At 40.7% G+C, this 72089-nt stretch overlaps 1 protein-coding gene across 1 annotated transcript; it reads right to left on the bottom strand.

The window, feature by feature from the left end:
• Positions 1 to 4350: 4350 nt before the first annotated feature.
• Positions 4351 to 57744, bottom strand: LOC148022245 (uridine/cytidine kinase UKL1, chloroplastic-like). Its single transcript, XM_087697879.1, has 15 exons — positions 57551 to 57744; positions 57001 to 57237; positions 56814 to 56905; positions 56371 to 56440; positions 55709 to 55827; positions 55347 to 55443; positions 39647 to 39726; positions 39057 to 39251; positions 38863 to 38946; positions 15064 to 15124; positions 6160 to 6220; positions 5735 to 5828; positions 5537 to 5609; positions 5329 to 5411; positions 4351 to 5058 (listed from the first exon to the last, which is right to left on the bottom strand). The coding sequence occupies exons 2-15, from the start codon at positions 57152 to 57154 to the stop codon at positions 4846 to 4848; spliced, it is 1476 nt and encodes a 491-aa protein (XP_087554005.1). The 5' UTR covers positions 57155 to 57237; positions 57551 to 57744; the 3' UTR covers positions 4351 to 4845.
• Between the last annotated feature and the right edge of the window lie 14345 nt (positions 57745 to 72089).

The raw sequence follows: 72089 nt of genomic DNA on the forward strand, positions 1-72089 counted from the left end.
GACTTATACATTAAGTGAGATCTATGTGGTTGCATGGTAAATAAGTGGCCTATGTGGTGTAATCTATGAACTAGATGCAATAGTTAAGTTGCTTAACAACTCAAGGTACACTACATTAAATTGTGGGGGGTGGGAGTTATTAGAGACCTCTATTTTTGGGTCTTAAGGGAGATCCTAAGGGGGCAAGTGGTCCCCTTGGTGGGGTTTTAACATGGTATGTTGGGTAGATCAATTGACTATCTTTGTGAGCATTAAAATAGAGAAGTTAGAGTTCATCTAGCAAGCCCTAAGCTCTTCACTTAGAATTTGTTTAGATCTTCATTTAAGCTTCACTATAGAATCGCACAAGTGGATAGAGCCATCACTTTTTCACTTGGTTTATAATTAACGAGATTTGAGTTTTCTAGAAAAATGTGTATCTTGTTTGGTTCATTGCATGGTGTAACTTTTCAATGGTATTAGAGCTTAATGGTGATTGAGTCCAAGAGAGGCAAAGGCTTCAAAAACAAAGAGTGGTGTTTACATGCGGTGTTGTATCAATGATTCAAACATTGAGCATTTGTTCATCAACCTTTATTGAAAATAAGTTAGATGTTAGAAACTATTAATTGTGGGAGTTTAAAATTATAACTATCCTTGATTCTTATGAGCTTTTGGAGATTGATGAGAATTGACCTAGAACTATAACCTACCTTGGACTCATACTTGGACTCATAAGATATGAGAGCTATGTCTCTTCCGAATATTGGTCTTCTACCATGTTAAAACGAAGGAGCACATATGCTTTGTGTGCCTTAGTCACAAGTTATTCTAACCAACATCAAAGGTTCATATAGTTCTACACAACCTTCACAAGCATCAATCCCTGTGACATTTAGCAAATAATGAAAAATGCCTTGTTGAGGACATGTCTTATTTCCTTTCTTGTCGCAAACGATGATGTCAAAAAGCTTTCAAATGTGTACTATTTTCTCAAGCTTAAGAGAAATCTATTATTAGTTATTGCTATACTTGATAGTGGTATGAATTGAGATCCACTTAGACTTGTATATAAATTCTAGTACTTGCACATTGTTGGAGAAGAAGAAAGAAGGAACAACTTATATAAGATAAGTGCTCTTATGTGCACTATCGGACTGTGGGCACAAGCAAATTTTGGTATGAAATTTGGTCACATTGGATAATAGAATTTGATGCTTGCAATGTAGAAGGGTCCCACAAAGGACTTGTGATTATTAGCCCCAAGCATTTTAGACAAACCCTCTCACATGATGCCGAGAGCCATCAGTCAAATGCAAAATGATTTCCCAAAAGGAGCTTAGGACCACTAGGAACCTTTTGCGAGCACTCTACAACATTGTGCCATACTCTAGGGCATTCTACTTTCTAACATGGAGAAAGAAGAGCTAAGATGGACCAATGAGCACCTGTAGAAAATGGCACTCAAGGATCCTAGCTTCATTCTCTCCTAAGAGGATGTTTTATTTCTTTAGTATGCACATGGAGTCACTAGGAGAGCTCTTGTGAGGAAACTTGAAATTTTCTCTCTTCAATTTAATAGGCGCATGATACTAGATTCTGCTTGTGTCTCCCTTCAATTTATCAAAAGCATTAGGTTCAAGAGCATCCAAGTGAGCCTCACCATTGTTGAATGTGCGCATGAAAGCTAGATGACTAACCACACAAACATTGTTGAAGATTGTCACAACTTCTTCTCAAGGTAATATGAAGAGGATGGTTCTCTAGATTGGGATGCAGTCAACAACTTGCAAGAAGACAATCTTAAGCTTCCCAATGCTTTCTTTCAAGAGAAATTACTATAAGCATTAAAGGACTAAGGTAAAACAAGGCTCTAGGTTATGATTTTATTACTCCCAAATGTTTAATTCACTATTGGGATATTTCGAAGATAGTCACAAAGCTAGTAAATTATGATTGGGAGTCACTGCAACTTCCAAAGTCTTGGAAGAAGAGTATTATAAGTCTAATTCCCGGACAAAGGCAATGTTTGAGATTATCACATCGGTACTCTAATACTCTTATGACCATCATATAACAAATTTTTACGAAAACAATTGCAAACAAGTTGGCTCATATCTTCCAAAAATGGATTAATAAGCACCAATATGGGTTTGTGAAGGGCATGTCATAAACACCATCATAGCACAGCAATGAGCCAAGTCTTTCGGGCAAAAAGTAGTCTATCTATAACTTAATGTGGAGAAAACATTCGACCCAATTAATTGGAAAAATCTTCAATTGGTTATGCAAAAAAATAGGATTACGTCCTAAAATAGCAAATCTCCCTTTCAAGTTGGTCAAGAATGCTCTTGATCTTCTAGATTGTTATTGGAAGTCCGTGGGACTTTCCTTCAACTTCAAGACATCCACACTAATTAGTGTGACCAAGGAAACTCTTGCTAGTCTAGGCAAGAAGGGAAAAGTGATCAATGAAGGTGTGTGATGTTGATACTTAGGATTTCCCATTACTATAGATACTGCTGAGTCTTAAAGAACTATTTAGATACTAGAAATAATTAGAACCAATACTACATTGCACCTTCACGTAAAACTCAAAATCCTAGACATCTTACCAACAATATGCATCTATCTGTGCTTGATCTCTTAGAACAAAACATCTCTAAATGCGTGGGATTCAACAATGAGCAAGTTTCTTTGGGGCAAATATTACTAAGGTAGGTACCTAATACCCACTTCACTAGATTGACTTCCAAAGAAAAAAACTAGGCAAGATGGAATCAACTTGATGAATTTGGAAACCAAGACTATTACATTGAGAGCAAAGCTCCTACTCTCCCCCAAGGTACAAATGCTAGGAGAGTTTCTAACACGGACCAACAAAAATTTGTACAAAATTTAGCATTAACAAGGAGAGGACTTATTGACCACACAAGCTATCAAGAATACGAAGTCGTCAACAACAATTGTCACTAATTTGCTGACATCATAGTCCCCCATTCCGAGCAGGAGTCATAAGGAGAAAAGCAACAAGAGTGGCCCAAACAAAAATGGTTCTAAACTTGAGCATACTACCCCCTCTAGCTAAATTAATGAGGAAGAGAGTGATTCACTTGGTCCAAACAAAAATGGTTCTAGACTTCGGCATACTATCCCCTCTAGCTAAATTGATGAGGAAGAGAGTAGTTCTAAACTTGGGCATACTAACCCCCTCTAGCTAAATTGATGATGACGAGAGTAATTCACTAGGTCAAGCAATGAATGGATTGAAAATCCATCCATAGTCTACAATTCAAGAAGCAAGAAATACATGGGGATTAATAACTTCATGCAAAGTCTGTTAAGTTGCAACTTGTCCCCTCTCCAACTTCAAATTAGTTTCTCATGACAACTCGTAATCTTATTACTCTTCCTTTCTCAAATCACAATGGCAAGAATAGCTTGCTCTCTTAACACCTCAACAATCAAGTTTCTTAGTAAGCTGCAAGTCCCAACTGTAGCCAAGATTAGCAAAATCGAGGAGTGGACCTAGCAAGCAAAGAGCTAAAAGATGCACTTACCACTGATTAGTCATGGGAGGATCTGATTTACAAGTACTATTGATTTTGGAACCTGGTGGCAATAATTGGAGGCAAGTCATGTTAGCATCCTTTCATGACAATATCATATATCCTGGAGTTATGCTAGTCTTGTAAGTCTCGTTTTAACACACGACTCCCGACTGACATTTTAGCAACCTCCAGGTCCAATTTGTAACTGCAGCTGTTCTTTCTATGTTATTTAAACTCTCTGTTCGAGTCAAAATCAACTTATTGTTGTTTTGATGAGGAACCTATTATTCATGCAAGAGGTCAGCAAATACCAATGCAAGGCCAGAATTGAGGTCAAAAGGTGGATAGAATGTAGGCTACTACATCACATTGGGTAGCTGAGACCAATGAGATTCAAATTTGGAGTTGCCTGGACCTTTTGCATTATAATGCCACTCATAGTACGTTTTTGTAAGATGAAAATTTACTCTTATTTCTTTGCTCATTTTTAAGTAGCGTACTGATGTGCTTAGTCGGTTCTTTTCAGCCACTATTCTCAACAACTTTATTCAACCTCCGGCCAATCACTTCAAGGGTTCTTGTTCTACCGACCCAAAATTGTCACCAAGTGCTGGTGTGTTCGTCCCTTCTGCTTGATTTGTAAAAGAAAATCTTTCTACCCTTTTCTTTGCACATGTTTAGGTGTTGAGCATAGCAAAAACCACTTCTTAAATGCTGAAATACACTAGACTTCTAATGGAATGACGAGAAATCCACATGACCTGGAAAGTTTCTTATTTGCTCTTCCACCGCATATGCGTGATGTACCGTCACAAAGAACTGAGAATGAAATTCAACTGTATTAGGATAAGTCCACACTACAAGTAGAGTGTTAACTTTGCTCAAAGACGACTACTAAGCTGTGATCCCACCTCCCCTTCCCTTCAGACAGTGTATCAAGTTGTTTGGTTTTGTTATCCATACTCTGCATCGACTCTTCTAATCACTAACACGCCAGATGGCTTTGCAACAACCCAGCCAATGTCAAGGAAAGGTAGACAGCATATCTGGATCAATATACAGAGACAAGAATCCTGTTATCTTCCCCCTGCCCGGATGTTTATCAGGCAGGTGCAAATTGTGGACGTAGGGAGCATATACTGTCATTAAGAATATAAAAAATCAATAGAGCAAAGTCCTCACCATACAGAAAAATCAATAGGGCTGAGTTCTCACTGCCCTTCTAGGGGAGAACAATTATTCAAATGATGTTTCCCCAAAAAACAATGGAAAACACAATAGGACCAGCCTGCATTTGATGAGCCAGCTTCGTGTTTCAAGCTGTCAACCTGTTACTAGATCTGGAGACCCTAAGTGGAGTGTCATACATTACATCTGGCCCATCATCATCAGTTCCAAAATAGCGATCACCAAACTCACCCATACCAGGGACTACCCGATACTCCTCATTCAGGGCAGCATCAATCTCCGAAGTCACAATTTTCAGAAAGGGAAACCGCCTACACACTGCATGAATGCCTTCTGGCGCCTGTCAAGAACAAGAATTAGATCCTAGAGAGAAAATAGTCCCCATCTTTTTAGACAAAAGAACTGCCTCATGCCAATATAAAATTGGCATCAGTCCTTTTTGCATGTCAAGAGACCCAACATAGAAAAGCAAAGCACAATGCCCATCATCAAAGACAGCTTTACGGCCAGGTAGTTGACAACTTGTAATGTCACCAGTAAAGCTGAAAACAAAGACTGCAGCAAGCAGTGAATCATAAAACAGAGTGTAGCCATCCATATCAATACTCACAGAAATGAGGTTTAAGAAAATGATGTGAGATTCTGGTACACCCTTTTGCAATAACAATTCGATTGCTTGGACGGCAGAGTTTCCTGCAATTGTGGACCATCAGTATCATTGAAAATGATGCTTCAATATGAAAAACCAGAGAGTCAGAAGCGAAAGATATATCAACTCAAAAGTAGCTAACCTGTAGCCAATTTTAAAAAAGGCTAACCTGTAGCTAGGACAGGATCCAGAAGTAAAACATGGCGATCCGCAATATCACGTGGAAGCTTTTCATAAATCAGCTGAATGAAATAATAATTATTAGTGAAATCATAAGGCCATTCACCCACAGCTACGAGAAAGTTTGTGCACAAATATAAAACTTAAGTGTCATATAAACTGCATGATGTCTGGTTTCTTTTATCACCTGCTTCCCATTGTCTCCATCACGGTGTATAAGAATTTTCCCAATTTTGATACCCTTGCAACAGGCCCGCAAAGCATTCTCCATGCTTTCACCACTACAATGAACAAACATGAGTTTCAATGAAACACATGAAATAAAACAAGCACAAAAAGTTATAGCATTTCAGATTTGTTATTGCACATATACATTGTTTCCTGATCGATTTATAAAATTGTTTGATACAAAAGTAAGTGCTAAGATTGAGTGTAAATGCAAAGCCATCATAGAGGCTTTGTCCCTTTCAAAGCTGATATTTTGTACATGATTTTGCAAATGGAATTATCAACAAAGAAGCACAACATTATGAAAATTACTTGAATGATTTCTCAACATAACTAACTTGTTTAGTTAGAAATATTTGGGATGAAAGGGATGTGGCTAGATACCTTCGAATTATGGAGACACCACAAAGTTGCTTGCAGAAGTCAACCCCAGTGTAAACTGAACCTGTAGCAAATACAAGAAACATATTTGCATATCACTGATGCTTTGAATGTAACAGAGCATCCTAAACAATTTCCAAAGCATGCACTGCGAAAGGCTTAAGACCTCATGTAGCAGCAAGGACTTGCATCTTTTTAGAAATATGGAGTAGACAATAAAAGAACAAGTGTGAACAGACTTGTTCTACAAAGACAGAAACAAATATGCTGAGTGCCTTTCTCCTTTTCAGCTGAGCTTCTTACATGACTTCCGGATTGTTTGACTTTTTCTTTTTTTGCAAGTAAAATCTGGCCTATTATATTACTCAAAAAGACTGACTACAACGGAAGCTCTGCCAAAGTCGCCTGTACTGAAAGTCTCTCCTTGCCAAAAAACTCCTGACACCGCGCCTTCCAGATGTGCCATCCAGTGAGACTCCCTACAATCTCCCATACCTCAAAGCGGTCTGTTGTGGGCTCCAGTACCTGATAGATGGGTAGAGCCTCCAAGCCGACCACTGCACACAACCTAGCCTCAATGATGAAGATCGTGTCCTGCATCCCAACCTATACAAAAGGTGACGGCCCTGGCTGACTACCTACCAGCAGAAAGCCTCCATGAGATACATCCAAGGCTAGGTGCTAGACAGCGGAGAATGCAGCATGCTCCTCTTCACAGAAGCTGCATTGCCTCACAAGACCGAAGGCAATGCTTTGGAGTTTCAAGAAACTGCTGTGTGCAGCGTTTACAACCTCCATCCTTCTACATCTAGGGTAACCAACTCCCCACCGCCAAACCTCCATGTACCAACAGCCATAAGAAATACGATACCCTCCTCGGCCTCCAACTATCCCATAGTGGTGCCAAAAAGTCCGCCAGAAAGCATCCGTGATGTGCTCCACCTAGTATCTGCTATGCAAAGGCGCTGTCGTCCTCCTTTAGTATGTGTCTGTCAATCCTGTCTGTGTACTCCAAGAACCTCGCTAGCTTCTTGGTGACTACTATGGCCAGCCATAGCCGCTCTCCAGGGTCCCACTCTAGCTCATCAAGTGGCCTACTCTCCCATATCCAAAGGCACCACTCCCGAAACTCCTCCCAAAACACACAAGGGTCCAGATGCCATGTCTTCCCCTGAAGGCCAACCACCCAAATCCTCCTCTACAAAAGGACAACTATCTCCTCATCCTGTTGCACTCTGTCAAGGATCAGGCACCCCCCCTCCTGCACAATGAAGAAAGTCTCATGTGGGGCGCCGCCCACTCTACCTACCACCTGTAGGGGGATACCTGTTGGTGAAAATCTAGCAGCCCATACCTCACCTGGCTCTACCAGCTCTCATATCGAAGGGTCGCTACGTCAATCTCCCTTTTCCTCAACTCAACTCCTCTTTGACAACCTGATGCCTGCTGCAATACCTGCTCCATCCTATACACCTCTCGCCATGTCCTGATGGTACAAGCAGGATTGGCCTCCCAACCAACCCACTAGATGTGGGGGCGCTCGCCAATCTGTACCCCATCCTCATCTTTGACCTGGGGGTTCCAAATCACTGACTAGCGCTCTATCTTCTCTTGTCACCCTAGGGGGCTCTAAAAAGGGGCCTCACGAAGGCCCTACCACACACAAAGTAGGTTGCGAAGGAAGGAAGATCTAGGGGGCGTGACCTGGGCCGTCGTGAAGATCCATCTCAAGGACAATCTTCAGTCAGCCTCGGTCTACACTCTTGGAGACCCTCTTGCAATAGGAACTTCCAAGTTTGTCCTCTTGGTGTGAGACCGCGGACTACTAGCTTGCCCAAAAGGGCCACACTCTAATACTCTGGGTCTATGATTCCAAGCCCTCCCTCTAACCGATGCCAGATGATGGTCACCCACGCCACCTTGGTTCGAGAGTCCCTAGAACCATCTCACCCGGCCCAAAGAAAATTTCACACTAGGCAACGAAGTTGAACTACACAGGACGAGGAAAAGCACCAACACGAGGAGATATACCAAGTTGTCGCTCGAATGACCTGGTTAACCACCAGGGCTCGGCCCACTAGGGAAAGGCAAGCAGTACTCCAATAGGTCAGCTTCCGCTTAATAAAGTCGAGGATTGAAAGAAAATGTTGAGCAGGAGTGATGTTGAGTCCCACCTGGAACCCTAGGTACCGGACGGTCTACCCTCTACACACCCATCAAAATCCCAAGTGGATGCCCTACTCCGTGCTAGAGTCCGGATCCATAAGGAAACCAACCAACTTTCGCCAGTCTCCAACATTAGCTCATCGTCCTCTGCATAGAGCGTTGTATCATCTACATACTCTGAGTCTAATAGCTCCATCTCCTCTCTGACCAGAAGCCAGAGGCCACGTAACCCGCCACACGTGACCTAAGGAAGTGAAACATCGCCTCTACAAAGAGTAGGAACAGTTATACGAGGCCAAAGGGCAGCCCTGTCGAATCCATCTCTCCAACCGAAATGCCTCCCCTGCCTGCCACCTATGAGAACCCTACTGGTAGCCAATCTGTAAAGTGCGGAGACCCCGCAGATCCATGCCTAGGGGAAGCCCAACCTCGCCATGGTGCCCTCTAAGAAGTCCCAATCAACCCTGTCATAGGTCTTGAAGTCCAGTACTAGTGCCGCCAATCCCTGACCACTGACCACTGTGTTGGGCTCACTCTATCGCCTCAAAGAAGGTGAAGACATTGTCTAGGATGCTCCCATCCAGGACAAAGCCCGTCTATGTGTCATGAATGATGTCTAGAAGCACAAGGCGGAGTCACCTACCAATCATCTAGGCCAGTGCCTTATAAGCCACTGACAACAGGGTGATCGATGTCCACTAGGGTAGCTCCAACCGGTCTCCCTCTTTAGGGAGGAGACTGATAAGACCTGCCGATAGACTCCCTGACATCTGTCCTCACCTAAAAATCTCTTGGAAGGCCAGTAGTAGGGGGTCCTTCACCACCTCCCAATAGATAGTGAAGAAAGCCGAGAAAGGCCATCCTCTCCCAGGCATTTCTGCCCGTCCTGTGCATGGAAAGCCTCCTCTAGTTCCTTCTCTGTGAAGGGTTCTAGGAGAAGCGCCCCATCTCTGTGACGAGGGACAAGATATGATCCTAAACCTACTGTCTACATCACTGTCCTCTGGCTGAGGCTATCTCCTGTTGGAAAAAGTGTCTGTAGTAGTCAGTAGCAATCTCCATCACCTCATCTATGCTAGAGCAAATCCTCCCATATTGATCCCGAAGGCTGCGTATCTGCTCTCCTGAGTGTGGGCTGATGTGCCTAGAAAAACTCCATGCACATCGTGTCCCCCTTCCACGCCCAAAAGGCTGCTAAGGTGCGGAAGAAAAACTCTGAGCCTATCCTCTAGGCCAACGAGGACTACTCGTGCATGCACCTCCTATGCATGGAGAATGGGATCCCCTCGTGCCTCCTATAGTAGTCTCTACATGGCTGCTAGGTCCCGCGGAGTGCTCTCTCCTCCTCCCACCTTTGCTGCCTAGCCTGTAGGGCTGCCTCCTGGCAAATACTACTCGACTCGACTAGGACCTCTGCAACCTCCTCTATGATCTCGTCCCTTCTGCCTCACTCCCTAGTCCAGAGCTGCTCAATCTATCTCTTCACCTACTCCCTCCTGATAGACCGAGTCAAGGATCCAATAGGATCATGTGTCTAGGGCAAAGGCTGGGAGATCAAGTCATGAGAACCGGACAGTGATCAGACAAAGTGGTGCCAACCAACTGCCCTACTTGGCCTCCGCGAGAGCATCCCCACTCTCCCACATAAAACCTATCAAGCCGCTCCAACAAAACTCCGCCTAGCCACCAATATTCCCAAGAGAAGTCCAACGATCTCTCCCTCTTGTGGAACGCTGGGTCTCTCCAAGCATCACGTGCGCCTACTGCTAGTAGGAAGACCTCCCATGCCTACAACCTCTCCCTCCTGTGGAAATTTGGGTCTCTCCAAGCATCACGTGCACCTACTGCCAGTAGGAAGACCTCCCATGCCTCCTACTCCTTCCCAGCCATGCCCCGGAAGTTTCTGCCTCTGCCATGCTAGTCCTCTAAGGCCTCCAGGTTACTGAAGTCTCCTCGAACAATCCAAGAGTCCAAAGGTGCATATGCCTCCACTCCTGCCATGGGCACCGATGGCTGCTCCCATTAAGTGTATGAACTGCTTGGGAGTGCCTTCCCTACCCGATGGACCTAGGTGGGAGTGAGCTTGTGATCCTCAAAAGTAAGATGTCGATCCGTACGGCGAGGACAGGCTGCAACTCCTGCCAAACAATCAACTTCCTAGAACCACGTGCCCCACTGCAGTGGAGGTTGTTCACATTCCAAGATACAAGATGTAAACTCATAAGGAAACCTATGGCTGGCCGAACAGGCATCTGTTCGGTGTGGAAGCTGCTAACGAAGAAAAAGAGCATAGTTTGGTCCATCCGGTATGAGAGGTATGAAGGAATAAAGCATAGTTTGGTCCATCCGGTGGTGCTAGTAGATGAACCTTGCCGCTCCTTGACTTGCGTACCACGAAGATTCCCACCTCCAAAAGTAGTGGGAACTCTCCACGCTCCGTAACTCTCAAGTAGGTCCACGAACCACTGCGAAAAAACTCATGTGGTAGCAGCTGCGCCTATCTCGAAAAAGTGTGACGAGTGGCATAGACACATGAGCTAGTGGGTGTGTGGAAAGGAGGGGGGGGGCGAGGGGAATAAGGGGGGGTCAATTGTACTGGGTCGGGATCAAGGGGACTGATTGACGATGGAGATGGTGGGGAGGGGGAGGCGAGGGATGGTGGGGTGATCGGAGGCACATGTGTATGTGTGTAGGGGGGAGGGGGGGGGTGGATGCCTCGAGTGAGATGGCCTGTGACACCTCCATGGGAGGTGGATGTGAAGGCATGTGGTCCTACCGGGTGGGATAAGGAGAGAACGTTGTGTGGTGCTCTGCCGGTGGGGCGACGCTTGCTCTCCTGCTCCCTTCTGCCGTGGTTGTGTCTAAGGGGCTGACTGCAGCCCCCCTTACCATCTCCCCCTCTATCGTCTTTGGACCCGTGTAAATTCGTCAGTGTCCACCTGTGGGCCTGTCGGCGAAGCCGCCTTGGCTCTGAAGCACGTGCAGTCTGTTGCATGATGCCCAAAGTCATAACAACACAGACACTGCCTTGGCTACCCGGTCACAATAAGCTATTGCTTGAAAGAGTGTTCACCTGCCTCAATCTCCAGAAACTATGGTATATTCTTTCTCTCTTTCATTGCCACCCGTATCTTTGGGACTCTTGCCGCTGTCACTACATCCGCGAAGGAAGCGGAAAGGAGAGTGCCGAAGAGCCGTCCAAAGTCCACCACTAACTGGAGATAATCTACCACCAGTCCAAGAAAGAGTAGGGTGACCAAATGTCTAAGAAACCTGTTATGGAGCACGAATGCCTCAACTTGAAGCCACTATACCAGGGAACCATGTAGATGACCCCCTTCATGGAAGCATAGGGTGAGCTATCCACTAGCTCACGGGCTGCATCTGCCGAGGTGAGTCGTACCAGAAAATCCCTTGAGACCTCCGCGCTCTACGCTGTGCCAATGCGCAGCGTGGAGTTTTGTTTGCCCTGCACCAGCTCTAGGTACCATAGTTTATAACAGCACAGCAACGAATCTATTTGAAATCAGCTAGTCATGCAATATCTGCATTCAGTGACTGTCATATAACAATAGCTGTTTTACTGAGAGAGAACTCCTAGCTTCAGGAGAGAACCGTATTTCTCAAAGAAAACCCTCAAACAAGCTTTCTATTTCAAGAAGAGAACCATCCACAGAATTGTCGATATATGAAGCATCTACACATTCTGCTCCAACCAAACCCTCTTTTTCAGAGATTCAGAGGATGACAGAAACAATTAGGGAAATAAATAGATGATAACTAAAAACAATGGACAGCAATTTGTGGAGTATAAGAAAACTGATTAAGGTTCCTTGTGGGAAAAGTTGGCCCTGGACATCTGTCAACTAAGAAGAACTCAGCCCATAATTGCAAAAATTCTAGAATGTTGGCCCACTACACAAAAATTTTGAATGCACAGTTTTGATTCTAGAGTCAGCCTCCAGGTAAAGCTTTAGAGGCACCTATAGCTTACTTGATAATGAAGGGAAAAATGGTTCCAAACAATTTTAGAATGGCAATTAAAAAGGCATCCAACATTTAATATCATGCCAGACCTCAAGATACCTCCAGCAAAATCACTTGGCATTGCCATCTTCAGTGTTTATCATCTTTGGGTGTGTAATGCACAAATGGCACGAACACACTCTCTCTCTTTTGATGAAACAACACCCACACCCACACACACACACACGAAGTGCATCTAGATTGTATGGAGTCTATATACCATTTTGTACCTACTCGCCTAGTTCACCATAACACCAGATAGTAGCTTTATTGGGACTTGGAAAACTTCCCAGACATTTTGTATGTAGCCTTTTGGTCTCATAGGCCAACTTGGACTTATGTAGACGCTAATATAACTCTCTCTCTCTCTCGTTTCATGAAGTTCGAAGATTTACAAAGGGTCTTCTGGCCAACCAACTGAACTGAAAAGACAAGTGGAAAACTACACATGGAGCCAAAAGCCTGCCAAAAACACAAGACTATAGTAACAAAAGAAGGGAAGCACAAAGTAGACACAATCAAAGCAGTGTGGATAATATCCATCCACAAAGTAGCCACCTCTCTTAGGTTCACACCAATAGAAACCATGGTACTAACCTGCCACAACAGCAATCCTCAAGCATAGCCCACATGACAATGGATAGTTGAGGCCAAATCAAAAATAAATGCATTGTATGTCGGCCAAATGTGCCAAAGAGCAGTCCGAAGCTTCACAATACTAGCTTCAAAGCTGGCTCACTACATGCTACTATTAGAGATGCTACCACTACAGTAGCACATGAATAAATCTATCCTACCACTTCACTCTACTATCTCAAGCATGCCAAACTTTATTGGCTTTCTCAATAACCCATCTCTTATCCTCTACCATCTTATGGTAGATCTAATTAGCCGACCTTTTCTGAAAATCATTAGGTTTCACAAACATTGAGTCCTACCAAGGAAAAGTAGGCTGAAAAGCAAGCAATGGATTATATTGTCGAAGCTTCTCCTACAAGGTCAACCAAATGTGGCAATAGCCTAACGGCGCCTGAGTATTGGTGTATGTGACGGAAGAAATAAGGACGAGACTACTCGGGAATGATAGCATCTCTCACCGCCTGCAATCCCAAGTGAGCCATCCTATTGAACTTCTCTCACTGTAAATCTTTATCTCACCAATCAAGTAGCCTTGAAGTGGCCAACACTTTTGCTTGTAACGAATTACCCTCCTGTCAGAATTCAAGAGGACACCAAACTACAAACCGAAGAATCTCTTGCCATGAGGCTATCAAATGAGTAAGCAAGAATAACTAGGAAGTTTTAACAAGCCGTGTTGAATTCAGCACATGCCACCAAGATACTCATATAAGATACCAATCTCTTCGATAAGATACCAAGATGCTCAAGTAAGATACCAATCAAGCAACCACCAAAGATACCAATCTCTTCGATGAAAATTTTTGCAACATCAATCCCAGGATGACTCTGCACACATAGAGCTTGCAAAAGTGCTATTCTCAAAGCTCTTAGATGAAGGTTGACATCCAACAAAGCAACTCCCCCCAACCATTTTGGATTAGTAACATGCTTGCTCTGTGCGTGTGTGTACGCGTGCATGCATGCGCATGTGTGTGTGCATGAGCATGCCAAAGGTAGTGTGCACACGCGTGCATGTGTGTGTGTGTGTGTGTGAGAGAGAGAGAGAGAGAGAAAGAACCAAGTGTGCATAAGACCATCATTTGACCAACAAGTAGGCGACATGTAAGTGACGTTCTTTAAACCTCAAAGAAAGCCTAATGTGCCACTATACTATCCCTGACTACTTGAAACAAAAATGAAGCTTCTCTTTTTGAATCATCCTAGCTACTCCTAGAGATTAAAGTTGCTGCAGTAGTAATCCTTGAATCTGAGCCACATATGAAGAAATACCCAATACAAAATCAAAAACGAAGGCATCTCATGTCAACCAAAGATACCATAGTCTCTATCAGTGAAAAACCTGAAAAAGACCTTATGTTTTCTTTCCAAAGGCCCCCCTAAAAGGCTTCCAAATATCTAGTCTCTAGGCTTTAAATTTGAAGCATAATGACCTACCACAAGTAGATGTATAAGGCCATGCCTTACGAGCTTTTGGGCATGACTACAATAAGTGCAACAAAGTCTCCATAAAAGTCGTACAAAAGATCCCTTCCTCCCTCTCTCTTGTCTCATGTCCCCCTTCCTATCTCTCATCCCATGTGACTATGGAAGAAGATAGTTGGCTCTTTCTCATGAAAGGGGGCTGGACCCAGCTCACCTTAGTGCCTTATTCTTGTGTATCTACGGCCCAATCTTTTCCTTGACTTCCCTCATTTCCATCTCCATCCCACGTGACTATAGGAGAAGATAGTTCTCCTTTTATAATGAGACCAGTGGACCGTTCCAACCTCAATGCCTTGTTCTTTTGTGTCTACCATGTAGATCTTTTTGTTTTGGTTCCGAATGTTACTAACTCTCTCCTGCTACCCCTGCAGGCTTTGCATAACGTAAGAGAAGTAACCAGCTTTAGCTCTCAAGGAAACGAGCAAAGCACGAGTTTTCTGCAATTCTCTGTGAAACCAGTAATAGGATATCATATATGTGTCTGTAAACAACATAGCTATAACTAACACATCTAGCAACATCTATGCACAATAAAGAGTGTTTTTTAACTATTTCTTTGAGACATCAATACAACAAGAAACCTGCCCTTACCAGTAGGAGTGATCACTTGCTTTTCCGTGAAGGGAAGATGACCAAGGCCATGCTCAACAACCTAAACAGAGCCAGCATTTAATGAATGTCATCGTGCAGGAAAAAAAAAACCCTTCTAGAAAAAGTCAACTGAATACAGCCCAGCATCAAAGCCAAGTCCCTTTCAATAATTTGGAAAAATCAGCATGCTTACACAATTATATATACTCTCAATCAATGACTAAATACATAGGCCATCTAATAACACAACTAACTGTATCAAAGCAACTTGTGAAGCCTCTTACAAACACTATGATCTTGGGCAGTATCCTGTGTACAGAAACCGGAATTTAAGTTCCATAGGGCAAGCATTATAGTTGCTGACATGCGCTATCAGTCCTCCTTAATGAATGCAATTTATCTTTCAGGAGAACTCAAAACACTACTACACCAATATCCTCAGTTCTGTCTGAGAACTGTAAAGTCTCAACTACATATGGTGCACCAGTGTGTGGCTGTTGTGGCACGCCACCCCCCACCTCCTGGCGCCAAAAAAAACAAACCAACCCAATAATAATAATAATAAACAAAACCAACAACAACAATTGAATTGCTTCCCCTCAAAAAAGCATGATGAAATGAATTAATATGCCCTAGTCAGACAGGAACCTCGTGAACTCACATGATCTTTGAATTACCCCGTTGCATCCTTCATGGAAGGGTTGAATTGAATGGGTCATGCATGAGCTGCAGAGTGAAATGGAATCACATGTGTAGCTCAGAATCTCACAACCCATGGGGTGAGATGATTCTAGATTTGACACATTTATATCTGCTTTCACACAACTACTGTGGCAAAAAATATATAATAAACAAGGATTGTGTATCAGGGCAATAGATAGAGTTTGTTCTTCAAATATTCCTAGGAATCTAAATAACTTTAGCATATGCTTCATGTTTCTGCAAGAAAGCTGCCTTGTTAGCCACCTTCTTAATGCTTGCTGCTTTGTACACCTGTCTGATGATCACATATACATATGCATATTGGGAGGTAGATTATTTTCAAGTGGCACTTTGAAATCCCACAAGGAAATTCCTAGTTGCCCATATGTAACAAGGTTATAGAATAAATTCATGCAAGGGTTTTAAACCAACTAAAGTAGAAAGTCTTGACCTAAAAAATGCATTACAGACTGATTAGCTCTCTAAAACAGCCCCAAAACACGTTTATTACCAAACTTCCATTAAAATTACCAAACTTTCCTAGAGAATATTTGTGTCCCATAAACCAACCCCTAATTTGGGAGGCTCAACAACTATAAATAGGAGGCTGCCCTTCCACTCAGCCCTAATCTTACCTTGTAGAAAAAATAACTCAAAACAATTCATGAAACAAACATACAGAATAGGCATCTCTAAAGATGGACACTCTCGAGAGAGAATGCCTAGTACAAAGGCTATCTTATAGCCAATCTGCAGTCGAATTCCAAAACATATATATGACCATAGGTGAAAGAAGGTGCTTGAATCCCAAATTGCCAGAAAGACCTATTCGTCTCCTTATACACTCTTATCCCTCCAATGCCAATCTGTCAACTGTCAGAGTGCAGCAAATGCGGAAACATGTGAACAGACTGCAAGAAAGAGAGGAACACAGAGAGAGGAGAGAAGAGAGAGAGAAAGAGAAAAAGATAGTAGAACACGGAAATCTGCAGCGAATGAATGCTGAATAAGGAGACAGATATGTACAAAGGGCTATGGAAATTTCCACCTGGAGTCTCTCACCTGCAAACACACAAACTGAATGATTTGTGAGCTCCAACCTGGGCAGTATAAATAGGCAGCAAAAGAGCAACAAAATAACCAAGTCGGCTAGCCTGAAACTAGCCGAGAGTCTGCAGACTAGTCCGACTACACTAAAATAATAAAATTATAACCAAAAAAAACTACAACAGCTGCTTGCATGCCACATGAACCTGCCCAACTGCCCAGACTGCTCCGGCACTGCCCTCCTGCCCACAAAAGCTGGAAACATGCTGACAACTTCCGGTATGCTGTCCGAACTGCTCAAAAGTGCATGAATCTGCCCTATGGCTGGCCAAGGTAAGAATAGCCCTAATGATAGCCATCAGAGATATAGGTGCAAAGGTATCATAGAAATCCACTCCAGGTCATTGTGCAAACCCTTCAGCAACCATCTGTGCCTTGTGCTTATCCAGGGCACCATCGCTGTGGTATTTGGTCTTAAAGACCCACTTGACATTATAAACGTGGGATTACTAGCATAGTTGCCCGAAACAGCATTTCAAACCCCCGTGACAAAAATGGTGGAAAGAAAACATTTCAGACTGTTTCCACCTTGAGCGTGGGGCCTGAGAAGGCAAATGAGTTTTTTTTTTTGCCTTTTCTCCAAAAAAGAGTAAAATGTGTATTTATGTCTCTAAAAAGCTAGGATGGTCTATGAGACAAAAGAAATGAGTACGTCTAACCATGTTATCTCAACTCGAGAATAACAATGAAAATGAAATGAAAACAACTAACTATACCGATCACCTTCCTATGAACAGAATGTGGCACAAGATCTCAAGTGCGATTCTACTCAATAGCCTCCAACTCCTGAACCATAGCCTTCAGTTGGGATTACAAAGCCTCCTTTACCAAGGTGGGCTCCCTATCTTATATGGCACAAGTCATCAAACAATAGTTAATACAAACAAGCTCAGAGAAATGCGCTCGGTTCCTTTGAGATCCTCACAAGCCATCCTACAATTGCCACTTCTCAAGAACTCCCTTGATCCCTACATCATGGAGTATATCATGTGCCCAATGAGGAGGATGTAACCAGCCTTCCTTCTCGAAGAAGGTGGTAATGACTGTCAGAAGTGGAGCAGCGGTGGAAGCATAAACATGTGCTGAAATAAACTGCTGAAACACAAGACAAAAAGAGAAAAGAAAAGAACACGATATAGATGAGAACTCAGATGTATGCACAGGAAATGGAATCCAAATATCTAAACACGAAATAGTCACATACAACAGTGAGTCACTGGCTGCGTGGGCACTGGCACTGGCTCCTCTCTCCACAGAGTCTGCAGATGGTGAAGATGATGATGATGACTGAGGAGGAGCACTGAGTATAAATAGGCTGAAAAAGTGGGGAGCAATAATGCTGGTCGGACAGCATTAATGCTGGCCGACTGGTGCATAAAAATGCTCCACTGGCATAAAATGCCACACCAGAAAAAACCTAAAATACCTAATAAAAATGCCTAGCCCAGATCAAGCTCAGACTCACACATGAGCTGACAAATACTCTGCTAACACCCTCTCTCAGATCATGGGTGATCTGATACAATACAATAGTACAATGAAAAGGGATTAGAAACTATACAACATAGAACCACCAAGTAGAACCATGGATACCTAAGCAGTGGGTGATCAAGCCAAAACCAAGGTGCCTCGGAGAGAACCTGATGTCGATGTTGATCGTACCAAACACCTGAAAATAGAGAAGATCATAGAATGTCTCTGTGTCCATCAGCAATGTCTCGCAGTAGCATACAAGACCATCCTGTCAAAAATGCCCCTGAACATAGGTGACCATGGATTCCCCGCCTTTGGCCAGACCGCCAAAGTGTCCCCTCATGTGAGCTCCAGACGAAAGCCTCCCGCTCTCTGTCAAATAACCAACTCATCATGAACCTGGATGTCAATCCCAGCTCAAGGATTGGATTCTGCCAGACTAAAGTCGATGCGTCAGGGACGTCCCGCTCTGGAACCTCTGCACCTGTATAAAAGTATAGATGAGGCACGGCTGCCCCATCTGAACACCTGCTCACACTCCCTCTCTCGCACAAGAGAGTCGTGAGGGATGACCTCATTACCACCACTAGAAAGCAGCTGAGGAAGGGGCCACCAAGCCCTTCCCGCAATCCGAAGAAAAGGATCCCTTCCGCACCTTGAACTTCACCTTGGTCGAAGGATCTGAGTCGGAGTCGAATGAAGGAGAGGACTCATCCGTAGAGTCAACATCCCGCGTCTTCTTCTGCTCCTTCTTCCTGGAAGCCGCTAACGTATTGCAATCCTTGCGCAAATGTCTCTTCCTGCCACAGTGGTAACACTGGGCCTTCGACTTCTTCTTCCCATCACCCCTCTCTGAAGCTACATAAGCCTCACCTCCATAATGTGCCGAAAGCCGCCCCTGTACTCTCAAGGATATCTCATGCTCAAGAAGCATCGAGGTCATGTGTGTAAAACTGACAGGAGTCGACGATGTCTGCGCCCGCAAAGCATTGGCCACTCCATCAAACTCCGGGGGGAGCTTATAGAGGACCGTCCCGACGAGAAGCACCTCGGGAAGAGCAGACTGGCACTAGCACTGGATCCTCTCTCCACAGAGTCTGCAGATGGTGAAGATGATGATGATGAGTTAGGAGGAGCACTGAGTATACATAGGCTAAAAAAGTGCGGAGCAATAATGCTGGTCGGACAGCATTAATGCTGGTCGACTGGTGCATAAAAATGCTCCACTGGCATAAAATGCCACACCAGAAAAAACCTAAAATACCTAATTAAAATGCCCAACCCAGATCAAGCTCAGACTCACACATGAGCTGATAAATACTCTGCTAACAATGACCTCATTAACCAACAATTATAGCAAATAATTACTTACATAAAATTGAAATGCACGATTAACTACGTAATCTGGGACAATGGACTACTTTTTGGCCCCCAAATTAGTGCCCTTCGTAGTATTTCTTTAACTTGTATTGCAATATGGATGAATAACTAAGACTCCTTGAATCTCTTTTGCTTTACAATCGCCTTTCGCTATCAAGAATGACCAACAAGCCTTCAAACCAATTGCCCCTTGGTTTACTCAAGGATAGGTCTTCAATTATGTTCCTTGGGTAACAAATTCAACTCCAAATGTTTGTTGGCTGAATGGCCACTTGAATCTCTTGAAATCGCCCCAATTTTAGTGACTAAAATTCAAGTCTCTAGGCTTTCAATTTCTGAGCATGCTTCCAGAGGTCATAGTCAAACCCTAATTTTTGTTGTAGATTAGGGTTTACAACAGCATTAGTCAAAATCTCCACCTCCTATCATAGGGACGTGAATTTTGGAGATACTTTAATCTTGCTAATAACATGTGATTAAGTTATTAATCAAATGTGCAAGGTTTTTTAGCACATGTGATGCTAAATGGTAGTTGTTTCATGGTAACAAGCCAAGGACCTCAAGGATGCAATGGGTGTTAAAGGCTAGGCTTTGGTGGTCAATTCAAGTTATGCCGGCTAGGCTTTGGTGGTCAATTAGTATTAGTTATGACCCTAGGACACTTGTTTGGCCAATAAAGTGTCAGCGGTGACAATAAGGATTGGCATTAATTAATTTATTAATTAATTTAAAGCCGTTCTAAGGGTCAACAGAGGTTGGAGACCACTCCAAGCTGCAAATGGCATAGCTAATTTAATTAAGGATGGCACATTTAATTTGGACAAGGTCAAAGGGCTGAAATTATTTTTCAAAATTTTTTATTTCTGAAAATTAATTTAATGGCCAGATAATGGTGAAAATTGGATTGCAAAAATACACATGCAAACTAAGAATACATTTTTGGGGCTTCATCTCAACCATTCAAATCAGTTTTCATCTAGAGGAGGAGAGAGAGAGGGCTATTGGTCCATTTTCTGAGGAGAAAACAGCAATTAACAGCCATCTAGAGCCATCAACAAGCAAGCTAGAGCAAGAGAAGGCCCATCAAGGGCCGGCGACATCATCAATTGGCTGGTGACAGCATGCTAGTGCTCCCAAGCTGCAAGTAACTGTTTTTCTTGCTGGTTGAAACAAGTAGCAGGTAGGTTGGAGGGTTTCTCCACAAGAAATCTCTGAATTTTCTCTCCCGAGCATTCTCTCACCTCCGTCAATCAACTCTCAAAATATCTCAGCTAATCTTCGCCATTTGGAGCAGATCTCAACCAGATTTGGTGGACAGCAAAGGGAATTCTGCTATAAAGCCTAAATTTCTGCAAAAATTAGAGTTTAGCAGCCACCTCAGGGCCCATGCCATCAGTAGAAGCCATTGTACACCGAATTAGCAAATGAAAATTGTGGAATTATCAGGGAATTCAAATGCTAGCCCGTCCATTGTGAATTTGGGGCAGCATTTGGCCAGTTGGGGTCCGATTGGAGTCAGTCCTGGGTGAAATTCAAGGGCCAATTGGCCCATTTTTTGTGCTGACTGCATCTACAAGAAGGGGCTTTTGAATTAGCCAAGAAGATTGTGAAATCTTAGCTTTACCCAATCCATTAGTTAATAAAGTTAAATAAATACCAAAAGGGGTGCCAGTTTTGGGGCCAATAGGGATTCTACTATCCAAGAATTTTAAGCTAAATTATGCTATAGTCTCTTTTGGACATGTCATCAGCGCCTAAAGGGTCTCCTACACTGGCTAGAAACGGTTTGTCAACTATTGTGGCATGGCAGCCCCCCCCCCCCTCTCTCTCTCTCTCTACCTACTAATGTCTAACGTGAATGTACCTGACACGACTAATGCATTGACACACGAATGTACTGATACGACAGTGATGGCTCTAACTGACAAGGAGGCTCTGATTGACATGAGTGTGCTAATGCAACAATGACTGCTCTGGGAGTACTAACACGGATATCTATCATGATCAAAGCACTGACTGAATGACAGTGAGTCTCATCCCAGCACAACAATGAGACTATTCCTAGCAAGGGGTTGCTCATCAATCAAACAAGTAGAAGGACCTGCTTTCTTGGCATTGAGTGGATGTCTTAGATTGCTAGATGGCAAAGACTACTGAAAGAGAAACCAATGGGGAGCAGGACTAAACTTGACACACAACCAATTGGGCTTACCACAGGAGGCACTGCATCAAAGGGGCGGTACAAGACTCCAACTAAAGATGAAAAGTTTTACTAAAGACAAAACAAGAGAGCTCGTGAAAATGCCACTCCCACAAGTGCCAAGCAATGGACAAAAATGCAAAGGCTGATTGCAACAAATGGTTTGGATGACGCGAAAGCCCTCGTAAGAGCTAAGATTGCAGCAATATGTATACCAATGATTAACAAGGTAACAAGTGACATGAATGCAATGCATGAAACATGGGGAAAGGACTTAAATGCTAAAATGGATACAAACTTGAAAGCATGTATAAAGGTGTGGGGCAGCATGCAACAAAAGTTATGAATGACATGGATACAAAGCAAAAAGACATATATGACAAATTGTAGGAGACATTCAAAAGGGAGCTGGGAGCTAAATACTGCTATAGATGCAAAATACAAAGAAATCAAGGCTTACTTGCAAGTTGATATAACAGATAACTTGGACAAAGTGATGCATGTAAAGTAGATATGGATGCATTGAAATCTGATACAAATGCACGCGTAGCAGCCAAGGATATGGAGATTGCTGGACTGAAAAGGCAATTAGAGGAATGTAAGAAAGAATTATCAACACACAAGTCAATGATGGATGCACAAACAGCAATGCCAGTTGCACCGGAATTAAAGAAAGAGGTGGAAAGCTTAAAAAAGGACATGCACACATGGGTGAATGTGGTAGAAGGAGCTCAAAAGAAAGTAGAAAATGTCAAGCATACAATGAAAGAAAATACACAATGCATTGAGGTGGTCAAAAGAAACAAAGGGATGCCTCAAAACAAAGTAGAAATAATGAACGCAACATTAGAAGAGGAAGTAAAAAGGAAACTCCGTGCATTACGTGTCCGTGTGGTGGGATGGGCTGAAAAAGGAACCCCTCTAGAGGATGCTAAGGCACTTTGTGCTAAAATGGGTGTGAATGAGACACGCATTATGGATGCCTGGACGGTAGGTGATCCAAGTGACAAAAGAGGTCAAATCCTCATGCTGAAATTTGAGGGCGTGGATAATAAAAGGGCCTTCCTCTCAAAAAGAAAGACTTTGAAAGGTGAAAAGGTTTATCTCGATGAGGAACTCACACCCACACAATTAGAGCATAGAAGGGCTAGAATGCCAACCGTGTTGGAGGCACATAAAGAAGGTAAGTATGTTGCCTATAGAGATGGCAGAGTAATCATAGCAAAATGAAGGTCACAATGACAGTACACGGCCAATGAGATATTAAGGATATCCCTTTGGGATTGTCATGGTTCAATGAGACTTGATGCACGTTATTTTGAGGATACTTTATGTGGAACTCATATAGCTATGTATACAAAAACACATCAATGTATAAGTTCTAGATTACTAAATGTTGTGTGATACCAATGGGAGTGTTTACAAGCCTCGGCCTCATAGGCTAAGAGGAACTAGAGGGTCCGATTGGGTGGCTATTCTTTATCGTGAGAGCCTCCAAGGCATGATTCATGTAGTGTCACGAGATGTGCAAGCTAGATATGTGTGGGTAAGACTAAGGATAGGGCACCCGAGGGATCTATATGTTGCAATATGTTACTTCCTACCTACCAATTCAACTAGCATTAGATACGAGCATTAAAGTCCCCCAAAAGTAGTATGCAAGCATTGGGAACATACTACTAATGGGGGACTTTAATGCTCGAACAAGAAGTGAGCAGTCAGCCTTTATGATATTGAACATGAGATATTTAAGGAATTGGCATTGGACAAACTAGGGCTTCACAGGACATCTCAAGATAAGGAGATGGCATCATCTGGATCCCCTTTGCTAGCATTAGGAAGTGCTCACGGATTAGCTATATTCAATGGCTTATTGAGATGGCCGGGAGCAGATGCTTTCACTTGTTGGAATAACAAGAAGGGAGCCAACATTGTGGACTATGTAATGGGATAGCCAACATTAATTCCAAAAATTAAGCATTTTGAGATATCTAACAAGCTGATCAGTATAGCAAGGACAACAAGAAGGCATGGAGGAAATTTCATGGTAGACAATCCCCAATTCAGTTCATATCACCTACGGTATAGCATGAACATGTTAGTGCACTGTATGATGTTCCATCACAAGAGCAAATTCCCTATCCATCAAACTCTAGGCCAACACAATGTGGATTCTTTACAGAAAAAATGGTGAGGTATGCCATTTGGAGGTCAAAGAATGGGAGAGCACATGATCAAGATGGCCTTGTGGCAAAACATTTTGCACACGCATGTTATGCACTATCTTGTCAAATATCTTCAATAGAGCTGTATGTAAAGGGTTTCCAGCAAGTTGGTATGACCACACAATAGTGTCGCTTTTTAAGAGCGGAGATCCATTGATCACTAACAATTACCACACTATTATGATTGGCCATATGCTAGCAAAGATATATGCCTCTATTGTGGAGCATGAGTTGAGTTGGTGGGCTGAAACAAAGGGGATACAGTCTGCAGGACAAGCTCGCTTCCGCCAAGGATACAATACATTAGACCATATATTCACACTGAGGGCCTTGATTGAGGAGGGACGATCACAAAGGCAAAAAATCTATTGTTGTTTCGTGGATTTCCGCAAAGCTTTTGATACAGTACCATGTGCAAGACTCATGCAAAGGTTGCAAACCATTGGAGTCCTAGAGGATATGTAGTGGTGTATTTATACATTGTGTGAGACAGTGACAAGAGTGAGTGCCTGGAGGCACAACAGACTCAGTGTCTAGCACGGTTGGTGTAAAGCAAGGCTATCCACTCTCCCCTTTGCCGTTTGGATTGTACATTGACGAGATTTCAGATTACATACAGAGATAGGGTGGTATGGAAGCCATCTTGGCAAGGGTATTGATACCAATTTTGCTATATGCAGATGATATTGTGCTCATCTCAAATTCACCTGAGGGGCTTCAACAACATCTAGATGCATTGCATGTGTTTTGTGAAGAGAAAGGCCTCAAGGTTAATCTTGGAAAGACTAAAATTAGACTTTAACACCTCAGCAGCTTGGGCAACACACTCAAAGCATCACTTTATATATGACGTTCAGTCTGTGGAAATGGTTAGATAAAATGTATACCTCGAGGTCACTTTCAAAGGACCGTAGTTTTCATGGAAGGAGACTTCAAAGGCTAGTTGCACAAGCATATGTAGGTTTGGGACTCTAGAGCGACAGTGTGCATACATAAAGTTCAAGGAGCCCCGTACCAAGTTGTGGCTCTTTCACGCTTTACTTATGCCCACACTACTCTATGGAGCAGCCATTAGGGACCCAAGCCTTTATCACACTAGACGGGTGCCTCCCATGGACTATAACGGACCTAAAGCACAACATTATGATGGCTAGGAACATATGGAGAGACCACTGGTCATGATGAAAGCACATATGATAAGGGCAAAAGCCTCAATACCACAAGAGACCATCCGAAAAGCATTGGGTGCAACACCCATGGTAGTGAAGGCACTATTCCAAGCAATCACTTTCCTACAGAGGATATGGCAGCTACCTAAAGACCGATACCCTAGGCTAGCTTTGGAGTCTTCAAGACAGCTTGCATCAGAGGGAGATAGACAAATTTGGTACGCACATATGAGCACCTGGCTGAACTTGCATGGCATGAATATAGACAAATTGCCACTGTTCAATAACAGCCCTTGATTGTCCCACTTTGAGTTTCAGCCGTTCAGAGTTGAATAGAGTAATCAAAGCAAACATCACTAAAGTGGAGACAAAGAGGACTTGGTCCAAGCCCCCTTTCCCATTAGGCATGAAGATGGCACAATACCAGTGTCACTTCTTGCAACTTTCCCATGATGGTTTCATAGTGAGGCCGAGATATATGGATGCTCAACTCTCTGATGGGCTTCGAGTTGCTATTGGACAGATCTGCACCTCATCACATCAGCTAATGATTCAAACAGGTCAATGGAATCATGTTGGAGCAAATGAGGGGATATGCTAGCTTTGCAGATGGAAGCCCGAGACAGAGTAACACTACATTTGTAGATGTATTGTATACTATGATATCCGCGGCCGCTACCATTGCCTCTTTAAGGAGGGCTTTAGACCATTGAGACGAGTGATGGACTACGAGGACCAGAGATGTTTGGGTCTTTTCTTATTGGAGCTCCAACAACGCAAAGTAGCATTATTATGGGATCACACCCAATCCCAGCCACGTCCACCCCTCCACAGAGTAATTCGGACTTTTTCAATATAGCTATCTCCCCAACCACTACTACCTTAGACACTACATCTAGTTAGAAAGTGGCTAGGGGCCCTTGTACCTCTCCTTCCCGAGAGGTCCCCTATTCCAATATTGTTCACACTAATGTGCACTTAACTGGAAGTTTCCATAATTGGGCTAGCCATCTAGCCCCCAAAACCTTAAGGTGATGGATGACCTTCAGTCAATCCAAATATGGAAATCTTCCTCCATTTGACTTAGGATACAAACCTAGTCTCAACTCATCACCATCACATTGATAGTGAGCTAGTTTCCTCTAGCAAGTGTGGATTGCATTTACAACACCCCCCCTCAAGCCACACCTTGGTTGAGGTCCTAGTGCCACCAAGCTCAGCAACTTGAGTTCTAATACCAAGTTAGAAAGTGCGTGGGGACCCTTGTACCTCCCCTCCCCAAGAGATCACTCGTTCCAGTATTGTTCACACTAATGTACACTTAATTTCAAGTTTCCATAATTGGGCTAGCCATCTAGCCCCCAAAACCTTAAGGTGATGGATGACCTTCGGTCTATCCAAATATGGAAATCTTCCCACCATTTAGCCTAGGATACAAACCTAGTCTCAACTCATCACCATTGCACCGATAGTAAGCTAGTTTTCTCTAGCAAGTTTGGATTGCATTTCCAACACATCTCCTACTGACAGGCGCCATCGAGGGACATCATCAAGTGGCATCACAGTAGACAAAGCTACAACATTATGCAAAGCATGACGCCCTAGGATACCTACTCGGCAACATAGGCATGCTCATATGCGACACATTCGTGCCACGATTGCTTGCTACAAATGAAGATTACCACATTGACTCAATCCGGGATAGCAAGCAGAGTTTTGGTGGTTTCCATAGACTAAGAGGGAGATACTCTATGCCCTTTCCTTATTTTTCATTTCCCATTTCAATTTATCATGTAGATCTAGACATAATTTTGTTTTTCTTCTCTGATGAGAGATGATGATACCAATTGTATTGGTTATGGTCTCATAGGCCATCCTGGCCTTCTAGAGACATTAATAGATTTTTCTTTATTTCTCTATCAGCTTGCACAAGGCTGGAAAGACCCTCTCTCTCTCTCTCTCTCTCTCTCTCTCTCTCTCTCTCTCTCTCCTCAAAAACATTTTTCCCACTTGCATGAGCACATTTTGCCAAGTGGCAACCTTTCAAAACAATTTCCAACATTATCCGACTTTCTTAAATTAATTTTAATAATATTAATTCTGAAAATTAAGTTAATAATTATTTTTTGCTCAAAACAATAACATGACTAGCCAATAATTAAAGTGGCTAGGCCGATTTATCACCCAAGTGATCCTAAGTACTCATTAGCTTGAAACTAGCATTAATTCATTCATTCATTAATGCCAATCCCCTGGTGTCACCACTAACACTACTAGCTAATTAAATATTCTAGGCCAAGTTTTGACGCCAAGTACCACCTAGTAGCTACCAAGCATAACTTATTACAACTTTTGCCAATGTCACCCCCGCTAATCACCAAGGTTACTAAGGTCTCACTATTACTTAACTGACTTGCATTTCACAAGTGTACATCACATGTACACAACTTAAATAATGCCAAAGCTAAGCATTAAAAATACATGTCCTTCCAACAAGGTCAATACCCTCCTCGTCACTCTGCCTATGATAAAGTCTCTAGAACATCCCGATGCCACCTCAATAGGTGAATTCAATGGTGAAGCAATCTCCTTCTCCATTGAAGGTGGAGCCTCAAGAGGCATAGGCTCCAAAGGCACCGGCTTAAGTGCCCCACCCGAATCTCCAAGAATGGGATGCTTAGCATCCCCCCCTATACCTGAAAAGTCCACAAACCGAACATCTCAACTCATGTAGACCTCCCATATAACGAGAACATAAAGCATGTATCCTTATGACTACGAACTATAACCCAAGGACGCCTGGTCAATACCCTCCTCGTCACTCTGCCTATGATAAAGTCTCTAGAACATCCTGATGCCACCTCAATAGGTGAATTTAGTGGTGAAGCAATCTCCTTCTCCATTGAAGGTGGAGCCTCAAGAGGAATAGGCTCCAAAGGCACTGGCTTAAGTGCCCAACCCGAATATCCAAGGATGGGATGCTTAGCATCCCCCCCTATACCTGAAAAGTCCACAAACCGAACATCTCAAATTGTGTAGACCTCCCATATAACGAGAACATAAAGCATGTATCCTTATGACTACAAACTATAACCCAAGGACGCCTGTCTTTTGGAAGCCGGCTAAAACTTCTCTCTCTCTGTGTTTCATCATCATGATTTTTAAAGGTCGTCCTTACTAACTAAAATGGCCATTTTTATAGTCGTTTTTGGATAAACATGGACATCACACCCGCACACCTTAAAATAAGACACATCCGGTTTAAGACCAAAGGAGGCCTCAAAAGGTGTCATGGTATTGATTAAGGATGCGGACAACAATGGCCACTACTTTAACTCATCTGCATTGTGGTGTCTGCTAATGCTCCATCCTAATCTGCACCATCTCGATCACACTATAATTCTTCCACTCCAACGTGTCATTTTTCTAAGGTGTGTTTGTGTTGGCAAACTCCTAATGAATGACAAGCTCTGCACAAAGCCCAAGTAGCTCGTTAGAGACAAACTCCCTTCCTTTATTGAATTGCAGGGTCTTGAGTTTCCACCATACCTATTCTCCTCGAAGATCAACTAATCCTTGAAGTGTGAGACTGCTTCAAACTTCAACTCCAAGAAATATGTCCATGTCATCCTACTAAAATCATCAACAATTAGCATAAAGTATAGAACTCATATGGGACTCCGTTCTTATCAGTTCACGTAAGCCTGTTGAAACAAGCTTTAAAAGCTCCTTTGCCCTTCACATAGCCTTATTAAGAATCGCATCTCTATGTTGCTTGCCACGAATGCAAGACGCACACAGGAGATGGCTTACCCCAATCCATGTTAAGCTAACGACAAGCCACCTTCCTTGATGGAAGTCTGCATCTTGTAGACTCAAATCTCCTTGTGACCTACACAAAGAACCTATCTCAAATCCCTATCAAGAACTCAAAAGGAGTTCTTATCGAACTCAACCAGAACGCCAAGTGCGCAAATTTTGCTCACGAAAAAAAAAATGATATCCTAAACCCAACGCACAGAGAACCTTTGATATATAAGCTGTAAAGAAAAATATCCTAACACAGAAACCGTACGACAGAGCACAGACTGATAAAAAGAACACCGTTAGGGTTAGGGTTAGAGTAACTCAGAGACAATGAACACAATGAACAAATGAAATGAAATGATATATGACTACTAATAATACGATGCTCATGCAACAAACACACTATGCAGTGAATGAATACTGAACCTCGAACTCCTGTATCCCTAGGATCAAGGTAGGGATAATGAGCTAGAGAGTGTGTCGTGCTCCAAATAGATTCCGAATCGCAACAAGGCAATATCCAAATGTCAAACACTAGTAAACGCAGTAGTGAGAAGTTGGATCTGATGCAAACAGCAGTGAGGAGAGAGAAAGACTAAAAACGGAGCCTGTAGGAGAGAGAAATACTAAAAACGCAGGAAGGACAGCCTGCAAGAGAGAGAAAGGCTGAAAACGCAAGCAGGACAGCTTGCAAGAGACAAAAAGATTGCAACAACTGCAAACAAGAGAGAGAAAACTGTCAGGGCAGCAGCTGGAGCCTGCAAACGCAGCAGTTTGCTGGCGTGACAGGCTGTATGACAGCAATGTAGATGAACAGCGGTCAGTCGCCAGCGGAAACAGCAACAATCAGCGTGTGGAGGGCTAGAAACAAACGCCAGACTATAGGGAATAGTGATGGACAGCAAGGGTTGAGATGTCCTCCGTGACCAGGGTATAGGCAGCAATCTAGTAACACCTGAAACCTGCAAAAACAAGATTGTGAAAGAGTGGAGAGCTGGCTGCCAATTTATAGAAAATAAGGGTTCTAGATCCTCTTCCACTTAACTTCCTCGATCCGCTCCCCGTTTTAAGATTTTGGCTAAAATAAGCCTCAAATAAGCATGTTTTGGGACTGTTTAAGTAGGTAAGTGCATTTCTTAGCACAACACCCCTGCTCGGGCCCAAAATAGGGCGAGAAAAGTAGGCCAACCTAAATTTTGATTTACCCCAAGGCGTCCCACCCCAAAGCAGCCAGGGCATCGGACAAAAGGTGCACGTCGGCTGCCCAGTGGCCTACCAAGACTACAGAGGCGATGGATATCTTACCCAAGGAGCCAAAGTGATCACCCCAGAGAGATGAAGGCATCGGACCAAGGGTGCTTGTCCGCTGCCCAAGGGCCTACCAAGGCCTACAAAGGCGGATGGAATCAACAATGGACTTGTTTTTTTTTTTTTTTAAGTGTTTTGAAAATACATACGTAATATAGTGGCAACAGCCGATTAAGTGACAGATAGGAAAAGATAAAGAGAGTTTTAAATCCTAGTTATTCACAAAACTAGCAAGCCAATCCCTTGCACTGACGAGGATAAGTGCCTAAGGATGATAAAAGTGAATGTATGTGCCAATCATGTGTTGAATATGTGAGAGGCAAAAAAAAAAAACTGTCAACAAGCAAAGCAAGCAAGCAAGGGTAGGGAAACTGCCTTTAGAAAAACTGCCATGTGTTATGCTACGAATACGGTGGATCCTAGAGTTGACCACTTCAAAAGACCGAAAAGAGATAAATATGCATAGATGCATGTTGACATGAACAGAATGCCAATGCATAGGGTAATGCAAAGGGAGATGTAAGATGTCATGCTCATGCAATATGCTATGTAACGATGCCACTGGGATAGTGCCCTCACAGGGAAAGTGTTCACTTGCCCAAGTGCCCTTTTACAATCAAGTCATCCTGATAGTGCGGATGAAGTTACAAATGCCCATAATACAATACAAAAGAATAAGTGAATATAATGTCTAAAAAACTGTAATCATCATCACTATCACGAACAAGAGTAGGAGCCGCCCCCTCTTAAATTGGAAGGGAAAGCAAGAGGAAAGCACCCTCACCCCGTCAAGCTGAAGAAGTAGGGGAGGGTGTACCCAAGCCGATCCTAGGTAGCAGGCACTGTAAAACCGGCCGGTTGACCGCTCTCGTCAAGATATCTGCAAAATTATCTGATGAAGGCACAAACTCTAGGCGAATAGTGCCTAGCTCAACCTGCTCTCTAGAAAAGTAAAAGTAGACTCCCAAGCCGATCCTAGGTAGCAGGCACTGTAGAACCGGCCGGTTGACCGCTCTCGTCGAGATATCTGCAAAATTATCTGATAAAGGCACAAACTCTAGGCAAATAGTGCCTAGCTCAACCTGCTCTCTAGAAAAGTAAAAGTAGACTCCCACATGCCATGTCCATGGTGTAATGATCAGATTGCCCGCAAGGGCAATGGCACTCTAGTTGTCGCAATAGACAATTGTGGGAGAGTCACATGGAAAATGAAGCGCCACCAGTAAACTCCTCAGATAGATGGCCTCGATGGTGCCATCGAAGAGAGCCCGGTACTCAGCCTCGACCGGAAAGCCGCCACCGTCTCTTGCTTACGGCTGGACCAAGAAATGGGAGCCGTGCCCAAGGTAAAGAGGTTGCCTCCATGGGAATGCCGAGTGTCCAGATCTCCTACCCAATCAACATCAGTATACCCCTGCAAACATAAGCCAGAACCATATGTCAAGCCATAAGAAAAAGTACACCGCAAATAACACAACACACGAAGACATGCAATCCAATGTGACATCCTAGGTGCTATGAAATACTGACTGAGTATACTAACTAAGCTAAATCTAGCCTAGTGTGAATTAACCAAAGAAGTTTTCCTACAACAAAACGATAGGTGTGTGGATCGAAGAGCTGTCCTAGGGTATCCCTCTTGTCAAAAACAACATCCTGCCTAGCGATCACCTTGTTTGTCCAAGGATTGAACAAACAATAAGCTTTCGCTTCAAAGGAATATCCCACAAAAATAAGGAGATCAGCTCGAGGAGCGCACTTACCTATCTTGTCATCACGTGTGTGTGTGTGTGTACGCATGACACCCAAAGACTCTGAAATGGGAAATAACAAGCCGAGAGCCAAAAAATGCCTCATACGAGGTCTTCTGAGGAAGAGCCACAGTCGGACACCGATTGAGGATGTACACCGAAGTGTTAACAACCTCCACCCAAAGGCACTCAAGAAGCTCTGCTGTGAACAGCATAGAGCATGTCATTTCCATGACTGTGCGGTTCCTACACTCTACAACTCCATTTTGAGAGGGGGAGTTGATGAAGGTGAGCGGGCAAGAAATGCTATGCTTCTATAGAAACTCGGAAAACTCGTGGGAGATAAACTCACCACTGCTATAACTCCTCATGCATCCAACATGACGACCAGTCTGGTTATGAACCAACAGCACCCAAGCAGAAAAATATATGAAAGCATCTGACTTATGCTTGGGAAAGTACACCCATATGCATCGAGAATGATCATCCACTATCAAAAAAAAAATACAGTGCACCATTTAAAGCAGCAGTGGATCTCGGCCCACAAAGATCAACGTGAATCAATCTAAGAGGCTCCTCAGCTCTATGTATAGACTGCTGAGAAAATGGGATACGCTGCTACTTCCTGAGTTGACAATCTTTAAAGACATCTCGAGCTAGCTTCAAGCGTGGAAGACCCTCAACCAACTCACGGCGTGACAACTCATAAAGTGAATCATAACCAAGATACCCTAAGCGAAAATGTCAAAGACGCTCATCGTGCGTAAACTCCCAAGATGTGGCTAAGGCCCGGAAGCTATGGAACACGAAGCCTTCGACAGTCGGCTCGGTCAGAAAGTGTGTCATGTGATATAGGCAATTAGGTTGTGCCACCTCACCGCGAGCAATCACTAAACCAATCAAAGAGTCAAGGACCTTGACTGTGGTCGTTGTAAAGAAAACTGCTCGCCCCAACCGGCAAAGCTGCTGAACAGATAACAAGTTCACCCCAAGCTGAGGGACATGATATACATTGTCCAACAAAGCCAGATCCGGACCCTTGTCAATGGCAAAACTGACGCAACCTTGAGCTTGAATCTTGACCGAGGAGTTGTTTCCTACACGGACCCGCCCGGCTACAGGGACTCAGATACGGAAAATGTCCTCTATAGGAGTCATGTGATGTGTAGCTCCACTGTCTACAATCCAAACTGAAGTTGAAGTGCTTGGCTGTGACGAGTGGGCCTTTGCAGTAATCTCGTCGGGAGGCAACTCACAGATGTGGACGAGACTCGCATTTGATGTCTCTATGGAGACGATATGGGCCTTTGCAAACCAGTCAAACAAGCCCTCTAGAGTTGAGAACATTGTCGACTGAGATGACTGTGCAGTGGCAGTGTGAGTCTGATCTTTAAACTACCCCTTGTCATCACCCTACCTCCCTTGCTGACGGTTGCCCGACTGAGAGGCAGGGGTCTGAGACTTAGGTTATGGTGTTGTGCCTCGTACCTTTGATCGATACTCGTCATCAAAATGGCCAGCCTTTTGACAATGCTGACAATATCTATTCTTTTTAGGTACATTCTGACACCCACGTTTGAGCTGTGACTGGGAGTTTCCTGGAGAATCCCTAAATTGATTTAGCTTTTGAGTTTGATTTTAATTTTGAGTGTAGATTTGGTTTGGTTTACCCTTCCCTTGTTGCCCTTTCTGAGAATGAGCAAAAAGAGCCTCCTCTAAAGAGGAGTTCATATTAAACTAAACGAACAACCGTGCGTAACACAACAGCTGACACTCAAATTCATAGACTGTAGACATGGTAGGCTTTGAAACTATTCCTTCCACAAAATTGAAGTATTTCTTGGGGAGTTTATTTAGGAACAATGTGACCTGATTGTCAAAGAACTTGGGAGGCCCTGTAGTGGAAAATTCAGCAAGGAGACGCCGATACTCAGCCAACTTGACTTTCAAGTCATCCCGGTAAGTGATTTTGAAAAGCTAAAGCTCATGGTCAAGATTAATACGACACATCCTATCTCGAGCTGCATAGCAGTCAGTCAAGTGTGCCCATCGCTCTGACGCTAAGTCAAAATGCTGAAGCTGAGAATGAAACTCTGGCAATAAGCCCTGCATCAACTCGACAATAGCGGAGGCATTCCTAGCCTTCCATGAGTGGATGACCTCGTATGGAACAAATGCAGGATCGGGTTGGGATTCCAACCCCTGCACTAGATCCCATAGGTTTTGTGAATCAAGAACATGTCTCATCAAATTCGACCAAGTAGTAAAGTTTGACCCGTTAAAACGAGTCTTGTCATTAAATGCATTCTTGACAGAAAATGAGCTAGAACCATGAGGTGTCGGATGGGTGGAATAAGATGATAGTGGGAAAGATGGTGGAGGTGAGAGTGTTTGATAAGAGTAAAAAGGAGAGAGAAGAGGTAGATAGGCAGAAGTAGGTTGTGAGTGTCCAATGAGTGCCGATTGATGCGGAGGCATTGAAACATGAATGTTTCCATAAGGTGCCGGTGTAACTGGAGACACTGGGACACAGTAGCCTTGTCCAAAGTAAGATTGAGACACAGTATTATGACCAAAAGGTCCACTAGGCAATGCCATGGAGACAAACTGTGGAGGCAACTGATCCACACTCGGAAGAGACTGAGTAGGATAAACAAGCTACAATGATCTCGAAAGTGTGTATAAGGTAGGTGGAACACCATCCGACTGAGGGAAGGATGAGTTCCTAAAGAATGTGCCTATGTTTTCATAATTCCCCGGTGTAATGTGCAATGTAACATGAGATGTCTGAAATAAAAATGTAAATGGTGTAAATGAAAGTAGTGAAGCAGCGGAAAAATGTGGTGGAATGGGTGGATTTTGAAAGTAAGGTGTATGAGATGCAAAAAAAATTTATTCATTTTTATCATTTAAAGACTAAAAATGAAACTGTGAAGATAATACACCATGTAACGAAGTGAAAGGAACACCAAATTCAATCTGATTATATAAAGTAGACGAAAAAGAAGAAAAAACAAAAGAAGAGTTACCTGGCTTTTTCTTATAATCCCCGCAACGTGTGTTAACATACAAAAATTGATCCTCTAGAGGATCTTCTCCGTAGTCAACAGACTTGACTCTTTCTTCCACATGATCTCTACCAGTATATTGCAAAACAGAAGAGGTTTAAAAAAAAAAAAAGCACAAAAGACGAATCAAAAGTACCATGCATCGGAGAGGACGGAAGAGTCTAAAAAAATGGAACAAACTCCGGATCTTGCTCTCCAAGAGGAGGGTCCATCCCTGATGGAGGTCTCGACCGCCCTACAGCAACATCATCAGACTTACGCGTAACATCTGAAGAGTGAAATCCATGTATACCTTCATTTAGAAGCTTTTCTTAAAGGACAATCCTTCGATCGGGCTCCTCAATCTTCTTTTGTCGATAGACTATGATCAGTTTATATTCCACAGAGGTCACCTTGCCTATCTTTTCTTCCATGTACTCAAATGTTTCTCCCACCATGTCGAAACTTTGTGGAGCAAGCTAATCGGCCCACTGTCGCTCGATTCTCAACATAGGCTGATCTGAAGACTGAATCATTGTTGATGTATTCGAAGTCATTTGAATCTACTGTTGTTCTTGCTTCTTGCGAAGAGCTTTCAAATCAAAGGCCTAGGTTTCTCAAAGAGTATCAAGCTCTGATACCATGTAAAAAAAAATACCCTAACACAGAAACATAAACAGAAACCGTACGACAAAGCACAGACTAATAAAAAGAACACAGTTAGGGTTAGGGTTAGAGTAACTCAAAGACAATGAACACAGTGAATAAATGAAATGATATGACTACTAATAATACGATGCTCATGCGACAAACATACTATGTAGTAAATGAATATTGAACCTCGAACTCCTGTATCTCTAGAATCAAGGCAGGGGTGATGAGTTAGAGAGTGTATCGTACTCCAAACGAATCCCGAATCGCAGCAAGGCAAACCTTCGGATATCGAACACCAGCAAACGCAGTAGTGAGAAGTTGAATCTGATGCAGACAGTAGTGAGGAGAGAGAAATACTAAAAACGCAGGTAGGACAACCTATAGGAGAGAGAAAGACTGCAGCCTGTAGCAGAGAAAGACTGAAAACACAGGCAGGATAGCCTACAGGAGAGAGAGAGACTGAAAACGCAAGCAGGACAGCTTACAGGAGAGAGAAAGACTGCAGCAACTACAGACAGGAGAGAGAAAACTGTCAGGGCAGCAGCTAGAGCCTGCAAACGCAGCAGTTTGCTGGCATGGCAAGCTGTACGATAGCAGTGCAGATGAACAGTAGTCAATCGCCAGGCAGAAACAGCAACAATCAACGTGTGGAGAGCTGAAAACAGGCGTCAGACTGTAGGGAATAGTAATGGACAGCAAGGACTGAGATATCCTCCGTGACCGGGGTGTGGACAGCAAGCTGGTAACACTTGAAACCTGCAAAAACGAGATTGTGAAAGAGTGGAGGGCTAGCTACCAATTTACAGAAAATTAGGATTCTAGATCCTCTCCCACTTAACTTTCTCGATCCGCTCATTTTAGGGTTTTGGCTAAAATAAGCCTAAAATAAACATATTTTGGGGTTGTTTAAGTGGCTAAGTGCATTTCTTAGCACAACATAAGCACCACCATGCCCATCCAAGATTAGTTGCATGTCACCTTTGCCTTTGATGGGGATTGAAGAGCTATCATCAATGAGAATTTGCCCATGCATTGGATGCATATGGGCAATATCATCTATAGAAGGAATCAGGTGGCGAGAAGTGTCATTGTCCATAATCCACTCGCGAGGTTATGGGGCCATCAGCTACATTAGAAGCTACCAATGTCGAATCCTTAATCACCTCCAAATGGAAAAAGGTAGTTGAGAAAGAAGCAACCATCGCTCCAAAGTCCTTTGTAGATTTCTCCTTCTTAGTATCCTTCTTGTCCTTATCAAGGCAATCCTTCTTTCAATGACCTGTCTTGTCACAAATGTGACAAGTAGACTCCTTAGCTTTGTCTTCCTTGATCTTCTTGTCGTTCTTCTTCTTCTTCTTCTTGTCCTTTTGTTGAGAATGCTAATCTATCAAGACCTCCGTCTTGGAAGCATTTTGACCTTTGAGTTGTTCCTCTTGATCCAAGACCATTGGAATCAACTCCTTCCACGTAAGGGTGTCTTTCCACCTTGAAGCAATCAAGGCAAAGTAAAATGCACTAAATCGGGGCAATAACTATGAGCAACCTCTAGATGGTAGACTGCAGCCACCTTAACGAACAGAAAGGATATGATGGCTGGAAACAGTCTTTTCTGTGAGGAATGACTGAGAACCAAGAGCCTGATGGTGGTAGAAGACAATGGTGAAGCTTTGGCTGAGATATCCTCCACGTATGAGGTGTGGACGGCAAAGCTCTAGCACCTACAAGTTGCAAGCTGAGTGGAGGGCAACATGCCCATTTATAGAAAGTTTGGGTCCTCCCAATTACGATTTGAGCTTATGGGACACAAACACTATTTAAGAATGCATTTCTTTTTACTTAAAAGTGTAATCCATTAATTAATTAAGTTTTGGGGCTGTTTTAATAAAGCTGTTGCATTTTTAGCTCAGCATCATGCAAGATATGTGAGGGATTCCCACCAACATTGCACCCAAAGATGTCCTCCTCCAACTAGGGGCTCCAAATTTACACCAACGATAAAGGCCTATAAAGGGAGGCATGAGATGGCTATGCCGAAGATGGTGTATAAGTATGAGGAGGAGGATTAGGTGCAAAAATTTTCTTTTGACTCGTTTCTCCTGGGCAGCTCTCATCTCTCCATCTCAAGACTGCCATGTATCCTTCTTCAGATTAAGGGTAGAGACCCCCTAAAACAGTTTTCTTCCCCTACCTCCACAAAGGACAATTGTCTCGAGATGGCAGTAGAAGAGGGCAACATACGAACAAACAACAAAGTTAAAGAGCAAAGATAAAGGTGACGAACTTAAATTGATGAACAACAAGGCTGATACAAGGGAAGCCATTGCACATTCTACTATGTGTACCAATAGTAAGGGTATTGACAAGAGAGAGGGGTACAAAACCACCGTGTGTTTGGGCCAAAAGGAAAAAAAGGGCAACACTACAGTCCTTATAGAAAATCCCAAGTGTAGACTAAAAGTGTCCAGCCATAATGGAAAAAGGTTACCAAACTAACAAAAAACAGGCAAAAAATGTCAATTCTTCATGATGTCCCTCACTAACTCAATCATAGCAGCCCCTCTCAAATCTTGGGTGGGACACTAAACCCAAAAGTTCTGCAGTAGAGGTTGGGAATACCATCTCTAAAAGCGATCGACCAAGGGTGGATTTGAGATAAAGGCCACTCATATTCTCAACTCAATTAAAAACGTTTAGAGTTCATTTTCTTCGATTGACATTGACATACTAGGGTGGATTGAATGTTTACTTTAAAAGAAGACAGATTGGCCTCCTAACGACTACCATCTCTTGACCATTAGATTCAAGTAAGTAAAGCTCTTTTCTTTCAGAAGTCTTGTTAGCTATCAACTAATTTAACTTAGCCCACAAAACTTTCAACACTTAACATAGCAACTCAGCTAAATCAACACAAGACATTTGACCAACATTTGACCACAAAAAGACTTTGATAAAAAGGTAAGTTTTGAGGAACCATACCAGTCGAATAAGCCGATCGGCATAAAACACAAAATCATGTTTTGTTGTTTCTTGATCCCTGATTAGGGTGTGCATCCCTCGAATCTAATCCATTACAATAATGAGTTACAACTAGAATAATTCCTCCGTATGACCGAAGAACATTGAAACCAACATCAGCTTTGTAATTGAAGACAAATCAAGATCATAAGTACCTGAAATGTAGATTGGATGACATAAACGTTGGAATAAATTTTACATAGATCATGTTGACCAAGCTTTGTCCTAATATGTTGTACTATTAGATCAATCGCAACATGATTGTCACCTCCACGTGGAATGATAACGTCAGCATACTTCTTTGTAGGTAGCACAAAATCATCAAATGCTGGCTTAACAAACTTTGCATACTGTATGACAAAACAGAACACATTTCAAAGACAGTTATAGCCACTATAGCATGAATTAAAAGTGCTATTATTTGGTGTGAGAACTAATAACCAACAACAAAACACATGAAAAAGAAGAACAAAATTTTCACGTCACTAATAGCACATTCATCAAGCTGTTGGTTCATGCAATCAAACAGAAAGCAAGCTTCACTTCGGTTTCTCACACTCCAACACAGCACAATACTAATAATTGTAGATTGGTCCAACATGGAGAAAAATACTCTTATCTACCAGCCATATATCACATACCACTGAACTGGAGTACTAAGTGAAAAGGACTCTTAACAGAGCGTTTCAACTTATGACTTGGCACATGGAGCCGCAATACTAATTTCTCTAACTATGCAAACTACCTGTTCAAGCACATTGTTGACATCTCTTCCGCGTTCCACTGTATCACGTCTTATCCTTCTTGCTAACCTTACATCCGCATCTGCACTGTACATATATTTTTAGATGGCTAGTGAATGATTGAAAGAACTACCACTTAAAGAACCTGGAAGCAACTGAAAAATACAGTAATTACATTGTTCAATAACAGGCTTTCAAGGTGTGACTTGTTAGAAACTTCAGTCAACCTTTCCCCCAAAAACAAATTTTGAAAATGTGCTTACAAAGCAAGATTCTTTTTCAAACCATTCAACTTTTTTTACTGGCAACGATGCTGGTTTGCTGGTAAGAAATTTTAAGACTTAGATTTGATGTACAATATCATGTGCGGAAGCTTAGATTCCCTAGCAACAAAGCCTAAGTTACATCCTATCCAACAGAAACATAAGCTTATTGACACAAACTCCCTGTTCAATCAAGGGACTGGTGGCACAAATGACCCTTCAAAACTTGATTAAGTTTTATTAGCATCATAATGAAGCCTTTTTTAATTTATGGAGCTCATGAGATTAGGACACATTTTACATACTAGGCCCACACTATTTTACCAATTAACTACTTATGTTCCATAGCATCAACAAAAAATACATACAAATCAATGTGCAGTACACAAAGAACATGCACAAGAACATTAACAAATGCTCACAAAATTTTGGGGACACAGAATGCATGCAATATAACTGTTCTGTTTGGCTTGCGGGGTGTGCGCACACACGCAAGTGTGCCTGTGCCTGTGTATGGGTGTGTTGGTGGACATTTTGTCTGTCTTGGATTAGCTGCTGAACTGCACATTAATTTATGGCATCCAACCTATTGTCCTTGAGGCACTGTGACTGGCATGCTATGCTTTGGCCAGGACAGATTCTGCAGACACAAGGTTGTCAAGGATCTGGGTTATCCTATTAGTTGGAAAGTTACTATCAAGCAACAGATGGCTTGGGTCTCACAAAAACTAAAGAAGAATTTGGAATGTTGGAAGCTCTTGACTTGACCTTTGCATGTCAGGCTTCATATAGTCCAATTAATTATCATGGCATAGTCCAGTTTTATATGCTGCTGTTGATTTAGAAAAAGAGCATATTAATGAGTTTGTTGTACACAGCAGAGCTTCTTTGGAAGACTTATATAGATAGCAAGGCACTGAGACTATTAAAGGGAGATTTAATACGTACTCCTAAGATGCATGGCATCTAAATGTCTTTAATGTTGTAAGCGCGGGGAGGAACATGAGAATGATAATACTTTGAACTTAACCAACTTGATCAATTATCACCATGAAAATGTGTGAGAGAGAGAGAGAGAGGAGTCAACACCACTTTGAGAGGGGAACTAGCTCCTCCCCCTTTATAAGAATTTATTGAAACAAAACCACAAGAACCAAGTGCCTGAACCATATACAAAAGGGCTAATTTGCTGCAATTTTGAAATTTAGGGTTTTGAAACCCTAATTTTCGCAAACACCGACAACAAGCTGTTTTTCTTCTTTAGTGTTTGGATTAGATCAAACTAAATAGAAAGTGCTTCTTGGATGAGAGACAGATAGGAGAATACAAAGCATGCAGCTGAAATTTCAGCATGAGAGCCTATTCCGAATGAAGAGAGAGATCCCCAATATATAGGTGTGGGGCTTGGATGCTCAAAAGTGAAAAGGCTACAAATGACAAGTGTTTGTTGAAAATGACAAGTTTATCGACATTTGTCTCAAGTGTGGGGACACTTGTCTCTTCAAAATGACATGTGTCCTTTTCTAAATACCACATGTTTCTTTTCTAGAGAAAGAAACTACCAAACCTTCTACTCTAAAAATCTCTCAAATGGTTAAGAATTTGAGATGAAGGGAATACTCATCTATGTATAATTTGGCATGCATGCAAAGATTCTCAATTCAATTTGTGTCAATTTTAGATAGAGCACCCCCCCCCCCCATCCAAAGGGCAACTTAGGGTGATAGGACAGGCTCATAGGGGTGCATCGAATTGTAGGAGACCTACTACCTTCAATTCATGACCCTCGTATCCCTTCTTTCTCGACTGGCGGAGTAAGTCTTCCTTAGTTAGTTCCTCATTCATTAGATTGATCTCTTTGATTTACTTCATGTTCTCCACGGTTCTTGAGATCAATCCTGTCCTTAAGTTCTTCATGATCATCTATATGTGGGGTTTGGGCCAACAATACTACTTCTCTAAATAGCTCCTATTGCTTGGCCATGACAAGCTTATAAACTTCCAACTATACCTTATGCTAGCTCTCATTGTATAGTACTACACCTAGATTGTTGGTAGGTTTGAGACAACCGAGTATTGGTACTCACAAGTTGCTGGTTTTGATCTTGCACAGTTAGCAACTATGAAAGGAGGGTCATGTTGGTTATAGGAGCAATTTGCTGGGGCAATGGGATAGGCGTAGTGATTGGGGTGGGCCGTAGAGTTAGAACCCTAAGGCTCAAGGCTGAGATGACCCTTGGACAAGGAAACTTTAGGAGAATATAGCTTGTCAACGCAATTGACATGGCAATTTATGGTGAATTTGAATGAGGAGCCTAATAGGATTTTGGTTCCAGTCCCTTCCTTGCTTATTAGAACATAGAAGGATATTGGAATGGCTTTAGTTTCTACTATCAATTGTACCTTGCACTTACCTAGCAATGAAAAAGATTGGCCTACATAGAATTATAGTTTTGCATCAATGGGCTACAGTAGTGCTAGACCCGATTCTTGCCAATAACACTAAGAAAAGGTGTTGTAGTTAGCACCTTGCTCAATGAGCACATCAACAATTACATCCTTGCTTGCAATCAACCGAATATTAGAGGTAAGCAAGTAGATTTATAATGTTATCCTCTAATCCTAGGTTATTAATAATGGCCACTTTTAACATTGAAGTTCTTGGGGAGAAGACTCATCGAGGGTTAGCTGGTGAGTTGTATGCATTGCTCCATTTGTTCGCACCAAGTTTTCTCAATCACCATGATGGATTGCATGACGGTGTCGATTTCGACTACTGTTAAAGTGGCCAATATCCAAGGTTTCTAACTCTACATTGCTTGTCCTGCTAATCAAATTGTGGCTAAATCAAGGTTCAAATTGAATATTGATGCTACTAATTTGTGACAACGTGATGCATTGAAGTTTGTAGAAAGATTAGCCAAACTCTCCATGTACTACAAATTTGACCAATATAAGTTAGAGAAATACTACAAGGGCACTCATTGTTGGGGCCAATCGGGTGTCAACTATCCAAGACTTAGGTATTTAGTGTTTACTTTAGAATTGTGAATTTTATGCTTGCTGTAAATTCCATTAAATTAGGTCATTTGCCACCCTATCCTAGAAGAAAGGCTAGTTTCAACCAATCTCCTCTATAGATGGAAGCAATCATGCTGAAGGATGAGTATCTGAGTTACTAAATAGAACAACTAAGGAGGAGGGAGCCTACCTATAAATAGGCTACAATAATGCATTCAAAAATACCGATTGGCCAACTCTGGAGGTGCCCAAAATACGGCTTAGCCAACCACAAAAAACACTCACATAACAAACAAAATGCACTAACGTGAACTAACTCTAGCACCCATGAGATATACTCTGTTCACACCCTCTCTCTAATCATGGGTGACCAAGACTATAAAACATGCAATGATAAGGACTTATCATATTGGTAATTACATACATACAACCACCATAAAATAGGACCATAGATACCAAGCAATGGGTGATCAAGCCACCAACAAGATGCCACAAGAAGACACTAGTGTCGATGTCAATTGTAAGATTTCTTCACCATAGAAAGTGTTGAGCTAAAATATGCATTACTTATTGATTAGCCTCTTAAACAACCCCAAAACACACTAAAAATGCTCTTTTAGAGTAAAACCCTAAAACGGGGAGCGGTTCGAGAGAGTTCAGTGAAAACCCTAAAACGGGGAACGGTTCGAGAAAGTTTAGTGGAAACCTTAAGTTTTGGGGCGCCCTTCCATATCTATAAATAGACAGGCTGCCCCCATTCAGCAAACATCCTTGTTTACAAGTTACACCAGCCCACACACCCTCTGCTGATGTTGGTGCCCAGTTTCCAACCTGCAACCCACCTCCATCTGCTGTCCAGCCATCATCGACTACAGCCACATCATCTTCAGCCTGTCCATTGCTGTAGGCGATAGCTCTCAGCTGCTAGCGACTGCTCCAAACTATCCCAGACTGCTGTTCAGCCTGGTGTCCATCATCTCTAGGGTCAACCAGCCTGCGTTTTCAGCATTGCAGGTCCTGACACTCTCAGACACTGTTTCAGCCTGCTGTTTACAGCAGACTGTGCACAGTTTCCAGCCCCTGATCGGTGGTACACTGCTGCGTTTACCAGTTTCCAACCTCTAGACTGCTGTATTTTGGTGACCAGCCTACTGCCATTCACTATTCGGCACTCCTACACTCCGACTGGTGGTCACAGACTTGGGATCCGTCTTCGGTGGATGTCACACTCCGACATTGCTCTGCCCTTGAGCACATTGTACACTCTTACATTCATTTACAGCATTCATTCACTTCAAAGTTGTGTTCTCTCTCTCCCTTCTTCTGTTTGTGTTTGAGTTTTTGTGTTTTGCGTTTAGGGTTTGAGTTTTGAGTTTTGAGTTTAGGGTTTGAGTTTTGCCCTCTGTGTCTGTGTCTTTGTGTTTCTGTCGTGGTCGTACACTCCGTGTGTCCTCAGTGCAAACCCTAGAACTCTTCTTAACAGAAAGTAGTCATAGCTGAATCTCAATGCTTGTCATAAACAACTCCACAAAAAACACATCATGACCATGAATTCCCACCTTCAGCCACATTGCCAAAGTGTCCCCACATGTGAGCTCAAACTAGGAGCAAAGATCGCTCTTTGTCAAGCATAAGAACCCATCATGACATCCAAGTGTATGTCAATCCCACCTCCAAGATTTCAAAACCTATCAAACTATGGTAATGCACATGGGAAGTCGCATTTGAGTCCATTGCACATACGAATCGATCAGGCTAAGATGCCCTATCACTATCATAGACATCAAGAGAGCTAGTGTCTTCTAGAAACTTACAAAAGATTAGAGAATTTTTGTCACAACTCTATAGAAACAGAATTTATATCCTTTTTCATTAATTTGTCTATATAATGATTTATTAAATTTGTTTCCTTTGCACTAATTAGATATAAAGAAAAGTGCATTGGAGCTGGCCACTAATGAGTGGTCACAGGTTATGGTGGACCCACGCGGTGGGTTAGAGAAAAGATAGTTCACACTTCCACCTATATGGCTCGAGTGGGCGCCTGTGACCAGAACTCACGTATATCAGGGTTAGACTCGCACACAGAAAGGATTGATGCCTTGAAGTGTGGGCTAGATCCGCCAGAACAGACAGTTACAATCAACAAGATGGCATGATCATGAAATGCTTGTACAATATGCATGTGTGGGCTGAAAGCTTGAAATGCACATTTCTTTGCATAGGAAAGTCACATGAAGATTCTGATACCGTTTTTGCGATGTACACGGAAAAAGCTTTCATATGACACCCATATTGGGGGATCCCTAAATTTTAGGAGGTCCCTAAATTTTAGAAGCCTCGAATTAGCCTAAAAATGCTAGTCCTAAAAAATAGGGATGTCATTCTAAAAATAGTAAATTCTGTACCCTGACTGTGCTTACTAAATTTGGTTGTTTCTATTCTTGTCAGTATTCAGCCCAAAAAGTAAGGCCATAGAGAAAAGACAAGTGTCAAGACACTTGTCACACAAGTTTCCAAGTGTCCCACCACTCGTCACATCTCATGACATGTGGCTGGACACTTGTCTTGTGCTACTCCACTTTTCCCTTTTGTACTAGCTCTTCCATCTCCTATAAATAAGAGCTCGTTTTTCTTCATTCAGCATCATTTTTCTTTGCTGTAAACTCATGTACAGCACCCACAGATAGCCAGAAACTGGCCCCATCCATCCCCATCATCATCCCCCACTTCTCCATTATCAAATTCCTCCATATTCCCTCTTCTATCGCTGCTGTTTTACAGAACAGCAAGCCTGTAAATTCATTACAACTCCTCCTTCTCAAGCTCTTTCTTCCATTTTAGTAACAAGAAGCAAGCCCTATCCATGTACTGTTGATCAACGATAGAGAAAGGCTAATTTCCCCTCTTTCTTCTCTCATACTGTAAAGAAATCAGTTCTTATCATTGCATAATAGATAATGCATGTGTGTTTGTACATCTTTGCATGATCTTGTGAGAGTGAGAATTACTTCTCATCACTCTCAGGTTGATTGTAACTGAGCTCTTCCCTAAGGGACTTGGGTTGAGTAGAAATACATTCCTTCCGGGGGGGGCATCTTCAACCCTCAATCTTGTCTCCATTACTTTTACATTTTCATGGCTGTAATTTTGTGAGTAATTTTCATTTTTAGCTTTAAGTGTTCATTCTCTTTTATATTAAATCTTGAAAACGAGCAAATATCACAATTGTTAAGCATACTACGTTGTTTCGGGGCGTTTACAATTTTCTCAAAATTTCTAAAAAGGTTCCAAAAGACTCGTCAAAGGATTTTAGTACAGCACTTGCATCAACACTTATATCAACATTGGTTATGTTACTACATATGTCAACAATAAGTATATTATTGATGATGTTATCACACTTATATTAATACTTATGTCATCTCATGTCTAGAAGCTTCTCCTTAACCTCCTCAACTCTAGTATAAATAAAGGGTCTAAGGCTATAAACCCTTCAGACTTGCCAGCACCAATTGTGAGGCTCCTACGAGATAAGTCCTCTCCAATTCTAGTTCAAGCCATGTATCTCCAATTCTTGTCTTGTCTTGTATTTAGTCTAGTTTTGTATCACGATCTTGCCTTGTCTTGTTGTAAACACCGTTGCATTGAATCTTCTATCTATCAAGAAATAAATCATTATACTTCATCTTCTTGCAATAAAGGAGTTTTTCTTCTTCTTCAAGTTATTCTCTTGTAAGTTGTAAGGCAAGAATCCTTGTTATTGCCAATCACACCATCATAACAATTTGGCAAGACTCCATACTTTGATCTTGCCTAGTTGTGATGGATACGGTGATAAAAAGTGTCATCACCACCTTGCAAAACATTCAATAACAAACTCAAGAACCCCATGAGAGTAATGCATGATTACAAGCAAAGAAATCCCAAGCGTTTGGATTAGCCATCCAAGACCTTCAAAAGCAACTCCAAGGACTCCAAAAGGCAAGTCTACATCAAAAAGGTCCTTCAAGTGCAATTATTCATTTGCATGTAGCCCAAGTGCTATCTCGATGATGCCTCTCAAATGGGATTTATTAGCATAATCCTCTCAAGTAAAGCCCTCACATGATTTGCACCCTTACTTGAGAAGAAATCTCCTCTACTTCATATTTTCAAAGCTTTTATTTAAGAATTCTCAACTATCTTTGGAGCTACCAATAGAACTATAATTTTTTTAGACCAAACTAAGAAGTCTATGACAAGGATCTAGACCAACATCAGTTTATGCATCTAAATTTTGGCATCCCAATTGTGATTTGACTTCACATGAGGATTATTTTATAAGCCAATTTCGTTGGGGATTGAATGATGATGTGAAGAATCTCCTATTGACAACGTCAAAGGTTCACACATTAAGTGACTCCATTTCTCAAGCAATACAATGTGACAATCGACTACTAAGAAGACACCAAGAAAAGTGCTATGGGGCTTCATTAATCTAGATACCATGACAACAATGACCTCCCAAGGGAAATGAGAAACCAATGTTGAGCCTATGCAAATTGATTCAACTTGATTCAGGCCATTGTCAGCTCAAGAGAAGAAATGACGACAAACTCTTGGATTAGGTTTATATTGTGAAAGAACTAGGCATAGTGCTCAACATTGTCCTAGTAAAAAGCTGCAAGTACAAAGCTCTACAATGCCTTGGAACCAACAAGGCAAACCAAATGCATTGTCTCAATGTTCCCATCTTGTACCTAAGAAATGAGATGCAACTCATGACCAACAAGATTCTATTCTCTTAAAAGAAGAATGACTCCAACTTTGTGCAATGACAAAAAACACTCTAGAAGATCCAATCTTCCTTCTAGAAGTCCAAAAAGAACTTTCCAAGGAGCGCATTGCCTAAGAGACTAAGTAAAAAATTCAACAAGGAAATATAAAACATTAAAGACTTCTAGGAAGTCGAAGGTTATATACCACCAAAATCGCTTCGATTACACGTACTTTAAACATGCATAAGCTTCAAACTGCAAGACATTTAGGGGGTCAATAAAAAAATACAGCTCATCTCTCAAGACATTTGATAGCCTCAAATACTAAAACTAATCAAAGATTTTGTATGCGCATGTGATACATGCAACAAAGCCAACGTCCCTCCTTATTGACCTCATTGGTTGCTCCACCTTCTTGCCTATTCCTAATCACCTTTCACCAACTCTCTCAAGGAAAATTATCATTAATCTACCTTCTTCAAAGGAGTTTAATTCCATTCATGTAGTGGTTAATAGATTTACCAAGATGACATATTGAGCTAAAAATGCATTAGCTTGACTTAAACAACCCCAAAACATGCTTAATTAATAAAGCAAATCTTTTATTTTAACAAGAAACACAATCCTAGAGAGTTATTGTGTCCCATATGCAAAACCCTAATTTAGGTGCCCCAAACTTTCTATATATAAGCATGATGCAGCCCACCACTCTCTCTAATCTGGTTTTTGCAGATTTCAAGTCTTTCACCTTACTGCCCACACCCCGGACACGGAGAACATTGTGGTCCAAGCTGGCCATTACTGTTTATAACAGTTTGGCACCTGTTTCCAACCTACCACACTCTCCAAAGCTTATTTCAGGCTGCTGACTGTTGCTGTTGATGTCATCACCTGCATTTGAGTCTCTCTCCTCACCTACGTTTTTAGTCTTTCTCCTGTACTACCGTCTGTATCAAATCCAACCTTTCTTGGTTGCTTTTGCAGGTGTTCGATATCCGGAGACTGCCTTGCTACATTTCAAGATCCATTCGACGTACAACACACCCTCTAGCTCATTACCCTTGCTCTAATCCTCAAGATACAGGAGTTTGTGGTACACTATTCACTCTCTGCATAGTGTTTGCCACATGAGCATTGTATATTCAGCAATCATTCATTTCATTATTATCTATGTTCATTGTCTCTAAGTTACCCTAACCCTAATTGTGTTCTATGTTATTAATTTGTGCTCTGATTGGTATTGTGTTTTTGTATTTAGAGCATCTCGTCACATTTTATCAGAGCCAAGTTCTCTTTGAGAAACCTTGGACTTGATCGAAAAGCTCATCCACAAAAGCAAGAACAGAACGTTCAGATGACTTCGAACACCAACACACCTCTCCAAACTCCACAACCAAGCATGTCAAGAAACGAGCACGAGTGGGCCTCCCAACTTGCCCCTTGCTAGATCTAGCATGGATGGAGAAACTTCACACTACCATAGAGTCCATTGGCCGTATGAGATTTCAGCCGCTATGAGTACAATCTCATCCTTATACGTAGGGCTCAGCAGCAAATTGAAGGTAAGTCTGAGTTTCCTCCTTTAGATTCAGTGCGCTGAACTATTGACCATGCAGGTACGACAGAATCTCCACTTCGGATTGGCCATCCTCAAGTGAAACTCGCACAGATTACAGACCATTTCCATCTTACTTTTTTCTCCAATGCCAGGTACGAACAATCTCGTTTCTGATTATGTGCTATCTGATTCTTCTATTTGTCATGGTTCAGGAGATCCTCTTAAAGAAGGGGTAATACATAACATCTTTTGGTTTGGAAGTAATGAGAAAGATAGATATTTCTTTGAAAACTCCAGACAAGCTAAGAAAAATAACCAAGAACTTGTAAGTATCGCTTCTCTTCCTTTTCCTTCAAATAATTTTGTTTCTCATGGTCATATTGGAGTTGGTACATCTCATTTTGTTGCATTTAATGGACAAAAGAAACCAATGATGTTTCACACATCTTTACCCATCACAAATCCATTTGGGCTCCAGCACATCCTTTCCTCTTCCTTTCAACCTTCATGAAGTGCACCTACGTTTCCACCACACCCCACACCGGGGGGATCCTCCATAAGGCACACCCTTTAGGACTCCTTTCTCCTATTCGGGTGGTATACCAATGATGGGAGATCATCCTCCTATGCACACACTTTTGAGTTTTCCCTCTCCAAGGCATTCTTCGATCGTGGATCGTTTGGTACCACAATTTGCCTCTATGGCTTTACCTAGTGGACCACTTGGTCGTTCTGTTGTACCCATGGTAACATGGAATGGGGAATGGGAACGGAGATAGGGACAGGGTCAGGGACGGGGGTCGGCTAAAAGCAAGGAACAAGGATGGGAGGTGGGACACGAGACGGAATAGCATACATAAATAGCATTTGAAAATGTATGCATGTGATATGGTGGATGGATGTGTGGGCATAGTAATAGGGGACGCCCATTTTATAGCTTCCTGCCCCAGTCCCATCCCCATGTTAGAGCCCTCTCTCATGGTAACAAGGGATAGCAATTTATTATTCTTGTCCCCGTGGATCCGTCCCTATTCCCATCCCTATCCCCAGAACCGGTCCTATGTTACAGTATGTGTGGGTGAATGTATACTACCAAAGAACATACAAAAAAACCACCCCCTAAAAGACACCCACTCCCAAAACCAAAAAAAAAGTCAAAAATGTCCCCTAACAGGGGACGAGGTAGGGGACGGCCAGGATGGGGAGACGGCTGTTGGGGACGGGACACGAGACATACCCATCCCATTTTGGCATCCCCATTCGCCCCATCCATTTGGAACGACCGTTTCCTATTACTATGGTTCTACCCTAGCCGACTCTTAGACAAGGCTACCGTGTCCCAATGTCTCCACCTACACCTTCGACACCTTATGGAAACACTTTTGTTCCAGTGCCTCTACAACAATCGGCAATCATTGAACATCAAAAACCTATTTCTGCCTACCCTACTTTTCATACCCCTCCTTATCCTCCATTGTCTTATCCACCACCCCATCACACTTATCCACCTCCACCGACACCTCATCGTTCTAATTCCTCATCTGCCAAGAATTCATTCAATGACAATACTCATTTCAACGGGTCTAACTACACCACTTGGTCTAATTTGATGAGGTGTGTCCTAGACTCCCAAAACCTATAGGATCTTGTGCAAGGTTTGGAACCCCAACTTGATCCCACATTTGTTCCATACGAGATAGTCTGCTCATGGAAGGCTCATAATGACGCCGCTATAGTTGGGCTGATGCACGGCTTACTACCTGAGTTTTCATTCTCAGCTTCTTCAACATTTTGACTTAGCGTCAAAGCGTTGGGCAAACTTGATTGACTGCTATGTGGCTCGAGATAGCACCCATTGCATTAATCTTGACCATGAGCTTCAAATTTTCACCATTGATGATAAGGATGACCTTAAGGTCAAGTTGTTTAGTATCGGCAACTCCTAGGCGGCTTCCACAACAAAAGAGTATAGGGCTCTCTTTGATGATACCATCGAGGCCATCTATCTAAGGAGCTTGCTGGCTACACTTCAATTCCCCTATGTTTCTTCTACAGTTGTCTATTGCAATATCCAAAGTGTCATTGCCCTTGCGGCAACCCAATCATTACCCCTCGGACACGGCATATGGTAGTCCACTTCCACTTCACTAGAGAGCAAGTTGAGCTAGGCACCATTCGCCTGGAGTTTGTGCTTTCAAGTAATAATTTTATAGACATTTTGGCCAAAGCAATCAATCAGCCAATCCTACAATACATCCTACCTCAGATTGGCTTGGGTCCATCCTCCTCTTTGTTCAGTGAGAGTGATGATGTTTACAATTTAGCTTTTGATATTTTCGATATTTATTATTTGTATTGTACTTAGGACATTTGTAGCTTCATTCACACTATCAGGATGACATGATTATAAAAGAGCACTGGGACAAGTGAACAATTCCCCTGCTAGGGCACTGTCCAATGGCACCATTGCATCGCATTTTCCACCATATTCATAGCATTGCACATAGCAGTTCTCTACGGCAAGTTCCCCCATGCTTGCTTGCTTTGCGTGTCTTGCTAAACTCACCATTATCTTTTTCGCCTCCCCATATATTCTCCATATGATTGACACACACACACACTTCAGTATCTCTAGACACTTATCCTAGTAGTATGTGGGATTGCTTTGCTTGTTCTTAGTCAATATTTCTGAACATCTAGGATATCACATTGCATTGCTTGTCTTCGTGTGTTGAGATATTTGCAGTGTACTTTTAATTATGAACTAACTTATGGCCATGGTTTATGCTTGCAAGGTTATATCGATTCTAAAACAAGAGGGAGATCCTAACACTCCACATTCCCATGGCACTTCTCTCTTTTCCTTGGGCATGGCTCCCATTTCTTGGTCAAGTCGTAAGCAGGAGACCACGGTGGCTTCCATGGTGGAGGCAAAGTATAGGGCTCTCTTTGATGGTACCACTGAGGCCATCTATTCGAGGAGCTTGCTGGTTGTGCTTCAATTCCACTGTGTTACTCCTACAATTATCTACTGCAACAACCAAAGTGCCATTGTCCTTATGGGCAACCCAAGTATCACCCCTCAGACACGACATGTGGAAATTCACTTTCACTTCACCACAAAGCAAGTTGAGCTAGGCACTATTCACCTAGAGTTTGTGCCTTCAAGCAATAATTTTGCAAACATTTTGACCAAAGTAGTCAATCAATTGATTCTATAGTCAATGACATTGATGATGTTTACAATTTAGCTTTAGACATTTCCAACATTTATTCTTTGTATTCTACTTAAGGGCATTCGTAACTTCATCCACACTATCAAGATGACATGATTGTAAAATAGCACTACGACAAGTGAACAATTCCTCTACGGGGGCATTGTCCAATGGCACCGTTGCATCGCATTCTACATTGGCATGAAATATTGCATACCCCTTTGCATTACCCATGCATTAGCATTCTATTCATGTAAACATGCATCTGTGCGCATTTATCCCTTTTCAGTCTTTTATGAGTGGTCGACTCTGGCCCCACCATATTCATGGCATTACACATGGTAGTTCTCCGTGACAGGTTTTCCATCCTTGCTTGCTTGCTTGCTTTGCTTGTCTTGATAAGCTCATAATTATCTTTTTGCCTCTTCACATATTCTCCATATGATTGACACACACACTTCAACATCCCTAGGTACTTATCCTAGTAGTGTGTGGGATCGCTTTGCTTGTTATATGACGGTTGTGGCGCTATCCATCCTTATTTTTCCATACTTCGAGCACAGTGACTCAATAGAACAAAAACTAATTTCAAAACCCTCACTTAATGCCAAATCTTTTGGAAAAAATCAAACCAACCGCCCTTTCAAAAAAAAAAAATCCATTGTTGATTCCATCTACCTTTGCAAAACTTTGTAGACCCCTGGGCAGCGGATGCACACCCTTTGGTCCAATGCCCTAGCCTCGATGAGTGATCACTTGAGCTCCCTTGGTAAGATAGCCATCACCTCTGTAGTCTTGGTAGGTCACTAGGCAACCAACGTGCACCCTTTACTTGATGCCTTGGTTGCTTTGGGGTGGGATGCCTTGGTTGCTTTGGGGTGGGATGCCTTGGGATAAAAGACTATATATATTAAGGGCTTATTTCTCATGGCTCTGTTTTAAGCCTAGGAGGGGGTGTTGAGTTGAAAATGCATTAGCTTGACTTAAACATTGGAGATAGTTTAGCTTTTGCGGTAAGATTATGCTCTTCTCACTTCCTAGAAGTTGGATTATCAAAGACTTGGGCCATTCAAGATCATTGGCCAAGTGAATCCAGTCACTCATCATCTCGAATTATCACAATCCATGAGAATTCACCATATTCCATGCCTCGATCGTCTCAAAGCCTTGCCGTACACCCTCAATAAGAGGAAGAAACCTACAACCACCACCACTTATTGAGATCAAAGGACACCTAGAGTATGAAGTCGAGACTATACTTGATTGTAGAATCTCTCCTAGAAGACTTGAATGCCTTGTTCATTGGAAGGACTACGATGCTAGTGAGTGAATATGGAAGCTAGCCTCCAACCTTCACTAAGCACCGACTAAAGTAAAGAAGTTTCATCAATGACATCCATTGAAGCCAAGAGTCTTGCCAAGAAACCCCACCACTCCTAATGGAGCTCATCGCTAAAGGAGGGGGTAATATCATGGACATCAAGAAACTAGCATCTTCTAAAAACTTCTGGAAGATTCCTTGGAGGATTCTAAACGGCCATTTACAAATCAACATTGCTTATGTACTAGTAAGTCAACAATAGTTATGTCATCAATGATGACATCATGCTTATGTCAACGCTTACATCATCTCATATTTAGAAGCTTCCCCTTAACCTCCTCAACTCTAGTATAAATAGGAGTCTTGGGCTACAAGCGCTTCAAATTTTTCAACACTAGTTATGAGGCTCCTACTATTACCAATCTAAACAACTCGTGTGAGTCTGGGCCATGCCTAGTATTACAAGGTTATTTAGGCGTTTTTCTATAGCCATTATGATGTTCATTTGGGCAATTTATGCTGGCCAACCAGTATTAAATGCTAGCCAATTGCTGCCATTTTTGGCATTGTTTTGTCCTATTTATATTTTTAATCAAAACTAAAGACCTCAATCCAAAGATAATGAGTTGGTCGGCCTTTGATTCAATCTAGCTTGGTAGGATGGAATCCAAGAATATGATTACAAGGTGACAACACGACTACGCAAAAAGGGGATCTACACTTGAAAGGACCTCTAGAACTATGCAAAGTGGGATTGGATTCAAGATAGAATGCTCAAATTTTGAAAGGAGATATCAACTCAGCAAATAAGATCTTCCAGCCATCAACACTCCAAGAGGTGTGTGAATTAACCCTAGCATACTCTTTAAACTTGATTATCAGGTCAATATAAAGGACTTTGAATGCAACACACACCATAAAGATTCGCTGCCACTACCTCAGCTGCCTCAAGACAACCATAACCCGGTCGATGCTCAACAAAAGATAGGGAATCAACTAGAATGATAGTCAATGGTCATATCACTTTCAACAAATTTGGTGAGCTGCTATATTCCTCCTAAAACCTCATGTATTTTGAGGCTGATTCTCCACAAAAGTATGTAGACCAATGAAAAAGCACTTAAGTGTGGCTTGCAAAGACAAACATGCCGCATATGCATTAGAAAATTAGAATTTGTCGCACATTGATTCATTCATTATCACAATAATAAGAAGATGCTCTATCTAATTCATAAGGTGATTTTCCATTCCACCCATACTTGCGAAGCTGGAAAGATATCCTATTAGGAGAAGCTAACCATCTGTCACTCCTCCTGGGACCTGCATTAGAAGCATAGCTTTATGGAATATGTGGCTAGAAGAAAATTTTGTTGTATTTCACAACAGCAAAGTCTTTGATGATATAGATCTTTAATACATTGCTAAAACGAGCATAAGAAAGACCCTGCACTGCCACATTTTAAAGCACAAATAATGGATTTTGTAAACACAGGATGCCCATTCAGATCAAAGGTCTTTTAATTAATCATTCATTATGTGCTATAAGTTTGAGTGATTGGTCCACCTGTATCAACAAAAATTTTCATATTCATCAATACTCGAACGCGAGGATCGTGAAAAATCAGAATGCCTTCCATGATCACAACATCAGCTGCATTCACCTATGAGACAAAGATAATACACATTTCGTCCATATCAGACTAATTTGTGAAGTGTATTACTAATTCCTCTCAAGCCAAATATCCATCATTGAAACAAAACACTTTTTGCCTAGCTTAAACATGAAATACAATGGGGCAGTCACTCCAGACATGTAAGCTACAGGCATAATCTTAAACACTTGTACATATACTTTGTGCCAATGGCTACTGTACTTCACTAGAACATACTCATTTTTCTGTTTTGGAATGAACTATAAATGTTGACCTTGCGAAAGGTATCAGAACATCGTCGATGCCGCTTAAAATCATATATGGGTATCTGAACATCCTCTCCACGTGTGAGGGTCTGGATGCATTCAAGAAGTTGCTCTGTATCAAATGCATCTGCATTCATAGCATATTTGATAAGAACCTCAGGACACATTGACCCCCCGTCCACCAACAGCTTCAAACTTCAATGACAAATCAATTTCAACTCTGCAGTTGACCTGCATGCACTGAAGACTTTAAAGAGGAAAATGGGTACTGGGAAACAAATAGTTTTGTAAGAGAAAAAACCAAGTAGTTTGTCAAAAGGCCAAACCCAATGATGATGGGAAGCTTTTCCACCCAAGATGTAGCAAGGATTCTACCTCCAAAAAACAAAAGCCATACTTCAAAGTATTGAACCTTAGTTTATTACATGGCTCACTTAGGCTACCTAGCATTGCTCTAGTTGCACTCTCAAATATGGCAAAATAGAGAAAGGGCCGCTTCTTTCCACAAACAATAAAAATTAAAGCTCTTATAGCTGTAACCAGCAAGAATTCTTCAACCCAAACATATTAACAGCTATTCAAATGTGTTTTCCCCTTGTTTGTTTTGGTGAAAACCTATATCAAATGCATGCATCACAAAAAGTTGGCAAGTGAAAACCTATATTAATACCTGGGTGATCAAAATTATACTCCTGGACGTGAGCAAGCTCTTCTGGGGTGAGTCCACGATAGAATGAGTCCTGCAATACTTCTACCAGCTTCAAAACCTCCCAGCACATGTAGATGTATCTAGTAACAAGTTGCAATTGCTTTTTAACCAGGAAAAGCCACCCAATAAGTAATATTTGTGACCCGTATTCTGCTCTATTGGGAGTGGACAAGAAGAAGAGATAATTATGAATTGAAGCTGTAACCCAAAGCAACGAGAAGAGTGCTACATTTCTTTTTTGTTTTGATCCAGCAATCACTGAGTTTGCCACACACTGGTGCTTGTCCTCTTGGTACTTCCTCATTTTGCAGTTCTCATTCCACTGAATACTAATAAAAGATTTTTCTCCAATCATCTTGACTGACAAGCTTTCAAAATCAGCCATTCCAACGTGAGAAGCATACCTGATTAACAAGCACCACACGATGGTCATGCAGTTGCTGAATAATCATGTCACAAACGGTTGTCTTCCCGGATGCTGTACCCCCAGCCACACCTTCAGTAATCAATCGAGAGAGTTCAGTCCCATTTTCAATTATCAAAAGAAACTTGCAAAAACCTGCCTGGAAGAATCAACTATGTAGAACACACCTATCACAAAAGGTTGTTTATGTACGGACTTCACTTTAGCAGAATGGTCAGCCTCATCAAGACGTAGACCAGAAAAATGTGCATTGGCAATGGCCTCCATGACGGTGTCAACCTCTGGCTTCAACATTGTATCGTTATCCACCGTATTGATCATAACATGAGGCTTGAAGTTAAGGTATCAAGGCTCCTGCCTGTGTTTAAACTCGCAACATGAGGTCAAATAAATTGCTTCTTGTCCTGAAGCCAAACAACGAAGACATCTTATGATCTACGCTCTCGAGACGGCTACTCGGCCGAGATCAACTTGCGCAGCACGTGCAACAGTATCCAAAAATGAAGAGAAAAGCTATTTAAGCATTGATCGTGGAGCCCCTGGCTATATAAGTCTAGCAATGCAATGCAGTAGCAGCTAAGACAAGCGCTTTACCATGCTCTGCTACAAAGCTTCCTGCTCGTCAAAGACATGGATGATCTTAGTACAAGCGGTCTCGTCTGAATACCTAATCGAATGATACAAATGTTCCCTCTTCTGGATCGTAAAGTCACAAACCTCGATTGGAAGAAGCTTTGTGTGTTGTCTTGTATCAGCAGCTACGTGTCAGCTCTCAGAAACAGGCATTCGGAACACAGATGAAGACGCACCGGTGCTGCTATGGCGACTGAGACACGAAATGGAGAAGAAGCTTCGCACTCGCACCAGAGGTCAGCTGAAAAGAGCGCCCGCGCAGTAGCAAGAGACATAAAGACAAATTAATGTAAGTAGTCAATCGCTAATCACCAATCGTTCCATTAGTTAATTAGGGCAAAATCCTACGAAGCTTTGGTCCATGCTTTATTTAAGTGGGCCATCATGGATTTGCTACACCTTCTTAAAGGCTTCATGTCTAGGAGAAGAGAAATCAATCGATTAAAGCCATTCGCAACTCGCATTGATCATTACATTAGTTATCACAGACGTTATTAGCTTTCAAATCGATCGACCCTAATGCACGTAGGGCTAAATCTTGCAAGTTTTCGTGGATGTTTGACTTGAGTGGGCCATCAAGGATTTGCTAGACTTCCTTGAAGTTTCCAAAGTTTTCGAGATATTAATAGCTTTGCCCCAAAAGAAATTTTGATTGGCTAAAGTCCATTGCTACTTGCACCAATTGTTACGCTAACTAACTAGGGCAAAATCCTAGGAGTTTTGGTGGATGTTGGACTTGGGTAGGCCATAAAAGATTTGGTAGACCTTCTTAACCTCTCGTTGTTGAACTCTAAGGCTCAAAGAAATCCTAGCAAGTATAGCATGGCACTACCTTAAGCTATTAAGGTGGATCAAACCACTATGAAAACTCCATAAGAGATGTATTAGGGCTGATAACATTCTTCGTTATCAATACTAGTATCCTTTGCAAAGCAAATTTGGTACTATAAAACTCCCAAAGCATTTGTTAATGAAGGTAGTTGAAAGTAACATCAATTTTCAAGTTCAACAATTTATTCATATCAAAGAAAACTCTACATTGTTAAAATTGTCCTTCCTGCATAGAGATGTTATTTTCATTTACCAAGGTGAGCATTATACATCTTTGATTATCACCCTACAGATATGTCTTTTGCAAATCTATGGTTGCTTTGCCCTAATAGCATGACGTGATTTAGTCCTAGGTAATACTAAGGGCTCATAATGTGAACAAGGCTAACTTTATGGGGAGCTACTTTTAGCCATTCACAGCTACCATCAATTCATACCTCAATCTCAAAAAATTCAAGCTTTATTTGCTAGCCTTTTGTATTTTGAAGGAATGAATCACAAATATTTGAGTTTTTGGTCGAAACATTGAATCCCCAATAGATAGGTAGTAAAAGTCGCAATTATGTCAATTATATGGCACCTTCCCTCCAAACATGGAAATTATATGAATGCAATATGTCATCAAAATTGCTTTCTTGACTAGGGTTTCGTAATATATGGAATGAAAGTTGGTGTGATATGCCTCCCTATCCTTGGGTGCCCCTTCACTAGCTTATTTACCTTGGCATGATAGCAAACAATTGTGCAATTTGAATGGTTGAAATTAGACCTAGCATGATAGCAAACCATATGCAATATGAATGGTCTCAAAGTACACATTAACGCTAATAAACACATTGCAAAATCATCTTCATCTACATGGTGATGTATACAATCTTATATTGCTAGAATTGAGAGTTGACAATGGAAGTGTCACCCCATTGGCCCTTGCATACCCACATCAACCTATTTTTGTTCAACTAGAAAGCAAGAGACGAGTTTCCTTGGATAATATGAGCCCATTTTGCACATGATAAACTTCTTTAAAATATCATCATATGCCAATCATGGAGCCACTACTCATATTTATGCCACATTTGTTTGATACTATGATGAGGCAAGAAGGTCTGCTAACCTTGAAACATGATAACTATATACAACACTAAAGTGTTCATGAAGCACAATGCAATGGACTAGTTGCTTTGACCCTCTAATGCACCAAAAAGGTGAACTCATGTTGAAGAAACAATCATACTAATGAACTCCATAATAATATAGTTTCTTTGAGCAAAAGGTACAATCACATGAAGAACAAGAACCAATACTTATAACCATGACAACCTTTTGATGAGATGCATGCATAACTAGAGATTTGTTATAAAGCTAATTCTGTGTGTGTGTGTGGAGAGAGAGAGAGAGAGAGATCAATACTATTTATTGAAGAGGGGACTACAAATTACGATTTTTCCTTAATACGAGATGCTTTCAAGCTCTTTATTGATTTCTTGGGATACATTTTGCCCCAGTTTTACTTCAAGGAAAATTAGAGACCACAAACAAACATAAAGACTATATGCGTGCCCTTTTTTTAAAAAAAATCAAGGATAGAAGGGAAAAAAATAGAGAACTAAATTGTGCAATACTGAACTTTAAGTTAACTTAATGTCATCCAATTGCTCTATCTAAGAATGCACATCAACCATCACAATAGCATGCCCTTATGGCCAACTTTAACACATTTGGTTACCATCAAATAGAAGTATTTTAAGGTTTGTAACAAGTCATTAGATGTATGAGTAACAAAACTCCATGAATTTTAGTTCAAAGTTACTTGAGGGAAGAGAAAGGCTAAAGTGAGATGGCACTCAATGATCCCTCTTTCTAAAGTATGTGCTTCATAACTACCAAAATAGATGATTGTTAAGTGCATGTACTACCACTTGAACCATTGAAATTAGAGCATCCTCTCCATACTTAGTACTCCTCATTTTGGGAGGTTCTTATTATTATCACTACATGAGCCATTGCTCTCTGGTAAAGCTAGCATGCAATCTTGATGTAATTATTCACCTCTAGTATGAGACTACGTAAGGCTATTGTCCTATATTGAACCCTATCCATTATGACTACAAGCATCTTTGAAGATAAATGAGGCCACCTTGGAACTATTTTATTCTCATAAGCATTGCATCTTAGAGGTAGAATATTCATTCATTATATCCTCATATGCTCTCTCATATTCTCTAGAACTACCCTTATTAGTGCATCAAAAGAAAATCACCCATCAATATCATTTTCTTTTTGATATGTTAACAAACAACTTTTCGCTAAGTACAACCTCACTTTTAAATTTGTTAACAAACAACTATGTTAACACTTTTCACTAAGTATAACCTCTCTTGTATTTAGTAGATATTGTGGTTGCATACAATTTAGTTTAAAAATCCCCCCTTGTAGCACAACCATGGTGGCCTTGAAGTTTCAACCATATCTAAAGCAAGCACTTTACCTTCCCAACAATAAAGGCATATTGAATTTGATTGAATTCAATCGGCATATTTATATTTAACAAGTCTGCAGTGGCTTCTAAGCATAGCCTCCCTTTTGACTTCAAGATCAAGATAACTATGTGATGACACTTGTTCCTAGAAATTTATGATGTCGTAAATATTGAAATGTTTTGCATGTGCACTAGATACATGTGAATAATAACAAGGTTTGCGATCCTAAGTGCATGTGAAAACATCTAGTTAAAATTTAAGTTCATTAAGCCATTAAGAATCGATGGTATGTGGGGCTTAAAACTATAATCTATGAGAAAGAAAGCATTCATTTGATGAAGTGCTTCCACTAAAAGCAACAACGAACAAGCTATTGTATGACATGTAAAACTTACAAACTTTATTTAACTCATTTGTAAATGTCATTTGTGAACCATTGCTTTAAAACAATACACTTATTAGCTTCATTCTATTGTGCCAATATTAATTATGTTAATAAGAGGTAAGTGCATACAAAATGTTATAAGAATATAGAGTTATTTAGAAGTGGTTGCATATGAAACGTTTAATTTGAATGTAAACAAATTGCTTGTTTAATACAATTAGAGTTTATAAGAATAGCTTTAAAAGTTTCACATGAAAAACTATGGTTAACTATCTAGAATATCAAAGGCTCATCAACCTTCTAACAAATAAGGTTCATTTTTTCGTTGATTGGAAATACAATATCATCTAGTCCCTCTATCTTCTAAAGCCAATGTCATGTAGCCAAAAATCCATTCACTAATATAGCCCTGGGGCCCTTTACCCTAACATCAACTTGGAATACTTAAACGATTTGTGATGAATCTAGATTTTCTTTTCAACGTGGAAGATAAGGCCATGTGTAGAAAGATGGTTGGCATGACATCGTGGCTTGCTTGTGTAGTTGTGTCCAATTTGTGTTTAATGTGTGTTTATTAAGAGGTGCCATTTTATAGCTTTTTAATAAAAAGCCCAGTTGCCTAAAAGTATTCTTATAATAAGTGAAACTTAATAGATTTTAGCCTTTTCCTCTTAAGAGATTCTACACACATGCACCCGATTCCTTATTAGATGCCCACATTAAGCATACATATCCAACTTGGACCTTTATGAGTGGATCTATCTATCTATATAACTAGGTATTCTGTCTATCTATCTATATACTATTTAGTTAGATCCTACATAGCAAATAGTCATAGTTTCCAAATTTCCAAACCTACTATTTACTTTTTGAAAATATCAAATCTCTTAATATCTTTCATATTTTTAAAAGGTAGCATATCTAAAAGTTTTTTAATTCACAGTATACCATTGGCATTAGCTGGCCTTGACAACATTGCTAACCAAGCATGTTAACCTCACTTCGCATACTTGCTGTCCTTGAGATACTCACACGCATTTTTGTAAGTGAAGGAAAGCAACCGTGCCACCCTATGGTTACTTTTAGCATAGTTGCTTCCAATTGCTCATAGAAATAAAAACAAACAATGCACTTTATACAAAATGAACTATGCACTCTACACATACTAATATACTTCTTTAAGGTATTTGAATCTATGATGTAAATTCCTCGATAGTAAATGTAGGTTTTATGTGAGTCAAACAATCTCAATGCTCACGTGCATTTTTGTGAGTAGACAAAAGCAAATGTGCTATCATGTGGTTGCCTCCCTTTACTCACAAATATTTAAAAAAAAACAACGTACTTCGTGCATAATGAATTACATGTTATATGTGTAAGGATATACTTCTTTAAGCTACTAAAATCTATGGTGTAAAATAGTGGATAGTAAATGTAGATTTCATGTGAGTAAAACATTTTGTATTTTCATAACTTCATTTTGCAAACCTTTGAATAATATATCCTTAGTGCTACCTACTTAGGATATAAAACATAAAGCCTTTCAAAGCTTCTTAGAATATATGGAATCTCTCTCTCTCTCTCTCTCTCTCTATATATATATATATATATATATATATATATATATATATATATATATATATATATGAATGTTCCACACATTACTTTTTATCGTGGTTTTTACAATATCATTAAATTACGGTATAACAATTGTTTAACTTCAAAGCATCAACAACAAAGTTAAAGCTTGGTGGAGTGAGAAGCATCAACAAAGTTAGGGATAGAGCTTTGGTGCAACATCTCGAGGTCCATGCAATGCATTGTAACGTTGTGTGGATGTCAGCACATAAAGAGAGAGAGAGGGGGGGGGGGGGGGTTGTGCACTTGGACCAATACATTTTTCATAGAGAGACAATGCACACTCTATTAGTCTCCTTACATTAGGACAACCTTCTAACAATAATATTAGGCCATCAAGCTCCTTCGTGTCTATGAATTCTACAACTCTCATAATCTTACCTATGAGATTGGATTTAGGAGAGGTGGCATTGGAATTCATGATCCTTTGAGGGTAAGTCACTGTAATGATGTGGATCATCACTTTTGTGGGGAGATTGAATCTCCTCATGTGCCAATTCCTAATGTTTTCAATCATTTTGAGAGAGAGAGAGAGAGAGAGAGAGAGAGAGAGAGAGAGAGAGAGAGAGAGAGAGAGAGAGAGAGAGAGAGAGAGAGAGAGAGAGAGAGAGAGAGAGGGAGAGAGAGAGAGAGAGAGAGAGAGGGGGGGAAGGGAGGGAGGGAGGGAGGGAGGGAAGCTTTTTTTCTTTATGCAAAGACAAAGAGAGAGAGGGAGTGGACCCAAAAAACTACTCTTTAATGTATTTTCTCAGCTAGATTTCTAGAAAATCGATTGAAAATTCATGTTTGTCTTTATGATAATTAGCTAATGTTTAGATATAAAATAGGCTAAAGGTATATTTTGTTTGTTAAAAAATGGTCACATCTTATTCTCTTCATTTTTTTTTCCATTTGATAGAAAAAAAGGTTTTTGTGAACACTACTCCTAGAATGCACACTCTCTCATTAAAGTGCAATTGTTTTTGAAAACTTATTATTAAGTTGTGGCTTGGGCATACATATGATGTCCACATAGGTTCATTCTTAAGTTTGAGAGAACTCTCAATAATATAGTATTAGGCACTTCACGCCTAAATTATCCCAGTGCTTCGTGTTGGTGTTCTCACAATGCTTTGCACCAGTATTTGAAAGCATATTTCATGTGGTAAGAAGGTTCATGGGAGGTTGATATAAGGAACATAATCAAAACTTCAAAAGCTTAAAGTATATAATATATGGAAATGTGGCACTCCTTGATATATTAAAAAGATCAACCCTAAACTATATATCCAAAGAATCCTTATGTCCATTTCTCAAAGTTTCTCAAAGCTAGATGCATTTAATAGCGATTTCTATTCACATTGAGCCTATCATGACAATCACATTATCCTCACACATTGGGCCTTTCATGGCATGTATATTACCCTCACACACTAAGTTGATAACATTACATAATTTTGACAATTTGTAAACTATATTGAGAATTACTTCTTCTTTGCTCCATTATTACTTCATCAATTATATTATTGTATGATTATCCATATTAATGATTATACATGTAATCAAGTATGTTAAAGTATTTCAAACACACGCACATGCACACATGTTATATATATTAGATAAATAATTGATTAATAAATTAATAGTAAAAATGTATGTGTTTGTTTATACATGTGTGTCTATTTGTGTGGTCTAGTAAATGCATATTTTCTCTCTTGCTCTCATCAATTTTAATTTCTTTCCTTTCTTTTCTTCCGTGCATCTCTCATCTCGCTTCATCTCATATGTGTGTATGTTGTATATGTGTGTGTGCATATGCGTATGGATATGTGCGCTTGCATATGTGGGTGTGTGCATGCTTGTAAGTGTTTATTCGGTCTCTCTTATTTGCTCCTTTTATTTCTCTATTTTTTCACGCTCATGTGTGTGTGCGTGTGTGCTATGTACATGTGTCAATTTTTGTGGTCTCATAAGTATACGCACATTCTTCTTAGTATTTTTCTCACCTCTTTTTTTCTCTCTTTTCTTTTCACCTCTCCTATCTATCGTATTATTATTATTGTTCATCTCTCTCTCTCTCTCTCTCTCTCTCTCTCTCTCTCTCTCTCTCTCTCTCTCATGTATATATGTATATGTGATACACACATAAACATACATTTTTTTTCTTTTTATCTCTTCTAGTTTTTCTTATGCATACATGTATGTATCACACACACATACACACACACACACACACACACACACATTTTTTCTTTTTGTCTCTTCTTGTTTTTCTTATGATCCACGTGTGTGCACGCATGCATATATGTGTGTGTGTGTGTGTGCTTAGATATATGTGTTTAATACATGTGGGTTTATTTGTATGGTCTTGTGAACAAGTGTTCTCTCTCTCTCTCTCTCTCTCTCATGATTCTTATTTTCTCTCATCTCTTTTCCTATCGTCTCTCATCTTTCTTCACCTCATATGCATGCATGTGTACACACGTATATGTGCATGCATTGCATGTATATGTACATATATTTATTTGTGTATGGATGTGTGTGTTTACATATATGAAGGTATGCATGTTTGTAAGAGCATGTTTTAAAAGTGTATATCCATTCTCTTCTCTCTCTATATATTATCTCTCATATATATTTATATGTATGCACATGTGTGTGTGTATGCATACATGCATGTATGTGTTTGCATATTTGTGTGCATGTGTGTGCATTTACATGTTTTTATAGTCTACATGCATTTGTGTGTGGTTTTCGAGTATGTTTACATTGCATGTCCATATGTTCAATACAATAAGAAATCAACTCTTTTTCTATAATATGTACTAGCGTTCACGCACAAAACGCTAGGCCACTTCACAGTAGCTTCACTGCCTCAAAGCGACAAGCGAAGTTGTCGTGCTATCGCAGGACAATTTCGCTCAACAATCCGTTTCTCATCTTTCTCTCTCCTCTTTTTCCTCTCTCTCTCTCTCTCTCTCTTCCCCCCCGAAATTCCCTATGTCTAATTTTCTCTCTCTCTCTCTCTCTCTCTTTCTTTGCCTTCTATTTTAGTTTATTTTTTTCCTCTCCTGGTTTTCTCTCTCTCTCCTTTTTTTCTCTCCCCGCTTTTCCTCTCTCTCTCTCTCTCTCTCTCTCTCTCTCCTCTCTTTTCTTTCTCTCTTTCTCCTCTATTTTTTATTCTCTCTTTTTAAATTTTATCTTTTCTCTCTTTGTAATTCTCTCTACATGTTCTCTCTCTCTTTTTCTTCTTCTTCTTTCACTTTCTTCCCCCCCAGTCTCTCTTAAAGTATGTAGATTTTATCATTTTCTTATATATAATTCTCTCTTTATGTTTATATTCTCTCTCTTCTCCTCTCTCTCTCTCTCCATCCCCTTTTCTTCATCTCCCCTTTCTCCTAATTTTCATTTTTTTATTCTCTCCCTCTCTCTCTCTCAAAAAATATTTAAAATTTAAAAAGACTTTTCTCTTTTTTATTTCTTCCCATCTCTCTTCCTATTTTCCTCTCTCTTCTTTTTATTAATCTTCTCTCTCTCTCCCCCCTCTCCTCTCCTTTCCTTCTCTCTCCTCTTTTTTTTCATTCTTTTATTTTTCTTTTAAATTTGATCTTTCCTCTCTCTATAATTCTCTCTTTGTTCAGATTCTCTCTCTTCTTCTTATTTTCTCTCTCATTTTCTTCTCTTTGTCTCTATCCCCCCTCTCTCCTCTTTTTTCCTTTTTTCTTTCTCTCTCTCTCTCTCTCTCTCTCTTAAATTTTATATTTCCTCTCTCTATATTTCTCTTTCTCTCTATTTCCTCCCTCTCCTCTTCTTTCTTTTTTGCTCTTTGTATATTTCTCTGTGTGTGTGTGTGTGTCTCTCTCTCTCTCTCTCTCTCTCTCTCCTTATTTTAATTAAAAAGAAAGTTTTTTTATTTTTTTCTTTTCTCTTTCTTTTAAATTTTATCTTTCCTTTCTCTATAATTCTTTCTCTTCTTCTTATTTTCTCTCTTTGTCTCTCTCACCCCCTCTCTCCTCTCTTTTTCTTTTTTCTTTTCCTCTCTCTCTCTCTTAAATTTCGTATTTCCTCTCTCTATAATTCTCTTTCTTTCTTTTAAATTTTATATTTCCTCTCTATAATTCTCTCACTATGTTCAAATTCTTTCTCTCTCATTTTCTTCTCTGTGTCTCTCTCTCCCCCTCTCTCCTCTCTTTTCCTTTTTTCTTTTCTTCTCTCTCTCTGTCTCTTTGTCTCTCTCTCTCTCTCTCATAAATTTTACATTTCTTCTCTCTATAATTCTCTTTCTCTCTGTTCCCCCTCTCTCTCTCCCTCCCTCTCCTCTTCTTTCGTTTTTGCTCTTTGTGTGTGTGTGTGTGTCCTTATTTTAATTAAACAAAAAGTTTACATTAAAAAGTTTAATCTGTGAGAGAGAGAGAAAACCTAGGCCCTACGCATGAGAGAGAGGGGAGAGGGGGAGAAGAAAAATGTTTAATTTAAAAAAGACTATTCTCTTTCCTCTTTCTCCCCCTTCTCTCTCCGTCTTCTTCTTTTTATCATTCTTCTTCTTCTTATTATTCTTCTTCTTCTTCTTCTTCTCTCTCTCTCTCTCTCTTATTCTATCTCCTTCTCAAAGTGTGTGAAAAACTATGTTCCAAAAATTTTAAATTAAAAAAAGCTTTTAAAATGTTTAATTAAAAATTTAAATTAAAAAGTTTAATCTAACATAGAGAGAGAGAGAGAGAGAGAGAAAGAGAGAGAGAAAGAGAACCTAGGCCCTACACATGAGAGAGAGGGGGAGGGGGAGAAGAAAAATGTTTAATTAAAAAAAGACTGTTCTCTTTCCTCTTTCTTCCCCTTCTCTCTTTGTCTCCTTCTTTTTATCATTCTTCTTCTTCTTCTTCTTCTCTCTCTCTCTTTTATTCTATCTCCTTCTCAAAGTGTGTGAAAAAGGAGGTGAGGAGGGGAGGCTTTAATGAAAAAAGGGAAGGGGAAGAGAAAATGAGATATTACACATGAGAAAGAGAGGAGGGGAGGGGGTTTTGATTAAAGAAATGAGGTTTAGAAAAGGGGATAGGTTTGGGAGACCCTCTGGAGGTTCAGGGCTTTCCAAACCTATAGCTAAAATAACATAGTAGTAAGATGCATTTGTGGATGTTTTAGAATATGTACACATTGCAAACACACGTTTAGCCACTAAAATATGGTATTATTTTATATATCTAGTTGAAAAAGAAAATTGTTTCTCTCTCTCTCTCTCTCTCTCTCTCTCTCTCTCTCTCTCTCTCTCTCTCTCTAGGAAAAGGAGGGGAGAGAGACACACACATACAATTTTTCAAAGACTCCCCTTTTCGTTTTCCATGATCATATGCTATGTTCAATTAAGGAAGGGAAAGATTGAGTGTATGTGTGAGTGTGTTCCATTGAGAGAGAGAGAGAGAGAGAGAGAGAGAGAGAGAGAGAGAGAGAGAGAGATGTGTGAAAATCATTATAATCCCCACTCACCCTTGACGAGCCCTCTTTATCTCTTGATTACCAAACTTCTCTTGTTTGTGCCACATAGGCTTGGGAGCCTTTTGGTTGGTTCAAGTTCCCCAAGGCGAAGGTCTAAAGAAAATATAGAATCAATAAATGTATAGATATACAATATATGATGGGATATCGTAACAAATCATATATATATATATATATATATATATATATCATCCATTGGTTCAATAAAATTAAAACCTACTTTTGGCCATTTTCTCTTACCCTAATATATTTTTTACATAAAAAGAAAAGTTCAAAATGTTTAGATATAAACTAAAAGGAAATTCTCAAAAGAAAACAAACCTTTTGTCCATAAAGCAATCAATGGTGAGTGCACACATGACACTATAAAGCAGGGGGAGAGAGAGAGTGGATAATTCATGATAACAAATGGTCTATGAATAAGAGATTTGTCATCCAATGGTTCTATGAATTTACATTCTAGTTTCGGTGATTTTCTATTGCCTTAAGATATTTATTACATTTAAAATTTTTCAAATTGTTAAGATATTTTGTATATAAAAAGAGAAGCTTAACATGTAGTTCATAATTCTCTAAAAGAAGCATTGCTACAAGTTACCTCACACAAACACACACACAAATTCTTAAATAAAGGAAATATGAGAATAAAATATCATCCGCAAATCCATAAAGATGTTAACAAATAAAGGGTGCATTTTATATCTAACACAGGGGCTCATTAATGACACCAAAATGAATCTATTGTAATAGAATGTTATTAAAGAGATGAATGAATGATTCTAGTATTGGGATAACACCTAATGCATCATTCAACATAATTTATCCATGACGATTTACACTTATTTGGATATTTAGTCTACCTCAAATTGTGAAGTTTATCAATGCACTAAACCTCTTTGACCACATGAAATTTTGATGTAAATCAATAGTTTCTTTAGGAAAATGCAATGATTAATGTTGTAAAATAGAAGAGGAGTTGAGCATTTGTTGAAATACACATCAAGTTTGAACTATCTTCCCACATCACATTGCTTAAGCTTGCATACTACATTATATTAATATGTTAGTTGACCCAAACATGGCATGCATATCATGGTCCTGATCCATATAAATTATGTGTTACATAAACTTATAATAGAATTACAAAGAGTGATGGATATACCTTGGCTTCTTTGTATCTAATGGAGAATGCATTGGTGTCTACGCTTATATGCTCCCTCGTTTGTTAGGTGGTCCTCTAGCAACACTTGTGATTTGTGAAAAGGCAAGGCACTTGAAGGGTTTTACTATGTCTTTTAGCAACAAAAGGGCAAACATGGAAACTTGTAGTACTTCCTTGCTATATGAGCTTTGAACAAAATCATAGGCCATTGTAGCTTGCCCCATTTCTTTACTCTACATCACCTTCCATTTTCCTTAATCACTCCTCTCTTCTTCTAGTTCCACTTTTCCTTACACCCTATTTACCCCATCATCCCATAACACCATTAATAGATGCTCCTAAAATGGGACCTTTTTGGTTCATCTAGGAAATATGTTGGACTTTTAAGGAGGAAAACATTGAACCAAGGGATGAGGACTCACAGGGTTTATCCTTGGGACCAAATATTACTAAGCAAGTTTGGCTTATTTTCTTCGAAGTTGGAAGCATTAGACAAAAATTTAATTGACATTTTTAACTTTGCTTGCTCACAAACTCAACCTTCCCTTTTCTATAATGCTTGCAATGAGGATGAATATTTGACCGAGTATTCCTTATGTCTAGGTCTCATCCTCTCTTTTAATAGGTAGTCAAACATTGTACATTGGCCACGAATGAGAAATGGTGCCATGAGATAGAGAGAGATTAATAAGCAAACTAAGCCAGTGTAAGCAATGCCCACACATGCTGAGTATTTTTGTAAGAACAGGGATAGATCAAGTTTTAAATTCCATCAAACACACTTGGAAATAAGGGAGTCTATATCACAATTCTATGAAAAACCAATAGCTATAGTTTGCAAATATGTGATGAGGGATCTATCACTTTTCTCATGTGCAATCCAAAATGAATGGAGCTTATCATATCCATCCTTCTAGCAAACAATCTTTAAAAGCATGTTTAGAGAAAGAACAACATTGACACTAACAAAGAAGGATCTAACTTGAGAACCATCAAACTTAAAATCATGCATCTCACCTTTTTTTGAACCTTTCTTCCTTATCTAATGCCTCAAACTTTACCTTACGACCAATTTGACCTTACAAGAAGGCACCATTTCTTGCAATCAATCTACCATTGTAAAGCAAACCACCATTTCCTATTGGCTACTTTACATGAAAGATGAAGAGGTGGTTGTCATAAATTGTTGGGCATGCAAAACTGGATGTCAACATTACAGAGAATTGAGAAAGTCCATGAGTATCATGAAGTTATTATGAGAAGAATCTCCTCCCTTAAAGACAACCATCTTGGCCAATTCTCTTCCTCCAACAATAGCCATTCTCATGCCTTGACATTTGGGCCCTTACATGGTGTTGCAGCCCATAGACAAGATTAGAGGCCATTGATGTCTTCGTTATACAAACCTAGCTCCATTTTCTAGTAGTTAACACCAAGCTTGAGCACCTTTGATTTATAGCATGCATCTAGAAGAGAGGGGGAGAGATAAAGGACATGCTTGGACAAAATGGACAATGCAATGGTGTGCATGGATGAAGAATCAGGGAAAAATATGCTATGCCAAAAATACTAACTTTTGGAAGAATGAAGACGTGCATGAGAGAGAGAGAGAGAGAGAGAGAGAGAGAGAGAGAGAGAGAGAGAGAGAGAGAGAGAGAGAGAGAGAGAGAGAGAGAGAGAGAGAGAGAGAGAGAGAGAGAGAGAGAGAGAGAGAGAGAGAGAGAGAGAGAGAGAGAGAGAGAGAGAGAGAGAGAACACCCATGCTCAAGTTGGCAATGCATACACACATGGAGAACAGGAAGAATTTTTTTGAATTGTGTTTTTCTTTAATATTTGTTAATTTCCTAATATTATGAAAAAAAGAGGTGGTTTGGGAGCATGCTATGCATATCGCATAATATTGGTTTTAGGCTTGTGAAACCCCTCAATTATGAGATAGTGCGGATTGTAGAGTGCCATAAAAAGATGCATACCATAGAATTAAAAATGATAACTTCTTATTTACAAAATATATGAGAAGATAAGAAATGGTGACTTTGTCCTTCATATTTTTTAAGTATTTCATTTTGAAGAAGGTAACATAGTTGAAGTATTTTTCATCCATACAATATTATTGTAGAGTGCCACAAAAACAATGTACATGAGAGAATAAGAAATTGTGACTTTGTTCTTCTTTCTACTCAATATTAATGTTTGCATATTACACAACCAAGAACTCTCTTAGTTTTAGCCAAGAATATGTTTTACAACAAAATTGGTTGTTTAATGAGAAAGAGAGTGGTAATCATGTGGACTCTATCCAAGCCACTTTGTCACCATGTGTTGCACTTCCATGTGTCATACACGTGACATTTCCACCCCACAATGAAGTGTAGCATGCATGTAATGCTATGAAAATGAGTTAGTATTTATTAGATTTATATGTTGGATTTTAATATGTTTTTATTTGTCACGTATTAATGACTTGTTGCATGTATATACATGTGGCACTAATTGCATTGTGCCAATTAGATAGATGGGGATTTAACATATTTTGTGTATCTAGTGAGCATATTATTAGTATCTAGACTAATGCAAAGGAATGATTTTTGTATACACCAATAGAGTGCCTTTTGTGCATAGTTTATTATTTTTGTGCCATTCTTGCATGGATTATTA

The sequence above is a fragment of the Lygodium microphyllum genome, chromosome 17, assembly GCF_053477565.2.
Source record: "Lygodium microphyllum isolate KBCC chromosome 17, Lygodium_microphyllum_v1.1.10, whole genome shotgun sequence".
Taxonomy (NCBI): domain Eukaryota; kingdom Viridiplantae; phylum Streptophyta; class Polypodiopsida; order Schizaeales; family Lygodiaceae; genus Lygodium; species Lygodium microphyllum.

Bases quoted from the DNA above. Each gene is read 5' to 3' on its own strand.
- LOC148022245 (XM_087697879.1), bottom strand. From the start codon at position 57,154: ATGATCAATACGGTGGATAACGATACAATGTTGAAGCCAGAGGTTGAC. The intron at 55,444-55,708 runs GTCAACATTTAT...TTTGTCTCATAG, and splicing joins GTTCTGATACCTTTCGCAAG to GTGAATGCAGCTGATGTTGT. The intron at 39,252-39,646 runs GTAGTTTGCATA...TTTGTCATACAG, and splicing joins TCAACAATGTGCTTGAACAG to TATGCAAAGTTTGTTAAGCC.